Below are 70,222 nucleotides of genomic sequence, written 5' to 3' on the forward strand. Positions count from 1 at the left end.
GGCCGGGTGAAGAAAATGATTCCAGAAAAGGTTCTGGCCTTTAAAGGAGCTATGAATCCAAAAGTAGATGGAAAGGGAAGAAGACCCAGAAGCAGTGCCAGACCATAACCACCACCACCACCCCCCCACCCAGCGCCTGACAGGGACCACAGACATCCAGTGTGGATCCCTCAATCCTGCCTCCCCCTCAGCGGCAGGTGCCTCTGGGAAAAGTGGCAGGCTGGCTTCCTGCTCTCTACCCAGGGAAGATGCGAAACAAACACAAGCAAGTGACCAGCCAGGGGACGCAGAGTCCTTGAAGAAGGAAAGCCCTCCCATTGGCTTGCAGGGGTCTGGGATACTGGGAGGGAAGGGCTCTATCCTGGCCTGGCTTTGGAGGCTTCAAATGGACCCCGGTGAGCACCCCTGCCCCTACCCCTCTCAGGGGGCTCCCAAGATGAGGCCTGCTAGACCCAGGCAGGAACCAGAAAGCCCCAGGGAGGTGGCCACAAAGAGGGCAAGAATCAGAGTGCCCCGGGTGCCACCTGGCACCAACCCCATGCGGGCGGCAGGCAGGTGGCTCACCATGCCGTCTGGGTCCATTGGCGGCAAAGGATCCTTCGGAAGGCACGGCGAAAGTCCTGGTTAAAGATAGTGTAGATGACAGGGTTCAGCGAGCTGTTACAGTAGCCAATCCAGAAGAAGAACTGGAAGAGGCCATGGGGCACCTTGCAGCGCTGCGGGCAGATGGCACCCAGACTGTAGCTGAAGAAGAAGGGGAACCAGCAGAGCACAAAAACACCAATGACCACGGCCAACACAAAGGTGAACCGTTTCTCCCGAGTCAGCTGTGCCCGCCGCCGCCACCACTGCCCACTCGCGGTGCCCACACCTCTGCCCAGGAGCACCTGGCCACGTAGGGTTGCCAGCACCCGGGAACCCTGTGGCTGCTGCAGGGGTGGGTTACAAGACGATGCAGGAGAGGCTGGTAAGGCCTGAGGCTTGCCTTCCTCCTCCTCTTCCTCCTCCTCCTCTTCAGCTTCCTCCTCTGGAGATGCCCCGCACACACCTTCCTTCTGACTCTGGCCCGAGTTGGGACAGGCTGACCAGGTAGGTGGCAAGGCAGGGGTCCCGGGATCTTCAGGGGTATCCCCCTCTTCCTTCTCCCCAGTAGGTTTAGAGTGCCCATTGGCCTCCCCAGAAGCCACCAGCGAGGCCAGGGTAGGCAGTTTGGCCGAAGTCCCCGTAGGGACTGAGCGTGGCTGCTTGGACTCACCTGCCCCGGGGCCCCCCTTGGCCCTGGGACCTCTGCGGTGGCTGCGTTTGGCAATCAGGTAGATGCGCAGGTAGACGAGGATCATGATGAGGCAGGGTGCGAAGAAGGACCCGATGCTGGAGGCCAGGATGTACCAGGCCTCCTGGTTGAGTTTGCACTGGGGGCGCCCGCGGGGCTGGGGCCCTTGGTCGCCCTTGTAGATCAGCGGTGGCAGGGAGATGACGGCTGCGATGAGCCACACGGTGAGAATGATGCACTTGATGCGGCGCGGGGTACGCTTGGAGTTGTACTCCAGCGCCCGGCTCACCGCCCAGTAGCGGTCCAGGCTGATGGCGCACAGGTGCACGATGGACGAGGTACAGAAGAGCACATCGAGCGCCAAGTACACCTCGCACCACGTGCGCCGGAAGTACCAGTAGCCCAGCAGCTCGTTGGCCAGCGAGAAGGGGATGATGAGCGTGGCCACCAGGATGTCGGCAGCGGCCAGCGACACCAGGAACAGGTTCTGCGGGGCGCGCAGCGAGCGGCTCGTCAGCACAGCCAAGATGACCAGCGCGTTGCCGAAGATGGTGAAGAGTATGAGGAACGTGATGACCGCCGCGATGGCCGCGGTGGCCTGCACCGAGTAGGGCTCCTGGTGGTCCATAGCGGGGCGGGACGCGCGGCCAGAGGGGACGCCGCTCGCCCAGCGCGTCCTCAGCGGGCGACAGCACTGTCCTACCCAGCTAGGCTAGACGGGAGGATCAACTCCCTGGCGGCGCGGAAGGCGCTGGAGCCCCATGGCCAGACCGAACGGGGGCCTAGAAGATCGAGGGATGCCTGGGGCCAGCCACCGCCCTCCTACATCCTCTTCCACCAGCACCCGGCGTCCCTGCCGTCACCCCCGGAGAAGTTTTCCAAGTTGTCCCGTTGCCGTCCCCGCCCCGCCCCGGGACCGGGGGAAAGTTGCGCCCTCCCGCTCTGAGGCTGCTGGACCTACGCTGGGACGCGGGGCCCGACGGGTTGGCCGGGGGGTCGCGCCACCGATGGTGGGAGGCGGCGCAGAGGCCGAGGCGCCGGTTCCGCTCGCTGGCTCTAGCCGGGAGCCGCGCCTGCAGGCAGCCGGCCGCGGCAGGGGAATGGGAGGAGAGCGAGCGCGCTGGAGGAGGGAGGAGACTGGAGGCGGGAGCAGGAGGAGGGGAGGGAGGCGGGGCGGGCGGGCGGACCCAGGATGGGTGGAAGGTGCGCCTGGAGGGAGGACTCTCCGGCCGCAGCCTCCCCGCGCCACGGGCCTCCGCCCTGGCTCTCCCACCCGTTTCTTCCCGGCCTCCGAGCCACCGGAGGTCCGAGAGACCGTCATCTGGGGTCTTCGGGACTCCGGGAAGGATCCTTGCAGAAATGGAAGGGCTGGTTCTCACGGCGGGGAGCTGGGACCGAGGCGGGACTTCTCGCCTGCAGACCGGGTCGGAGCATCGGGATCGAGGACCGTGGGCTCCGGCTGATCGCTCCTCCCGCTGCGCAGGAGACCCAAGGAGAGGCTAGGTGGGTGTGTTGGGGCACTGCAGCGCACTGAACCACACCACCTACCCGGCGCTCGAGAAGGAAGCCGAGTGGAAGGAGTAGGAGGGAACGGGGAGACTGTCCGAGCCCCTTCCCCAAGCGCTTTCTTGCCCCGAACGGACTCCGTCGGGTCTGCAGAGCCCCGGGGAGGCGCGCGTGGCCGGGTTGCGAGCGCCCCCTGCTGCCGCCCGCGTGTCGGTAGCCCTCGCCGCGCTCTGCGGGCACCGAGGTTCCCAAGGCTGGTGGGGCGGGGGAGTGCTCAAAGATTAAGGACTTCAGGTGTACGCCCCCACCCCAACCCTACCGCTGCCTCGGTTTCCTCCACTAAGGGCAAAGAGGTAAGACCAAAACTGGCTTGGATTCCAATCTCAGCTTTTTTTTTTTTCTTTTTAATTTATTTATTTAACAGACAAAGATCACAAGTAGGCAGAGAGGCAGGCGGAGAGAGAAACGGAGGAAGCAGGAAGCAGGTTCCCCACTGAGCAGAGAGCCCGATGCGGGACTCGATCCTAGCACTCTGGGATCATGCAATCTCAAGCTTTTTAACACAACTCAGAGAAAAAGTAGGTCTCAGGGGCAGCTAGGCAGGGAGGAGCATCGCTTTGACTATGTTGTCACTCTCTCACTCACACTCACACACACACACACACCGCATTCCTGTGGACTCTCCCCCCATAGTCACACCCCTCTTGGAGTGGCTGTAGAAGGAGCAGGGTAAGAAATTTCAGATGAGGGGCGCCTGGGTGGCTCAGTGGGTTAAGCCACTGCCTTCAGCTCGGGTCATGATCTCAGGGTCCTGGGATCGAGTCCCGCGTCCGGCTCTCTGCTCAGCGGGGAGCCTGCTTCCTCCTCTCTCTCTGCCTGCCTCTCTGCCTACTTGTGATCTCTCTCTGTCAAATAAATAAATAAAATCTTTAAAAAAAAAAAAAGAAAGAAATTTCAGATGAATCACCCCACCCCATCGCGTCCCCATGCTAGACTCCAAGAACCTAGGCTCCCCCTCTGGCACCCTTGGCCCTACTCTCCCTGTGGCCACTGCCACCAGCACCAGCCTGGGCAGCCTCAAGAGCACATTTTTTTCACCACTCCTAGAGCCCCTGATGTCATGCCCCAGGCCTTGTATTTATAGCCCCTGTCTCTGCAGGACATCCTCTGTATAAATAAGCATCAAGCCACCCCGAAAAGTAGGGCTCCTCGGACCAGGACTTGAGATAGTGTGCGTGCTGGACCTTCCTGCCTCCCTGCTCCGTCTTCATGAGACCAGAGAATGACCTCACAGTGCCCACAATGTCTCACCCTTCCCCAGCCTCACACAGCAGGGGTGGAAGGGTTCCTTGAGCGAGGGCTGTCCCCACCTCCCGCCACCTTACTCAGCACCTTTGTGAAGTCTGAGCACCCACAGCCTGATGGTGGGAGAGGTCAGCCCCTCCAGAGACAGGTTTTACAGCTCACCCCCACCTGCTGGCTGGGCTGACCAGAGATGGAGGGGCCTCAGCAGCCCCCTCCCCGAGGCTGGCCTGAGGGACCACTTTCTCACCATCTCCAACCACACTCACACTGGGGGGCCAAAGGGTATCTCCCCAGACACTGCAGTCAGCATCAGCCCTTTGTTTCCTGGCCCAAGTTTTCCTCGAAAGGCACCAGGATCCCGAAGGAGCTGTGGTCAGAGCTGCTCAGACTCTGTCCCCTGCCCCTTCCCTCCACTTGGGCCTTCCCCAAACAGGCAGCCAGCTCTGGATCCACCAAGTGTCAAGCCCTACCGGGCCCAAGCCCCAGTGGGGACAGCCAGGGACAGTCTACAGGCATCTGTGAGGCTTAGCCACAGCCCCAGGGTCTGTGTCACCTGCTGCCGCCTCCCAGCCCCACCTCCCAGATGTGCAGTGGGCTCTTGGGGGCAGTGGAAGCCATTACATAAGTTGATTCCCACCTTCTCTGCAGCTCTCTCCCCCATACACACCTTCTGGGGCTGCCTGCTGGCTCCAGCCCTGCATGAAACTGAGCCTCAGGCCATAGCTTCAGCTATTCCCAAACTAGAGCTGAACTTCCATTGTCATTCCATTCCACCAGTGGTAGGAGCTGCCCCAGAGCAGCCCCAGCAGGGCACTGGCCTGCCATCCTGGCTGCACCAGCTTACCTAGTGGTCCCTGGACGTGCCCTGAGCTCCCACATCTCCGGTCCTTCCCAGGAGCTGGTTGCTACTTCTGTGCTTGGTGGCCCTCCCACTCTCCAAGGTCCACTCACCTCTCACCCACCGCCCTTCCAGGGAGAAAGAGGTACCCTGCTTTCCAAGTTCTTTGACACCGTGTACACAGTACCACGGTCACACCCAGAGAAGTACTGAGAGGCTGGTGGACGGCAGCACACATCCCTTCTCTGTCCCCAGTACTGGCCAAGGTCCCTGAATGAGGAGGGGGAGTGACAGCCTGGCCCCAGTGGGGGACATACATGAGCCTCTCTCCAGTACTGCCCAAATGAAGGTATCCCCAGAGGATGCCCTTGGAAAGGGATGGGGGGAGGTTACCTAGTACCATCTTTTCCAAAGACATGGGAACATTTAGGGACATGGGGATACCTTAGCTGAAAGCCCTGGAGCTTCATATCCAGGCCTGAGTGCCAAGACTGGCCCCAGATTCTCCCGTGCCAGGGCTCCATGGGACTGGGGCCCAACTGGGCTTCACACCCTGGCTCTCCCCAGAAGCCCCCACTTTTCAAATCCCTAGGGCCCTCTCCTCACACCACCCCTTAGCCCCAATCTCCCCACTTTCCCAGTCCCTTGATTCATGCCCTCCATGATGCAAGTCCGGAACCCTCTCCTCCAGTGCACCTCACCTGACAAAACCCCAACCCTGGGCAGACCTCAATCAGCCACCTGGCTTTGCCGGAGCAGCTGCTCCTTCTGGAGCGAAACACTCCCAGAATCGACTGGCCTCCTTTAAGGGCATGACCACACATCTCATACTTCCCTAGGGTACTCACCTTCCACGCCCCCTCCCAGTATCAGTAGCCCGCTCATCCTTCTCGCCCGCACACCCTCCCCTACTCCAGGACGTGACTTGGCCTCCAACCTAGAAGATGAAGGCCCATAGGCAGGAAGTTCCCCAGACTCACCCAAGCTCCAGCTCTGCTGGGAAGGCAAGACCTCTGTAAGGATCTCAAACCCTCTCCTGTCCTCCAGGACTCTGCTCCTGCAGTCACCCCCTCCAGCGTTATGCCCCCTCCCCTGAGAAGCCCTCTATGCCACCTGCCACTGCCACCATCTTAAACCATTCTCTGTACAATCTCTACCCCCCTCACACCCTGCCCTCCACTGAATCTATTCCTGATGGGTCATTCGTGACTCCTGACTCCACGTCAAGTGTATCCTCCTAATTTCTCAGCAAGATTTTAGACCACAGAATGCTCCCTTCCCTGAGAACACGGCAGGCTCGAGACCACCCCTTCTTTCTTGGCCTCCTTTTCTCCCCCAAACTCCCAATCACGGATTCTCACTGAGCGGGATATTTCCCCACCTTCTCCTCCAGGAACATTGGGCAATGTGGCACCTGGAGACATTTTTGATGGTCACAACAGGAGGAAAGGGGTTGCTGCTAGAGTCTAGTGGGTAGAGGCCAAAGATGCTGCTGAACATCTTACAAAGTAAAGGACAGCCCCTGCAACAAACTATTATGAGGTACAAAACACTAATAGTGCTGCCCTCAGGTCACAGCACCCCTGTTAGTCCTGGGGTCCCTTGTCTTCTGGACCCAAACTTAGTAATTTCATCCAGCCCCATAACTCCCATCTAGATGCTGAGGATGCCCTGAAGTCCATTTCCTGCCCTGAACTCCAGGCTCGTTCAGCCCACACCCTCCCTCACCTCCCAAGGTCTCTACACCGTGCTGTATGTGGTCCCCTCACCCCCTGCATCCTGTAAGCAATGTGATTGCCTTAACTGTCAAAGCATGTTCCAGAATCCCCCACTCCGCCCCCTCCCACAGCCCCATTGCTCTGGCTTGCACAGCTATAATGCTTCCCTGCTGTTCTCCCTGCTTCTAATCTACTCTCCACGGAGCATCCAGGAAGGCTTTTAAAAGCTTCTATCTTATCACTCCCCTCCTTAGAATCCTCCAGCAGCCGCTCCCTGTTGCTCTTGGAATAAAATCATCCCTCTCTATCCCTGCCCTGCCAGCCTCCCCTGCCCTACCATACATCATCCCTCCACTCCAACCTTAACTCCCTCCTGCCTCAGGGCCTTTGCACTGGCTATTTCCTTGGATTGTTCACAGAGTAGTCTCTATCATTCAGATTCCAGTTGCAGTGCCAACATCCTAAAGGAACACCCTCCTCCAGCACTTATAAATCCCTGATGACTTTTTATTTACTGTCCATCCTTTGTCCACCCCCAAATAAACTCCACAAGAATGGAAACCCTGCCTTGCTCACCATGTTACTTCCAGTGCCCATAGCTGAGCCAGCCTGGCACCTAATTCAACAGAGTCTGTCGAGTAAATGAATAAATTGATGAGTGAGGCCACGTAATTATGTGGCTGGGAATTGGGGAATAGGGAATAGGCCACGGACCCCGGGATGGGTGGCTAGCCACCGGGTTCTGGTTAACAGCCAGCATCCCATCCATGGCATAATCCCCACACTAGGGCTTCAGGGGCTGAACCAAGGCTGGACCACGGGGGCAGGGTGGGGCTTGTGGAACAGGCCTGGGGAATAGGGTCTGTAGTGACAGCTGGCTTCAGGGCGGAAGGGTAAGAATAGCCCTGGTGATGACCCTGCTCACCCCCAAAAAGGAGGTGGGGAAGCACTCTTCCCCTTGAGCCACCAGGCTCGGCCAACCCTATGGTCTAGAGAACCCAAATTCTGGAGAATCCAAAAGCCACGTCTAAATGGAGGCTAATGGCAGGCAGCGTCTGAGAACTGGGAGGGCCTCCAGGGCACAAAGCTCCTCACGGCCTCTGACGTAGCATGGCCACCAAGAAAGCCCAGCCCAGAGCCGGAGGCCTGGCTCTAACACCAAAAGAAACCCACAGATGGATCTTTCTCTGATAAAGGGAGGCACTGTGTAGGCTCCCGATATTCCGCTTGGGAATCTCCCAGGGGAATGGTCACCCTGGTGGGAACAGGGCCAGAGCCACTCCTCGCTCCCTTTAGGCTCACTCAGCCCCTCTCCTCTCCTGCCTGGGGTCAAGCAGAGGGATTAAGTGTTCCCCAACCCATGATCTTTCCCTGAGGCTAATACCTGAGACCAGGCCCCTGCTCAGTCTGAGGAAATCCCAGACTCAAGACAGAAACCCAAGATGAACTGAGGGCAGAGGCTCCAGCCACCCGGGAGCATAGCCTCTCGTCCCCAGACTGGGCCCAGGAGGCGGGCAAAGGCCAAGATCTTCCCCAGCACTGAAACACTACAAGCCTCAGCCCTGCTCCCTCTGCTGCCCTGAATCCCTCTTCCCACCCCAATCCGGGAAGTGGATATAAGGCCCTGAAGTACCCCCCCAGGTCAGTCAGCAGGGTTACATGGACTCATGCACAGCTCAGCACCCGGTTCCTGGAGCAAATACCCAATTTTTATTTCTGCCTTCCCACAGAATATCTGAGGCACTTGGCACCACAGGGCCAGGATACGGGCTCCTACTTCCCCCCCTACTCCAAGCAAGGCTTCCACAGGCTTCCGACAGGGAACCAGAATAGTGCCTCTCCAGGATTAAGGGGCTCCTGGCCTGTAAGCACGCCGCCCCCCCCACCCCAACTTTCTTCACTCCTGGAATAGCCTTCACCCAGCAACAGGAGGGAAGGACAGGGCTTTGCTGAAGGAAGGAAAACAGGTTGACCACACACACCCCCCCTTCCCAGCCGCCAGGGACTCCCAACTTAACTCTGTGACCAAGCCCCTGGCTGGTGGAGGGAGTGGGGGAGGGCTCCTGGGAACAGAAAGCAGGGTGGAGAGGAGGTTTGAGTCCTAGGTCCAGGGCCTCCCATTCTTGCTGAGCTCCCCCACTGTGCAGTGCTGGAGGCCTCCTCCCCTGCCTCCTCACTGCCTGGGATAACATTCCTGTCACTGGAGCCTCCCTGCACTGCAGGGGAACAAGCTGAAATCCCCTGGGGGGCAGAGCTGGAGGCTACAGATTCCAAGCACTCAAACACCAGGGATGTGAGGCCACTCCCAGGGTTCCAGCTACAGGCTCCCCAAGTCCTGGCCTGAAAGAGGGGCAGAACCTGAGCATGCTGGGGGAGCTGAAACTCACCTACAGGACTCCCAGAGTTCTGGAGCCCTGGAGAATATCCTCTCCCCTTCCCAGCAGCCTCCAGGGCTAGGGCAGAAGCTGAGAGCAGGCAGAGCCAGGCATCTCTTGACAGGCCTGTCTTCCCCTGATAGACCTAGAAGTTCCCTTTGTCCCCAGGAGCCCTCAGGAGAACACATGGGGAAGGAAGGGGCAGAGGGAGAGTCCTAGGCCTCAGACAGGGTAGCTAAATTAGGGCTGGAAGACCAGACACTGCCCAGAAAGGCCAGGGGTTATACAACCCTGCTCTTCTAGGCAGAAGTTGCCCTTCCCCCTTGGGGACAGAAGCCACAGGTTTGACTTCTGGGTGTCCCCCTGAAAGGACTTTCAGGTATACCTGCTCCTGGCAGATCTGGGTTCCCCAAAGCATCCTGGATAGGCACTAGCTGGCCTTCTGCCTCTGGAGATGTGGTTGGGGGTACAGAGGGTGCTTGGGCCAGTCGGGACATCTCTAGAACACCAGGAACACCTGCTCCAGGCCTGGAGTTCAGGGAAGAAGCTGGGGTCTGAGGCAGCCTTGCAGAGGCCCCCACAGTGACCTTCCTCTGCGCAGGGAGCTCCCAGCTATGTGAGCTCTCTCGGGGCCCTGCAGCAACATGTCGGCCTCCTGCCTTGGGGCCACTGGCGTCGGGGTTCCCAGATTCTGCCAACAATGCCTTCAGAAGCCGTTGCAGGGATGGTCTAGGGGCAGGAGTAGGGCTCCTACCATCGCTGTGGGGCTGGAACCCTGCAGCAGGAAAGACAGGAGGTTATGTCCCAGAATCGCAGAAGGAAAAGGCACCACCCCACTGTAGAGCCCCGGAGCCATCAGCCAGCCTCCTTGTTCACAGCTTACTGGAGACAGCCTACCACACCCCGCTCAACACCTTCAAGACCCATATTCTCAACTCCCACTGAAAGACAAGGACCACAGAACCATCCTGATCCCTCCCCTCTTGGTCTCATTAGTCCCCACCAGCAAGTCAGGCCATGGGCGTCCTCCATGATCTCCCACCCATTACCTAGGCTGCTGACGGTCAATGCGCTGGAGAGCCAAGGGCTGACAGCACTGAGAGCACTGTCCCCCCACCTCCTGGGCCCTCTGTACTGAGTGACCCCCTGCTTTTGAGGTCTTCTGCAAAATTCCTCTCGCACTTATAACTACCTCCATCACGGTCGGGCACATGCACTCGGCAAGACAGAGCTGCCTTGCTCTTCACGGCCACTCCTGGACCATGGTCCCAGAGTTTTAGACAACTTTTCATCTTAAGCCCAAGTTCTAGCTGGCCAGACCCCTCTACCACACCTTGGTGCTGCCTCTCGCCCCTGTCGCACCCACCCATGCATAGAAGGCTTCACAAGGAGCCCAACCTTTCATTGACAGACACTGACCGTATCAGGGCTGATCTGCTTCAAACAGCAGTCTTCCCCCTCCTGGTCCCAGCTCGCTCCCCTACACCGGGCAGTGCCAGAGACCACCACAGCAGCCATCTCCATTCCTGGCCACCCCCTCCTGTTCTTCTCAGCTCTCTTGTTTAAGTATCACATCTCCAGCTCCACTCCAGCTCTGCCACCTCCTCACTTCCAGACCATTCTACACAACCACCTTGGGCTCCACAGCCCTCACTGCAAGGACTCCTCAAGCACCTTGCCCACAAAATCCCAGTCCTGGAGAACCAAGTTGCCGACCGACGCTGTGCCTCCCCCTGGCCGCCAGCTGCCCCGGCACCACCGACCGCACTATGGGGTAGTTCTAGCTGGGTTCTTCTCCTGCCAACTAGACCGCAGCATCACGCCTTTCCCTTCACATCCATCACCTTCTCCCCAACCTCTAGGCCAGTGACCTCATGTCATGCTTTGTGACTAAAACCCTCAGAAGCCCATACATCAGCATATTAAGATCTACATGAAAGTTTAGCTCTGCTCCAATCTCCCTTCTCATTAGGTCCAAGGAATCCCGGACATGTTCTCGGAGACCCAACCACCAAGGGCAGCTCCTACCCAAATGTTCTAGATATTATTCCCTCTGAGCTGTGCATTTTTTTCCCTTCTCCATTGGGTCATCATTTCAGCATCCAAACAGGCTTGAATATCTACCATCATGATAAACCTGCTGTCCTCATAGTAGTCCAAACTCTAGAATACCCACCAAGCTCTTGACACATCATCTATTTTTTAACAAAACAAAACCAAAAAGTATATAGTATGTGATGTGATATATGGGAAAGAATAGCATAAGAAATGGTGCTAGGGGGCGCCTGAGTGGCTCAGTGGATTAAGCCACTGCCTTCGGCTCAGGTCATGATCTCCGTGTCCTGGGATTGAGCCCCACATCGGGCCCTCTGCTCAGCAGGGAGCCTGCTTCCCCCTCTGTCTCTGCCTGCCTCTCTGCCTACTTGCGATCTCTCTCTCTGTCAAATAAAATGAATAAAATTTCTTTAAAAAAAAAAGAAATGGTGCTAGAACTGGATACTCACATGCAAAAGACTTAGGATTAAATCTTCAGGAACTTGGGTTAGGCAAAGCCTACTTAGATAGGACACCAAAAGCACAGTTAAAGGATAGAGATGTTAGACCCCCATCAAGATTAAAAATTTTTGTATTCAAAGGACACCATCAACCTACAGAATGCACGAAAATATTTCCAAATGACAAGTCTGATAAGGGACATGTATCAAGAATACACAAATTGCTGCCTACAACTCAGCAATAGAAAGACAACCCCAATGAAAAGGTGGTAAAAGGATTTAAACACATATGCTCTCGAAGAGCATATATAGATGACCAAGACGCATATGAAGAGATCATTAGGGAAATGCAAATCAAAACAAGGAGAGATGCCACTTCATACCCACTTAGGATGGATGTAGTCTGAAGAATAGAAAATAGCACGTGTTGGCAAGGACATGGGAAAATTCGAACTGTCATACACTGCCCATGGGGGTGAAAAATGGTGCAGCCAACTTGGAGAAACATAGCCCTTAAATCTGGAGTTACCAAGGACCCAGTAATCTATCCTTAAGTGTATATCCAAAGGAAGACACCTGTTCACATAAAATCTGATATACAAACATCCGTAGTAGCATTAATCATAATAGCTCAAGAGTAGAAATAACCCAAATATCTTTCTCAACTGATGAACAAAATGTCCTATGTCCATACAATATGTCCATACAATTGTCAAATACAATTTGACAATAAAAGAATGAAGGACTCCTACATGATACCATATGGATGAGCCCTGAGAACATTATGGTAAGTAAAAGAAGCCACTCAAAAAAGATCCTATACTGCAGGATTCCATTTACATGAAGTTTCCAGAAGAGGCAAACCTAGAGAGACAGACCGTAGATGGGCAGTTTCCTGGAGCTGGGATTAGGGACGCTCACACACACACACACGAGGGAAGCTGAAGGGCTTGTGTTTACTTCTCATTTGGTTTCCTTTGTGAGGTGCTTGTTCGGTCTCTTCCTGTTTTTCTACTTTGTACTTCCAGCTTTTTCTTATGTATATTATATTAACTATATAACATATATTATGTATTTGGGATACAATTAATTATGTGTTACAAAAGTCTCTTCTGACTTGTAACATTGTCTTTTGATTAGCAGTTTTACTAGAATAACTACATAGGAGATCTTAGTGTAGTTGGATTCCTGAATCTTTCCAGTTTTATGGGTTCCTTTGTGTCTTAAAGAAATCCTTACCTATTCCAAGGTCATGAAGGTTTTTACTTTTTTTTCCCCCTAAAGTTTATTCTATTTATATGTAAGTCTTGTATATATCTGAGAGGAATTTGTGCATGAGTTGGGAATTTTTTTAATATATAACTAGTCATCTGAGAGCCACTCAGTGTCTAGTCTATTCTTTCCCTAATGATCGGCAGCACCCCTTCATTAAGGTTCCACTTCTGAGTAGAAGTCACTTATGGACTCCCCGTTCTGTTTCAATGGGCAATGGTCTATCCTAGACACATTTTATGTACATACATTTCCTGTATGTATTTTATATGGATACATTTGTACAAATTTTTTAAACTATATATCTTGATATCTGGTAGGGCAAGTCCCTCCACTTTATTTTTCTTCAAGAGTATCTTTGCTATTTGCCTTTTGTATTCTAATTTTTTAAAGATTTTATTTACTAGTCAGAGAGATAGCCCAAGCAGGAGGAGTGGCAGTCAGAGGAAGAAGCAGGCTCCCTGTGGAACAAGGAGCCCAACATGGGACTCAGTCCCAAGACTCTGGCATGATCTGAACCAAAGGCAGATGCTTAACCGAGTGAGCCACCCAGGCGTCCCGCCTCTTGTGTTTTCATATAAGTTTTAGAATCACCTGGTCAAGATTGCCAAAAAGCTTCTTGGGATTTTCAGTAGGAACTGACAGACTCTATAGATCAGAATTGACACTTTTACATTGTCTTCTTATTAATGAACAGGATACGTATCTCTTATGTATTTAAGAATCTTTCATGATTTTAATGAAGGTTAATTTTCCATAGAACTTTTTACAGAATTTCTGTCAGATTGATCCTTGGGACCTTATTGCTATTATAATGGTTTTTTTCTTATTATGTTTTCCAACTATTGATGTAATCATAAAGAAGTTTCTATACAACTGTCTTTTAAAATTCTTATGGCTGGGACACCTAGGTGGCTCAATTAAGCATCTCATTCTTGGTTTCGGCTCAGGTCATGATCTCAGGGTCATGGTGTCAAACCACACACCAGACTTAGGGGAAGCCTGCCTGAGATTCTCTCTCTCTCTCTCCTCTTCTCCCTCTGACCCTCCTCTCCAAAATGAATCTTTACAGAATAAGAAAATTCCTTTTGTTTCCAAAAGTTTGTTAATAGGTGTTGTTGCTTTCAATATAGATAATTGTCATCTATGAGCAGTGACAGTTTTTGCCTCCTTCCCAGTCTTCAGACTTTTCATTATTTCTCTTGCTGTACTGCAACGGCTAAGAACTTCACTACAGCATCAAACAGACAGGACAATAGTGAAAAAACTTGTTTTGGTCCTGATTTTAGCACTTCTACATTAAACATGATTTTTGCTCTGGATTTTTGGTAGATACCCATGTTAAGGTTGAGAAAGTGACCTCTATGGACATCTGGGGTGGCTCAATTGTTAAGCCTCTGCCTTTGTTTGGCTCAGGTCGTGATCCCAGGGTCCTGGGATCAAGCCCCGCATCTGGAAAGCCTGCTTCTCCCTCTCACACTCCCCCTACTTATGTTCCCTCTTTTGCTGTCTTTCTCTGTCAAGTAAATGAAAAAGTCTTTAAAAAAAAAAAAAAGTGACTTCTATTTCTATTCACTAAGAGTTTTTAATCATAAGTAAGAATTTTCAAATACTTTCTCTACATCCCTTGTAGGGAACCCCTGACAATTTTGCCCTGCTCACCTCTGCAACCTCAGTCCTACCACTTCACCCTCATGAACGCCACCCTCCACAGAGGAACTGCTCGAGATTCCTCAGATCACCCTGCCCCTTGTCACTCACCTCCACCACGGGGGCCTTGGCCACTCGGGTTGCAGTCGTAAAGCCTGAGGACCCGTGTGATGTCCGAGGTGCTCAGATTCCATCGCTGGCCAATTTGGACACTGGGAGCCCAGAGGGGTGTGATGGTGGGCAGCCCCCGCCGGCTGAAGGCAAACCTGAAACCCAGCAGGTAGGGAACGGAGTCCAGAGCACAGTGGGGGCTGGTAGGGCAGTGAAGGGAAGAAGGAAAGGGGGTCCTCACCTCCCATAGTGCAGCACTGATGAGTAGTCATAGGGCACCAACATGTTGCTGCTCTGAGACTTGATGAAGTTGATTTCAAAGCCTGGGGGGCAGGGGTGGAGAACAACCACAAAACTTGGTGATGCGGGGGTGGGGAAGAGGGTGGGGGAGGGAGGGGTTAGGTGTTAGGGACCTTCCAGGAACTTGTAACCTATGCGAGCTGAGGGATCCGAAACCATACCCAGACATGCCCCCCACACAGTACCAGTCCCTGGTCCCCACTTCCTTGGTGCCTTCACTGCCTACTCCTCCCCTCCCCAGGAGGGGTCCAGACCAGCACTAGCTGATGTGGAAGCACAGGGGCCTCATGATTTCCTAAAGAGTGTTCTCCACTTCCTGCCCCATTCAAGCTCACCCAGATGCAACAGTCTTTGTAGAACCTACACTTTCCACAGAGTCTCACACTACTGTGTGTCTTCAACACACACACACACACACACACACACACACACACACACACACACGAGAGAAAGAGTACCACCTACCCTTCAACCAGCTCTCAAGACCCACCAGCCCATCACCTGCACTTGAACTCCCACTCCCCAGCAGTAAGCCACCTGTTCTTTCTGCCCTGGGCCAGCACACCCACCCCCTAGGTTGGAGTCCAGCACTTCCCCACTGCCGGAGCACTCACTTTTCCCCTGTCACTGCCATACTTGCCTCTAGAGAGTTCTTCACCCTTCCCTTTAAAAATCCTTAAGATATTAAACAGTTTTGAATAGGCAATATATTTATCTGGTTCAAAAGTCAGAAGATGTGGAAATCTATAATAAGCCTCCAACTCCTACCCTTTCTGAGCTCCGGTCTCCTCACCCCAGTTCATTACTGCCTTTAGTTTGTATATCTTAGAAGTTTGTTCTGTACAGAATATAAATGTATTCTCATTTTTCTTCATTCTTAATAAGTGGGGAAAATTGCTTAAGAAAACCACTTGAGGGGTGCCTGGGTGGCTCAGTGGGTTAAGCCTCTGCCTTCAGCTCAGGTCATGATCTCAGGGTCCTGGGATTGAGCCCCACATTGGGCTTTCTGCTCAGCAGGGAACCTGCTTCCCACTCTCTCTGCCTGCCTCTCTGCCTACTTGTGATATCTCTCTCTCTCTCTCTCTCTCTCTCTCTCTCTGTAAAATAAAAAGTCTTTAAAAAAAAAAAAAGAAAAAAAGGAAACCACTCAAGTTTGAGTGCTCTTGGTTTTCTAATTCATTAGTTTCGGTCTTTAACTTAATTCTTTCTTGCTTTACTTTTTCTTAACTTGGATTGAAATGCTTAATTTTTTTCTATTTTTACTGATAGAAGTATTTAAGTCTACATATTTTCCCTGAGAATTGATTTAGCTGAGAACCATCAGCTCTACTGTGCTAGGGTTTGTTTTTGTTTTTGTTTTTTTAAGAATTCCTGCAATTCTTTAACCCTGGAGCTAAAAGAAAGGGTTATTGTTGTTTTTTAATTTGTAAGTAGAAGAAATTTTTAGTTTTATTATTTTATATCATAATGAAAACATTTGAATTAACTCTTTCAAATTTGAAGTTTTTCTGTCATAGGGTAAGTTTTCCCAAGTATCCCATGAGCACTTAGGAAGGATTCAAGTCTCTATTTGCAGGGTATAATCACCGTTATCATCCCCTTCCTTAGGCTAATCTCAGATCTCAAACTCCATCCCTTGTCTCATTGTAAGGTGCTACCTAAGTCCCTCCCACATGGTACCCTTTCTTCAGGGCTCCATGCATGTTGGTCTCTTGAGTACCCTCCCCCGCCCATTTCACCTGGTTCTCCTCACAACAGCAGAGGAGGCACTCCCACCAGAAGTTCTCTGCCTACAGGAAGCCTTCCAACCCTTCCCCTTACCCTACATTCCCCCAGACCAAATTCCTGATCATGTAGTTCCTCTACTTTCCTCCGTCACAAAGCAATGGCCTCTACTCTTCTTACCTCCTGACTCAGCCTGCTCCCCCCAACCCTGTCCTCCAAGCAAGCAACACCACCATTCCTGAGATCAGAAGCACCATAGCACCTGCTCACTGGTGCGCAACACAGTGGCCCACTCCCCAGACCAGCCCTGGCTCTGCCGCTGCCACCTTTTGGGACGTGGTCTCCCTGGGCTTCCTCTGTACCCCAAGCCCATTGGTGCCCAGCTCACAAGGACTGAGCCCCTGCAGGGCTGTCCTCAGCCTCCTGCATCAGACACTTGGCACACACAGCCCACTACTTCCAGGGAACACAGCCCCTGCCCCAAGCCCACCCAGCAGTGTCTGGTGCAGGAAGGACTGAACAAGGGTCAGAGGATACCACCAACTCCATTCTCAGGTGCCTGGCTATGACCATGAGGTTTAAAAAGAGAGAGAGACAGACAGACAGACAAAGCAAATAGTGATGCTCTAGCTCAGGCAGGACTGTGGGTGGGCAGATGGAAGGCTTATAGCCCAGGGCAGTGGTATCTGGACCACCTCCAGGTTTCAAAGCCAAGTAGGAACCCCTCCTTCCCCATGGCAGACAGGCAGATGGTGGGGAAGATGGATAACCTCTTCTTTTTCTTTTTCTTTTTTTAAGATTTTATTTATTTGAGAGAGAGACAGTGAGAGAGAACATGAAAGGAGAGAAGGTCAGAGGGAGCAGACTCCCCATGGAGCAGGGAACCTGAAGCAGGACCCGATCCCAGGACCCTGGGATCATGACCTGAGCTGAAGGCAGTCGCCTAATCATCTGAGCCACCCAGGTGCCCTGGATAACCTCTTCTAAAGTGACAGGCAGCTCAGGCCCTGGCCCATGCCCTCTCACCCCAGGATCCCCGGTCCAGCCTGTGCTGTGCACAACTTGGCTTACCTGGGAGGATCTCGTTCCAATTGATACGAATATAGCGGTCCCGATCAGCCCGTGAGTGCTCATGCCAGAAGCCCAGCACATGCATGAGCTCATGCAGGACGATGCCCGGGCCTTTCTGGAGACAGGTGGGTGCTAGGGACACCACCTGCATCCCTCCACTGCGTCCCACGCTGGAGAAACACCTGCAGGGCCAGAAGAGCGCACGGGGTAGACACCAGCCCAGAGATCCAGAGCAGACCCAGACCTCCTTCCCCTCCCCCACAACATCCTGAGATGAATGAACACCAACAGGTAGCCCCCATCCTAGATTCTAGTCCCAGGCCTGAAGTTCCCAAGTCCCTTCACTGGCTGGCCATCTGTGAAATGGGTACACTGAATTCCCATTCCCAGCCTGGGGTACAAGGAGGATGGAGGGATGGAAAGGAGCATCGATAACGAAGCAGCACTGAGCAAACATCCCCATGCAGAGGCCCCTAAGTCAATGCTTTCACGTATGATCTTTGGTCCCTAACAAGCTAGAAGTGGGTACTGCCATCATCCCCCTTTCAGAGAAGGCAGGAGAGCCTCAGGAGTTGAGACGGCTGGCTCCTCCTACACGGTAGAACCCGGATCGGAGGCCAGGTGGGTCCCACAGAAGCCGAAGCCCCTCCCCAGACCATGAAGCCTCCTCACAGGAAGGTTTTGTGGGGAGGGTCAAGTATCCCCTTCTCCTTCTCCTTCTCCACCTTCTGCCCTAAGTATCTGTAGGTCCAGCTCCCACCCGGCAGACCACTCAGTGGGCAGGATCGCTCTGGACCTGGGAAGACTGGCCCAGAGACAGGCTTTAGACAATGGCTTGGGTGAATCCCGGCTGAATCCCAAAGAACACAGAGGAAACCCACACTCACAGTGCACACACACGCATGCGCGTGCACACACACACACACGCACGCTTGTGCACGAGTGCACACACATGCCCCTGAGCACGTACCCAGACATGGGGATGATGGAAATGAAGTCTCTCTGGCCCCGGTAGGCAACAAACCGGATGCATGTGAACCGCTCAAACTCAGCAAATGCCCTCAGGAGGACCTCACGGCTGGCTTTATCTGGGGGAGGCGACACCGCGGCTGAGCCTCCAGCGGAGACCCTCCGGAGCCCTTGTGACCCCAGGCAGGCCCGCACGCAGGGTGGGAACGGAGCCTCCAAGCATATTTCCAAAATGGAAATGTCAGGAAAGGGCAGCCTGAGTGTCGAGGGAGGAGGGGGAGGGGGAAGCTGGGTCCCAGACAGGCCCTGGCTATGCAGCCTTGGGTAGGTCCCTGTCCCCTGGGCCGTGTGGCCTTGTGATGGGGGTACAGAGGACTGTCTGTTCCATCAGCTCTTCTGGGCTCTCAGCCCTCCCAGCTCCGGAGGTGCTCAGGAATAAAAGCTTCTTGGGGAAGGGCTCTTTGGTAGTGGCAGCAAGTAGGGGCAGAGGGAAGAACCCCAGAGGAGCCCAGGCTACACGGGGGAGTAAGAGTCTAGAACAGGGAGGCCCACAGCTCCCGGGATGGAGCGCACACGCTCACTCACCGTACTTCCTGGAGAGCAGGAAGGGGACCTCCACAAACCCCCCATTCTTAGGCCACTTGTTGCTGCTCACTGAGAACACCTGGAAGGGACTCTGAAGAGAGAGGGCAGTTCGGGGACGCTGGGGACACGGGCCAGCCAAGCTTCTTGCCCCCAGAGGTGCTGCGTCTCAGGCCCCAAAGGACCCAAAAGACCCGAGAAGCAGAACGCAGGTATAGGAGGGTGGGGACAGAGGGGTGGGACATCTGGAGGCCTGCTAGATGAACTACAATACACAACGCGAGCCTTTTTCTACAGAAGGGATCTGTATCTTATTCCGTCAAGCATAAGGACAAAACCCGATACTTGTTCCTAAAGAGGCTGACTGGGAGTGCCAGCTCCCCAGGGTGCCCATGTTCAGAAAGGCTCAGAGCTCCAGCAGCAGCCCTGTCCTTCCTGAAACCCCGCCGTCAGCCAAGCATCCCTGAACCCCCAGGGAAAGATGAGGCAGGGTCCTTCTCAGGCTGATGGCCTTAGCAACTCCTTTTCCACCCTTCTGCCACCCAGAACCCTGTGAGGCGTGGGCTTCATGGCATCCTGGCCGGTCCTGCCCCATGGTCTACCAGATTTTTACTGGATTCTGCTCCTCCTCCCTGTCTTCACTGGGTGACCGGGGACAGGAACCTCACCCCACCTACCAGCTCTAGGCTTTGGCTCTGCAGCCCAGCCTCACGTTGGGCTAACAATGGGCAGCCTCCAGCCCACAAAATGAACTTGTTCTCACCAGGTCACTGTCCTGTTCAGGAGGATACCTCTCCCCCTCCAGTCACTTAGAAGATGGCCCTGTTCTCCTAGACACCATGCATTCTCATCTCCCCTCCCCCCAAGTCACCCCAATTCCTTCCCAGCCTTCTCCCTTTCTGACTCCACCCCTCCCGAGAGGGGGATCCCAGACCATGGCTACCACCTCTGGGGTTCCCCACCACCACCTCCTACAGCCCCACCAGCCCCTCTGCCAGTCTGTGCTCATCCCTTCCTTCATTCCATTACTTCCTGAGCACCTGCCCTGGATAGAATACCAAGCTGGATCCTGAGGGCTCAAACCACCTCCTTCAGGAAGCCCTCCCAGGCTGACTGCTGTTAGCACTGTAGATGTTACCCTCCCTCCCATTCAGTCTGGCTGACTCCTACTAGAACATTCCCTGTGACTTTAGCAAGAAGGGATATCTATCACACTATGAGCAACAGAGATGACTCCCTCACGTATCACGCCCGCATGACATCAGAGGCTGGGCTCAAAGGCTTCTAACGCTCTCTGGGAAGTAATTCACACCCGTGTGTGTACATGCTCATACTCACTGGTCGAAGGATATCCCCCTCCAGGAGGAAGCTGCTCTCAGGGGATTCCTCTGGGATGAGCCCTGGGAAGAAGGGAGAGATGTGGGTGAGTTCATGCCCCCCCAGAAACCAGACTCTAGGGACAGGCTCAGCAGCAACCCCAGAGTCTGGCTTTTCTGACTGGAGAAAGAGTCTTCAATCTACAAACATGCATGAAGCTTCTTTGCCGGATCTCATCTCTCCCTTGTTAAAACACAGTCCAGAGCTCCCCCAACCCATGCAAATCCAGTTCCAACCCCTCCCTCTATGTTTGAGTCTCTGCTAATCAGGAGCAGTCTTTTCTTCAGCTGTCCCCTACGTCCTCCCCCTCTCCAGCTCAGGCCACCCGCTGGGAGCACGCCCTGGGTCTCCTGTCCTTCCTCATCCACCATCTAACTCCTACCCATCTGTGGGACATCCAGGGCCCTCGCAGTGACGTGACCAATTCCAGCTCGCACCAACACAGAAGGAAGGCGTCCGGCACCCACTCAGTCTGTCTCTCTGGCTCACTCCCTCCCCACATCAGCCTGTCTCTGCTTCTCTCTCCAGTCACAGCTGGCAGCCCTTCTCCCCAGCCTCCTTACTAAAAGGTCAGTCCTGGAAGAGACTCTGGCCCTGGAGGTGCGTTAGGTTGGGTTCCCTAGACACAGAGCCTAAGCTGACGAGGTACCTGCAAATAATTTATTGCGGGGGCGGGGGGGGGTTACCAAGGAAGACCCAGGCTCTGCTGGAGTGCAGGCTCAGCCTCATCCCACAGGAGCTAGGGATCACGAAAGGCACCACACGCTTGTCCCCATGGCCCCTGTGAGCCACTGTGGGCAGGAGAGGGAGTAGCTTCCCAGGCATCCCTGGCCAAGGGCCTTCAGCTGTGAGGCCTTAGCAGCCCACATTCCCAGCAGCTGGGGATGGCGCGTGCTTCCCAGTAAAGTGCATCTCAGGTAGCTGTTGGGCCTCCAGAGGCCCTGGCTGGTGAGAGTGTCCTCTGTGGTGGCTGAAAAAAGAAAATCAATGCCGGGGAAGCCCCAGATTGGTTCTAGCTACCTCCAGACCAGTCACAGTCACTAAAAGGTGGCACGATGCCCTGCTCCTACCCAGCCGTGCTGGGGCTCCAGGTCACCTCACAGAGAAAGAGGAGCCAGACCACAGGGTCATCGGAAGATATTCATCCCTCCAGATAAAGTCACCCCGTTCCCCCAAAGCTTCAGCTACAACCTCCGGACTCCAGTCTGTCTCCCCCCCCCCAAGCAGCTTCATCCCAGATTATCCATGTTCTCTTTCTTCAGCGGAGACCCCCAGACAGGGAGGCGGGAGGCCTCCTGCGGCTTTGGCTTTGTCCACCCCACCCCCAGCTCACACCTGCGGACCATCCTGCCCCAGATGGCAGACATCTCAGACACCCACAATGACTTCGCTCAACACCAGATGGAGTACACCAAAGACCCCTACTTTTCTCAGACCGTTTTTTTTTTTAAACCCAGGCTTTTCTCTCTTCTTAGAAAATAACAGTCCGGTAGAGAAGATACAGAAACAGACTTTTTTAAAAGCTGCCCACAGAACAAGGAGAGGTTCCTCCTCTAGAGCCCAGTGAACGGGCATCTTTCCAGCTTATTCTGCTTGGCTGCGTGTTCAGCACAGTCCTTGCCACACCACATGGACTCAGAGCCCCTCCACCCCCCAAGACGACACCGTGCCCTCACCTTGGTTAATCGCAGGGATGTCCTTATCCCAGGATGTCTGGGTCTCCTCGGGGTTGAGGCCCTCTGAGTAGCTGGTTCCACAGGCTTCTGGGGAAGTGCAGGCTGAGGGTGCTCCTAGGATCAAACCTGCGGACAGGTGGGGACCCATGATGCCCAAGATGCCCTCATTAGTGAGAGAGGACAATAGGACATGGGGGGAGGGGGGTATCAGACAGCCAGAGCCAGGCCCTTCCCAAAGGCAGGCCTCCAGAAAGTAGTCCTCAGTCCCAGCTGGTGACGAGACCTAGACAACTTTGAGGAAGGAGCTCCCTTAAGGGGACCAACACTGGGCTCTGAAAGGCAGCCCCTGGCTCGGAGTATCTGTGTGTAGGAGAAGAGAGACGGGGACAGACCTCAGATGCCCACAGTGACAGCAGTGTGGGCTAGCCTGGACCCTGCCCCTGCCTACCTTCTCAGCCCAGACCTCTGGAAAACGGACTCGGACTGGGCCAGCCTGGCACACCGGCAGAACAGAGACCTCTGGAGTGCCACACCTGCTGCCTCCTGCCAGGTAGGCCCTTCCCGCAGGATCTTCAGGAGGCCTCCCCTGGCGCCCTTGGAACTGACTTCTGGGAACGTCCCTGGAGAGCCCGTTTTCTGAGCTATTCAGACCCCTTTGGATCCTTCGGATCCCTGCGGGCTCCAGCCACACACTTCCCTCCTATACCCGAGCTTTGTAGCTGGAACCAAAACTCCAGAAGAGAAGGGTGAGGCAGCGCTCTTACCTGGCAAAGAGAGCAGACCCAGCACCCATGGCCAGAGGCTGCCCATGTTCACGCAGTCTGGGGTGGGCCCCACCGGTCCCGCAGCAAGCTGAAGCCCAAACACCCGGAAAGACAAGCCCGCCTTGCCGCCAGCCCCCGCCCCGCACCCACCCCCTTAAATAGCAGCTCCTCCAGCCCCCACCTGCAGCCACTCCTCAACCAACCCCACCTGCAGCCCAGCTCCATCAACGCCAACTGCAGCCCTTTACCGCTCCTACCTGCGTTCCCCACCCCCAGCCCACCCCCAGCCCAGGCCCGAGCTTCTGGACCCTGGTCAAATACCTCCCCACCTGGCTGAAGTCCGGGAGAAGGTGAGAAACCAGGCACAAAGCACCTTGCAGGGAGGGAGGGTACCACTCCGGAGGGCGCCTCTTCTGAGGTCCCCTCCCACCACCAGGGGGCAGGGAAACATCACAGAAGGGTGCTAAGTCACGCCAGGATGGCCCTCATCCTCCAACAGTGGGAGATCCCTTTCCTGCCCCCTACCTTGCCGCCCTGCGCTCACACCTGGGAAAAGCTGCCTGAGACTCTGAGGCACCCCCAGCCTCTCTGGAAGGAGGAAGGGGTCACTAATTTTTATAAGCTTTTACTTTAGTTTACATAGAGGGAAGTGCACAGTCCCAAATGTGGGAACCTGGGAAAGTTTACGCACTGAATGCCCAGCCTAACCAGCGCCTCAGAGAAGCCTGCCATGTGGAGACGGGGAGCTTCTGGATACCTGCCCCTTGTATGGACACTACCCCTGTCATCCCCACAACAGCCTTGCACAATTGGCATTTATCCCCATTACACAGATCAGAAGCTAAAGCTCCTTACCCACATTCCTCCCCCCTACGCTCCTTAGCCTCTTTCGCAGAGCTGGGTCACCAGGGGGCCCACCTGGATTTAAATCCTGGAGGTGAAGGATTTGAGGACTTCCCCCACCAATGCCCAGTGAAGAGAAGTGACAGAGCAGAGGCAAGGTCACCAGCCACGGTCCACACCGTGCTGGTGTGCTCAGTATCCTGCCATGCCTGGAATCCAGCATTTCTCCAAATATAATATAGGAGTCAGAGCCACGGGGAGAACAGACAGATGCCCCTGCCCCCCAGGCAGGGTGTTAGGGTGTGTAAACGTGCATGGACTGGCCACGGCTGATGAGAGCTTGCTAAAATCATCCTGATAGTCAGCCTGCTTGCGTAGAGAAACAGATTCTTGGTCAAGAAAGGCAGTTTGGCTTGAGGACATTCTGTGAAGTGAAATAAGCCCTTTACAACAGGGCCAACCTGATATGATTCCACTTAGAGGAGGCACACAGACAGATTCAGAGACAGGAAGTAGAAGGGTGGTTGCCAGGGCCTGAGGGAGGCGGGAAACGGGGAGCTGTTATTTGACGGGCATAGAGCTGCAGTTCTGCGAGAGGGAAACTTTTTGGAGATCTTGAATATGCTTAACGTTACTGTGTAATTAAAAATAGTAAAGGTGATGGGGTACCTGGTGGCTCAGTCAGTTCAGTGTCCGACTCGTGGTCTCAGCCCAGGTCCTGATCTCAGGGTCATGAGTTCAAACCCTGTGTTGGGCTGAATGCTGGGCGTGGAACCTTTTTTTTTTTTTTTTAAATAGTAAAGGTGGTAAATTTCATGTTATACAGTAGTCCCCCTCCCTCTGCGGGGGATACATTCCAGGATCCCCAGTGGATGCCTGAAACTGTGGTTGACACACAAGTCTGTTTTTCCCTATACATACAAACCTATGCGAACATGTAATTTATAAGTTAGGCACAGTAAGAGATGAATAACAATTAATAAATGCTGTAATTAACAACTAATAAATGTTGTAAAATTAAAATAAATGGTCTTTCTCTCAAAATATCTCATTGCACTGAACCCCACCCTTCTTGTGATGGTGTGAGATGATAAAATGCCTACGTGATGAGGGGAAAGGAGGTGGGTGATGTCGGCACTGTGACAGAGCGCTGGGTTACTGTTGACCTTCCAACGATATGTCAGAAGGAGGAGCACCTGCTTCCAGACATCAGCTGACCACAGGCAGCTAAAACCACAGAAAGCAAAACCTCGGATAAGGAGGGACTTATTGTATATTTTTAACCACGATTTACTTTTTTTTTAAGTTTTTATTCATTTATTTGATAGACAGAGATCACAAGTAGGTAGAGAGGCAGACAAAGAGAGAGGAAGGGAAGCAGGCTCCCCGCCGAGCAGAGAGCCCGACACAGGGCTCCTTCTCAGGTCCCCGGGATCATGACCTGAGCCAAAGGCAGAGGCTTTAACCCACTGAGCCTCCCAGGCACCCCACAATTAAAATTTTTTGTTTAATATTTACTTATTCATTTTAAAGAGAACGTTAACAGGGGTGGAGAGGTGGGGAGGGGCAGAGAGAGAGAGAAGCCTCAAGCAGATCCCCTGCTGAGTACACATTTCCACCCCCACCCCCACCCCCCCCCCCCGCCTGCCCCAGCCCAGGGCTCATCCTAGGACCCTGAGATCATGACTTGAGCCAAAATCCAGAGCGGGCTCCTTGACTGACTGAGCCACCCAGGAGGCCCACAATTCAAAAATCTTAAAGAAATAAATAAGAAAGAAGGAGAGAGAGGCAGAAACAACAAACTTGGGGCACCTGGGTGGCTCAGTTGGTTAAGCAGCAGACTCTTAATTTGGGCTCAGGTCATGATCTCAAGGTGGTGAGAGCAAACCTGGCATGGGGGCTGCTTGTGGAATCTGCTTGAGTCTCTCTCTCTCTTCTTCTGCCCCTCCCCCCCACCCCCACTTACTTGGGCTTGATCTCTCTCTCTTTCTCTCTCTCACAAAAAAAAAAAAAGAAAGAAAAGAAAAGAAATTTAAAAAAAAAAGAAAGACTTAGGAACACAGGTAGAGTAGGCTGGAGGGGGAGAGTGAGTAGAAGGGGTGGGGAAAGCCAATGGGCAGGGGCCTCAGCCCCCAGCCCTGCTGTCTGTGAGACAGGACTGGGTGGTGGGAAGGCCCCGATGACTCAGCGCCTCAGCTGCCCTCCACTCCCAACCCAAGTTCAGTGTTGTTGGCAGGTCCAAACGGAAGTCTACTCAGAGCCTAAGAAAGCCTTGATCACAAGCTCAGCTCTGCTTGGTTCCCACCGGGAGCGCCTCACCCATCCTAGGGGTGAGGGAATAAGGCCTGGGAGGCAGGCTGCTCGTCCTTCACCAGGCCTGTTGCAATGAGTGCCGACCTGTGCCAGACTCAGGCACCGAGGGCAGAGCAGACCACGGGCCTGGCCCTCACGAGCCTCTGGCCTGTTTGAGACACACAGCTACACACCTGCGAACCTTCACCTCCTGGGCCAGCAGTAGCTAGCATTTCCTGAGCACCTACTATGTGTAGATGCCAGGCTAAGCCTCTTAAATGGACTGACGTGTGCCGTTCTCCACACCACACCAACCGGCAGAGGCTAATGATAAAACCCCATTTTACAGACAAGGGAGAGGAAATGCAGGAGCAAACCTGGCCTCCTAACCATCGAGCTCCACTCCTCAGGTGTACCCTGCCGGGTACCCAGAATGCCACGGGGAAGAGCCAGCATTCTGTGGGGGGCACCCTTGACCTGAGTTGCGAAGGACAAACAGCATCAGCTAGACGACACTCGGAGTGGCCAGGAGAGGAGGCTGGATGAAGCAGGGGGAGCTGTCCAAGAGTTGACCATGAGGACCTCCGCACCCCTGCTCCCAGGCAAATCATAGCCCCTGTTGCCAGCAGCCTCAGCACGCACCCCTCCACTTCTGGCTTCAGCTGGGCCCATGACTCCTCCCTCCCCGGACAGCGTAGTCCCGTACCAGGCAGGTAACCAACATTCAGTCAAAACATGCTGCTTGCGGGGAGCCTGGGTGGTTCTTTGGGTTAAAACTTCTGCCTTCAGCTCAGGTCATAATCCCAGGGTCCTGGGATCAAACTCAGCAGGGAGCCTGCTTCCCTTCCTCTCTCTACCTGCCTCTCAGCCCACTTGTGACCTCTGTCAAATAAAAACTTAAAAAAAAAAAAAAAAACCCATGCTGGTTGGGTGGGTGTAAAGAACAACTAAGCCCATCCCCAGTGACGTGTTCTCACGCCAGACATGAGGCCACGTGGCTTCTGGGGACAAGAAGGAACTTGGGAACCGGCTGCCATGAGCCCCAGGGCAGACAGGCATTCAGAGGCCTGGGGCTGTGCCTGTGCATGCAAGAGGAGAGGGGGGCGGCTATGTTGCCCTACTGTGGGGAAGAGGAGGCCCGGCCTAGCTCATGCACGCACGGCTGCCGCAAGGGGCGCACACACACAGGCACATGCATGGATTTTCTTCAGACGCACGTGACATGCAGGTGTGCGCAATCTGAGAATGCCAGACACACACCCGTGCAAACAGCCACCACACACACAGGCGCACACACGTACGTATCCACACGTTCCCAAAAAGAAGTGGGTCTGAGCCATGGACACAGGCCTCTCCCCCCAAGGTCCAAAGCCAGTGATAAGAATAAGGCTGGAGACAGCCTCCCAGAAACCACCTCCTGCAGCTCTGGAGCCAGAACACTGCCTGCACTAGGACACCAGCATAGGGTGCCCGGGGCCCAGAGGGCCCTTCTGCTCCACCAGCACCTTCCTCCTTCCATGCCCCAGGCACTGGCCATACAGGGAAAGGGGAGGTCTGATGAAGACACGGCGTTGGAGCATTTTCCCGGGGCATTGACTTGAGACCAGATGCTTGAGACGTTGTTTTTTAAACAAAACAATATTTTATTGACACGTCCTCCATGTTCCGTATAAATATAAAGTGCTAAGTTTCCAACCCCCGCCCGCAGGGCTAGGAGGAAGTGGGGGAGGGAGTGTTAAATGTCACCTGAACACAAAAAAACTTTCCAGCACCGATACAGGCGTGAAATGCTCAAACACACACACACATGTGCGCAAGAGGCCCACACGCAGCAGAGGCAGCCCTTCCCTGACGCACAGCTCCCCAGGAGCACAAGGCGCAGGCCCCAGGCCTGTAGTGGACCACCCCCTAGATGGGGCTCCTGGTTGTCACAGCTTGTTCCTTGGAGCCCTCAGGCTGCCGAGGGCTTCAACATCGTGGTGGGACCCGTGGGAATCCGCGGGTATAGAGTCCAGTCAGTTTCTGCCAGAAGATAGAGGGCAGAGGGGAAGCAGACATGCCCTCCATTCTGGTCCCCAGAATGAGGGCCAGCCCTCAAACCCAGCAGACAAGCACCAAGTGAGAAAGTCCAGAATTCCTACGTTCGCAGCACCACCACCTGGGGGCTTTTCAAATTTCGGGGAAAGGGCAGCTTTCCCTGAACTGGAGAGAATCGGTGCCCCTCTCCCCGGGGCGGTGGGGGGGTGGGGGGAGCATGGTGGGGCCTTGCATCAGTGACATAGCACCTGAGTCTCGAACTGTAGCAGCTGCCCCATGAAACTGAAGTTGGGGGAGATGACTCCCCGGCGTTGCTTGACAAAGTCAAAGGCCTCGTCAAGCCTCACACGGCGGCTCTGTATCAGGTAAGCCAGGCAGATGGTGGCAGAGCGGGAGATGCCCGCCTGGCAGTGTACCAGTACCCGGCCTCCGCTGTTCTTCACCCAGTCTGCACGGGAGATAAAGAAAGAAGGGTCACACACGAAGGGAGGCAGGGGAGGTGACAGGTTCCCCAGGCCCCTCACCTGGGTGCCCCTTTGGGTCCCTCTGCTAAGGACCACCCCCCTTACCAATGAAGCTTATGGCCTCCTGGAACCAGGCACTGATCTCCACCATTTGGTTGTCCTCCACCGGGATGCTCTTGTAGTGGAAAAGGCCCTCAAAGTGGTTGGGGCAGCTGGCGGACACGTTGAGGACCGCAGTGATGCCACAAGCCTGCAGCCCCTGCAGGTCGGAGGAGTGGCTGCAGCTGCCCAGGAACAGGTAGGGTAGGATCTCCACCGGGCCTCCCTGCATGGGGACAAGAAAGGGATCAGGAGGAGGCCCTCTTCTCAGCCCCGACCTGGAGGGCTTCAGCACCAGCAGGGGCCAACATGTCCGGCCCCAGCAAGAGGAGCCCTCCACCTATCCACCTATCCGGACCAGGATCACACTCTGGAAACGGAGCACCCAGGAGGACACGCAGATGTAAACACTCACAAATACACACCTCCCCGTCAAAGCCCCAAATATGCTGCAGACACAATTCACAGAGCCACACAAGAGCCACCCACACCAGAGATGTGCTCCCCATCTGCTGCGGACACGGACACACACACACACACACACACGTGAGTGTGGACACGGAGAGACTCATGGAATCCACAAATGGCAGCCCCCTTCCCCAGAGGTGCCCATCCCGCAAATGCGGGGACAGGGATTGGGGGCGAACAGCGAAATGAGCTCGGATCTCAGCTCACCTGATCGTAGAAGGGAGCCCTGGGGTCAGAGCGGCTCTTCTCTAACCCAGCAGACGACATGGTCGGGGCGGGGGACTCAGAGCACAGATCGGGACAGCACACCTGGAAGCCATCGAAGCCGCCTGCAGGGAGGGCAAGAGGCGGTTAGCGGGGAGGGTCCGGAGGGGACGGAGGGGGTGTTGGGAGGACTCCGGGAGGCGGTTGCCGGGGCGCGGACGGCGCTCACCTCGCAGGAAGCACACGGCCGTGGGTCCCGCACGGGTCTCGGGCAGCAGCGCGGCGAGCAGCGCGTGTGCCGGGCCGTCGGGCGGGAGCTCGGCCACCGAGGCGCTGCCCTCGTCCAGCACCACCGCCCGGGCCAGCTCCCCGCGGGCCAGGCGCGCCCGCAACGCGCGGTCGGGCAGCAGGCAGGCGAGGGCGGCGGCCGGCGGGCCGCGGGCGCGGCGCCGCAGCAGCGCGTTCCAGGGCACGGGCCGCGCGTGGCGCACGTGGCGCCGGCAGAAGGCCAGGAAGGGGCGGCAGTCCAGCAGCAGCGTGCGCTCGGCCTCCCGAGGCTCCCGCAGCAGCGCGCCCAGCGCCGCGCAGTCCAGCTCGTGCGCCGCCTCCAGCCCCATAGCGACGGCCAGGCTCCTCCGGCCCCTCTCACTGCGCTGCTTCTGCCACGCCGCGCGCTCGGGCTCTCGCGGCGGCCGAGCTGACCGAAATGAGTGTTCTGGGCGCCCTGGGCGGCGCCGCGGCTTAAGTACCCGGGGGCCCGCCTCCCGGGTCACCATACAAGGGCAGCGCAGGAAGGCGCCGGCCCCCGCCCCCGCGGCCTTCAGCTCGCGCTAGTGGGGCGGGCCCGGGGACTGGGCGGGCGGAAGGGGGAGGAAGCGGAGACTAGCTGTTGAGGGAAGGGTTTTGCCGGAGTCGGTGGGGCCCAGGTGCTTGCTACCCCCTACCTTTGCGCCCGGGCCTGGAAGAGCGCCCCCACCCTATGAACTGCTCCACAGCGTTCAGTCTTTGGGAACTGGTGTCTCAGATGCACAGCCCCATTGCCCAGAGACTTTGGGGCCAGGGGTGCCCCTTGGCATGCTTCCTGTCCCTTCTCCCTTTGTCTTCCAAGATTTTCCCTCTGGGGATTTGTTACAACAAAAATTGAGATGGCTGTGATTTCTACAATGGGGAGTGGGGAGCCATGCTGAGATGTCCTTTTTCTACTTAGAAACCTTGGGAAGGAGGAACTTTCCTTCTTCTCCCTCTCCTCTGGCGTTGCGTGGCTGAGACCAGCACTCTGGGTCTGGCAGCAGGTTTAGTGGCCAACCTGGTCCAGACCATTGTCCCCTGGGCCCAAGACCCTGGACATTGGCATGAGACGGTCCCCTGGGCCTTCCAGGGAAAAGGCAGGGGGCCTAGGATAAGTTTCCAGTTAAGAGTCGGGCAAGGCTTCCCCTGGGGCCCAGGGAAACCCCAGAGGCCCAGGGTGAAGCACTTCCCCAAGTCACAGGCCAGCTCGGAGGGGGAACTCTGCTGACGTTGATGGGCTCTCCCTGGGGCCTTGTGGGAATTTCAAGCAGCCTCACGGAGGGGAAGAAGGAGAAGAACTACCAGAATCTGCCTCCTCCACCCCTTTACCACGCCCCTTCTCAGCCCTCCCTGGACTATGGCAGCCCCCACCCCCCCCAACTGCCAGCAGGGACCTTGGACTGGCACCTGAGCGAGGTAATGAGCAGTGAGAATGGGGAGCTCCGTAATCTACACCCCTTCTGTCCGCCCAGGGACTGGATATGGTAAGGCCCAGCAGTGTGTGGGGAGAGGAGCTGGGCCTCTGGGTTGGGGGCAAGAGATATTGACAGCTAAACTCCAAAGCAGAAACCTTCAGGTGGAGGGAAGAGCATCCTGGAGCAGGAGCTGCCCTCATTCCCACCCCTAGCTGTGTGGGATTTCAGAACCCAATTCCCTAGGCTCCCATTCCCCCACGCCACTACTCAGTGTCCTCTGTGAGATCCTTCCAGCTCCCTTGCAGTCCCCTATATCCAGGCTGCCTTGGAGGGCTGCAGCTAGGACCCACGTTGGCCTCCAAGCCCTCTGCTTGTTTTATAAACTCTTAACTCCTCAAAATGGTGTGTCGATACATCTGTCACTCTCTCATGCCTCAGTGTCCCCATCTGTAAGATAGGAGCTCCTAATAGACTGTGCATTCACCCACACTGATTCCAAGGCTACAAGGCCACACCACTGTCTGGGCTCCTCTAGTGTCCTATCCCTCCCTACAGGCCAATGTGGAGGCTGATGTGGCAAAGCCCACAACAGAGCCGGGGAGTCTGGGCCACAGATCCCAGAGGCTGATATGGGGCCCTTATCCTTGGCATCAACCCGGCAAATGACTTAATGGCTGATTCCAGGGGCAAATTACAGAGCACGCAAAAGAACAGTCAGGTCCAGTCTTGCTAACCCGTAGGGCTGGCGTCACCTGTCCCACTGGGAGCCACAGCCTCCCAGCTCCTTGGGGAGGAGGAGAGAAAACTGACCAGTTGAGATCCTGGCTCAGGAGTGAAAACCAGCTCAGTGGTGGGGCTGCAGACCCTGGACTCCCACGCTGGGCTGAGCCTCTACCCCTCCTTGGGGAAAACAGCCTGCACCTTGCTGGGAAGTTCCACTCAGGAGTGGGAGTGCAGTGTGAAAGCTTCACTCTCGCAGCACAGTCTGAGGGGCCCTGCCCAGCGCTCTGCCTGAGGTGGTGGCATGGATGTCACCCCCTCAATGCCACCTGCTTCGGGGCTGTCCGTTCTGCGGTTCTGGAACACAGAATCAAGGAGGCCTGATTTAGCCATGAAGCAGGGCTTCTCTTTGCCTCTTTCCCCTCTTCCCAAACGTGGGTAACCCCCACCCCCAATAACGGTGTAAAAGCCCAAGGCCAGACTAACAAGAGAGGGAGGACCAAGCCCACATGCCACCCCCACTTCTGCTCTGACTAAAGATCCCCAGACCTCTGGTGAGTCATAGCACAGGACGTCTCCCCTCCTTGGCCACCTCCTGAGGGAACACCATTCTCACTGCAGAGATGAGGCAGGGCTCTGGACACATGGGTGGAGACTGTGAGGAAGGGTCTTGTTCAGCCGGATGCCCCACAGGCTGAATTTCTGGAGGGAGGACTCCCTGCTCCTCATCCCTAGACCATAAGGGATGACAGCAGGGGGGTTCTGGACGCAGGGGCTTCAGGTTCTTTGGTGTTCCTGGCCTGCAGAGCAAACACGATCAAGTCGGTTTGGGGCCCAGCTTCAGTTTTTAACTAAAATACATAATTGGGGGGCGCCTGGGTGGCTCAGTGGATTAAGCCGCTGCCTTCGGCTCAGGTCATGATCTCAGTGTCCTGGGATCGAGCCCCGCATCGGGCTCTTTGCTCAGCGGGAGCCTGCTTCTCTCTCTCTCTCTGCCTGACTCTCCGCCTACTTGTGATTTCTCTCTCTGTCAAATAAATAAATAAAATCTTTAAAAAAAAAAAATAATAAAATAAAATAAAATAAAATACATAATTGGAACAAATGATGCTGTGCGGTCCTTTGCAACCACCTGTTTAGACAGTGAAGTGTCATTCACCTCCTCCTGCCTTTGGGACTGCTGGCTTCCCCTGCCCCAACCGGCACAGCCTGACCCAGCCCCCACACAAAGTGGTTTCCCTTCCACAATCACGGAGCTCCAAGCTCTGTCCTTCTGTGGGCTTGAGTCTGGTGTTCCTTCCTCCTCCTTCCAAACCTACGCCCCAAGCTCATGCCCCAGGGGGGAAGGAAGAAATGAATGGTGTGGCTACCATCCTCATGCCAGGTGGGGAAGAAGGTGAGAGTGACGACTTGTGGCCTCCCCCAGCCTCATCTGAGCAGTGAGTCAGGATGACGTCAGGTTTCCTGTGCCCGGCCTCTGCCTGGCAGGCGCGGCGGCCACCCCCACAGGCTCCTGCCAGGCGGGGACAGAGGTTCCATGTTTTTCAAAGATGGTCCTTTCCAGCACAGTGGGGAGGACAGGACAGAGCGGACCTTCAGCTTGGGCGTCCAGCCCTTGGAAAGGCCAACTCTGAAGATGGTCCTTCAGTGACCGAAAGAGAGACATACGTGAGTCCCACGGTCACATGTATCTGTGGGCAGGAGCACCGGCAGGCAAGCTCCTCCACACAGTGAGTGTGTCAAGAAGAAAGTCTTCACTTGGAGCTGGTGTGGCTTTTTTTTTTTTTTTTTTTTTTTTTGGATTTTTGAGAGAGAGAGAAAGCAGGGGGAGAAAAACACAGGGACGGGGCAAGCAGACTCTGCAATGAGCAAGGAGCCCAATGCAGGGCTCGAGCTCATGCCCCTGAGATCCTGACCTGAGCAGAAACCAAGAACTCCTAACCAACTATGCCACCCAGGCGCCCCGGTATGGCTTTTTTATCAGTGCCTTCCCCAAGCATCCATCTCCAGATCACTCTTTCTTTTCTGCATTTGTTCATTCACCGGCCCCGCACTCAGAGAAATGTATTTTGATTACCTGTGATGTGGCAGGTACTTTTCTGGGTGCTGGGAACACAGCAGTAAATAGCAAACCACTGCCCTCAGGGTGCTGACCTCATCATTTCAGGAATATTTGTTTTCGTGATGATGTTGTCTTCATGGCAAGTGAGACTAGTTATCCACCTAGGGTAATGATATAGTTGAATGGTACAGATGGGACCCAAAGATGTTAAAGAGTGTGACACAGGTAGGTGATGTGACACAGGTAGAAGAGGCGGGACTCGTTGCCCAGGAGAGGACCCAACAGCCCCTTCCAGCTTCTGTGCCATTCTATAGGGTCTGGTTGTCCCTCCCGCCGTGGTCTCCCATTGAGAGAGGAGCATAAGGCACAGGGGAGAGGAGGCCACCGCCCTGAGGACGAGCAACCCGGAGAGCAGTCCCATTGCCACGGCCAGAGCCAGCTCCTCTGCTGGAGAGCCAGGCTCCACTGCATGTCCATCAGAGCACCCTGGGTTTGCCTGCACCCCTGGATGTGCCTGGGCTTGGGGCCAGGCGACACCTTCTCCCTGCACTCTTCCCGGGACAGGCACTCCCCCCAGAAGCCCTGGGCCCCCAGCCCTGGGCTGGCACCACAGTGAAAGTGCTCCATTCCCACCCTGTCGGCTGGATGTGCCCTGGCTCAGGGTGCAGTCGCTGAGAAGAGAAGAGGTTGCTAAGGAAGAGCTCTGTCCCCAGTGGGAACGGTTAGGTGAGAAGCGAGGGATTCCCAGAAAAGTGACCATGCTGCGGCCCCAGGGTGCGTGGCTCTGTGACAAGAGGACTCCCGGGGCTGCCTGCAGCCAGAGCGGGGTGCAGTGGAAGCCGTGGCCAGGGGCCTGGGAGGCCCAGAGGAGCCAGCGACTGCTCCTTCCCACCTGTCACCCCCGCTTCTCTACCACAACCGGAGACCAGGCCGGTCCCCTCCCCTGAAGACCAGTAGAACCAGCAGGAGCATGGAATGGCAGCCACGTGATCGGGGAGCCCTGGGGGCTCAGGAGCCACGTTGCCTTGGCTCAAACAGCAGGGCTATGTCCTTGCTGTGAGGCCTTTTTCTTTTTCTTTTTAAAGATTCCATTTATTTATCAGAGAGAGAGAGGGGGAGAGAGTGAGCACAGGCAGACAGAGGCAGAGGGAGAAGCAGGCTCCCTGCCAAGCAAGGAGCCCGATGTGGAACTTGATCCCAGGACGCTGGGATCATGACCTGAGCCGAAGACAGCTGCTTAACCAACTGAGCCACCCAGGCGTCCCGCTGTGAGGCCTTGGACAAGCAACTTCACCTCTCTGTGCCCTCATTAGTGTCACGAACCCTGGGCTGGGTGCCTTCTAAGCACCGCCTCATCTAGGCTGCCGGGCTGAGGGGGACGGCAGACAGGGGAGCCCAGGCCCAGAGAAGGTGAGGTGGTGGACCAAAGCCACACAACCTGTGAATAGTGGGATTGGCACCCAGGTTTTCACCATGAGGTTACCCCGTCTCGGGCATGTGTCCTATGGCCTCCCTTCCACCAGCAAACACCTGTCTCATCTTTCTTCACAAAGACAACCATAAGCGCTAACACTGACTGAGTGTTTGCCACGTGCCTGGCTCTGTCCTGAAACCTTTATAGGAATTATCACATTTAAACCTCTGACAGCCCTAAGAGGCGGGAATGACCAGTACCCCAAATACAAATAGGGGGCCCGAGGCACCAAGACTCTAATTTACCCAAACTGTCCCAGTTGGTAGATGGTAGAACCAGAGTTCAAACTCACAATCTCATGTCTCTCCATCCTGCCCTCAGAATCCAGATCAGCACCCACCCATGCTCTTCTGACCCACCTTCCACCCTTGCCCAAAGCCCTTCTCCCGGCTGGGCTCTAGCCGCACAGGCCACCGTCAAGAGGTCCTGGCTCTTTGGGGGGCCTTGGTGCTCTCTCCTGGTCAGCTACAAACCCCCTGAGGAAGCGGGGCCCACAGGACGCAGGCAAGCACAGTGCCCAGCCCACAGCGGGCCCCTGGCGCGTCTCTGTAGACGTGTCACCTTGCCTCTGTGCCCCCAGCTAGCCCTCAGATAGGGAGCTGATTACACAGGAAGTTGAAAATCCACAGTGATGAACAAAGGTCAGTGTCAGGATGCGCTACCTGCTGAGCCCTTCAACCTGACCTTCTCCGGGCTCCAGAGCAGAAGAGGTCCCTAAAGCAGAGACTGGTTCTGGGGAGCAAACACACCAGCACAGGAGCAGAAGAGTCCATGTGACCTACGTGGGGAGCTGTCGGGGGCTCAGGGACCTGGTTGGACCTGCAGTGGTAGCGAAGATGGAGAAGGGGTCCGGATCAGGTGTGGGGAGAAGTAGCAGGGACTGAGAGAGCAGAGACTTGGAGGAGTCCGGGTGGGTGGCTGGCTAAGGGAGAGAAGGGGCCAAGCCTGCCTCTCCTCCTTCCTGACACTGAGCCCCACCTGGGTGCCTGCTCCCCCAGCCAGGGGACCCAGAAGCCAGCCAAGGGACACCAGCTGTTTTGTGTGCTCACTACCTCCTAGGACTCATTTCACAGTCGGGAAGAAGGCTGCTTACTCGGCACATGTGAGGAAAAAGGGCAGAGACAGGAGGCTCCCTATGCCACAGCCAGAGAAGAGCTGGGGATCTGGGGGAGACAGGACGCCCAGAAGAGTCCTGGGCCCAGGGCTGGCTATAGCAGCGCAGATGGCTGGGGAGGGGGGCAGCCGGAGAGGAAGTGCCTGGAGAGGATTAGGAGGATCAGGGCCACAGATCCGATTGTGCTGCCCTTGAAGAAAAGCTGAAGCCATCACTGTTCATGGAGTCGCTCCTGGATACCCAGAGAGGGATGTGCACGTGTGCACAGGCATACATATGTGTACACACACACACACACACACACACACACACACACATGCATATGGAGTTATACACTCACAACCTGTGTACACACGGTGTCACAGACCATCACACACAATTAAACCCAACCACCTTCCCATTGTGCACAGACATGAGCATACCCCCAGGGTGTGGCCTCCTTAGCCCCATGACAGCCCAGAGACCCCTGCGTGATCAGTCCTGGCCCCAGGACCCAGCCCTGCCTCACACATGCCCCAGCCCACACACCTTCACCCCTTACCACCGGCCCCGAGACGCCTCCGACCGCCAGCACCGCACCTGTTTAACTTGGCACGCTGTGCAGCCTAGATACAAGTGCCCTCCACACCCCAGTCCACTTCTCACTCAGACAGCTTGGAGGGCGTGGGAGGCAGTCTCCCCCTGCACAGCCACCCCACTCTGTCTGTGCTGCCCAGAAAGAAGCCGGGGGTTCCACACAGGGACATTTCTTGGGGCCTGGCCTCAGACCTGTGGAGCCACACACACACACACACACACACACACACACACACTCCTTGTAAGGTCTGAGCTCCCCATCATCAGTGCTGTTCTGTGGAAGGAAGAGATCTCAAGGCTAAAGAAGATGACCTGTATTAGTCTTCAACTTTGAGAATACAGTGGCATAGGCTCCCCTGGGTATCAGGCACTGTGCTGGGTGCCCCAAAGACACTTCACTATGAGCTGGGCCTTGCTGGCGTCTCCATTGACGCAAGTCCTTAGAGCCCACCTGCTACCCCAAGTCAGGAACCCCTGCTTCAGAGAGGGGGCCATACAGAACGAACTTTCCAAGGGGCCAGGCCTGGCCATATTCTTGGCTAGTTATTTTAGAACATCCCAACCAAGAAAGGCTAACCTAGCTGTCCCTGTCCCCAGCCTGACTCATGCAGAGCAGGCACTGGGCAAGGAGTGCCTGCCTGTGTTTCCCCAGGGGCAGGGGGAGGCCTCAGATTTTGTCTGACACAGGAAAGGCCCCTGGAGGCTAGGCCAGGCAGCTCACCGGTACTTACTTAGGCCCAGCTACCTGCAGGCGCCAGGTAAGCCCAGTTGCCTGATGTTCCTGTCACCATGGGGCTGACTGAGACTGCAAGACCACCCAGCAGTGGGCCTGAGTGAGAAAGAGCAGGAGGCTGGACCCAGGCCTTGGGCCCCAGGATATGACCCCCATGACAGTAGTCATTGGGCTAGAAATCCGGGCGGCTAGAGCCTCCCCACTTCGGGTCCAGTGCTGAGGGTGAGGAAGGGCCACCAAGGACACAGGAGAGCCAGAGGGCATGCTGCCTCGCCCAGACCCCAGAGGATCCACAGAAGGGCAGCAGAACGGTTCCCAGGAAGGCAGTTCATGCTGCAGCTGGAAAGGCCCACCTTTGGGAGGCCACTGACCCCTCTGCCTTCTCCCTCCCCTGCCCTCCCCTGGTCTCACTTTCTTCTCCTCCTCTCTCCTTCTGCCCAGCAACTCCCACCTCTCAGCTATGTCCTACCCTCAGCCCTGTTTATTAAATATCCCCCCCAGAGACCCTGTGTGGCCAAGGGCAGGCCCTCCCCCCAGAACGGCAGCCTCCTCTCTCTGACAGGAAGTGTGGGGGCCCCTCATAACCTCACAGGGCTGAGTGTGGCGCCCACCTCTCAAAGCTCAGAGACCACATATGGTCACACCCCTGTCCCACTCCTGGGCCAAGACCCCCACCCAACCTCAACCCCCCCTTCTAAACTCTGCCCTTGCTCTGCCCTGCCCCTGGATGGCCGGAGCCACCTTCTCCAGGTCCTAGCATAGCCCTCCTGGATTTCCCATTGGGCCCAGTGTCTCTGGGAGCCTGCCCTTCCCTATGGCCCCACACCAACCCAGCACAGCTGCCACTATAGGGACACTCCCCGTGGCAGAGGGGTGGACTGCCCTCCCCCTTTACTCCCCAGAGGAGGAGCACAGCTGCTTCTCCCAGTGTCAGGGTCAGGTCCATCCCCAACGTGAAGCATTTGTCCTTGAAGGAGTGAGAGGAAGCAGCACTCTGAGGTCAGCCAAGGTCAGAATGCAGAACTTCCCCTGCCCTCCATAGGGAAGCTGCCCCAGTGCCCGGGGACATCTTTCTTTCTGAGGCTGAAGACCCTGCTGAGGCAGGGGGATGGCAAACATGACCTAGACAGCTCCTTTCAGCACAGGATGCTCTCACCAGGTAGAACAAGATTTTTGGTGGCTTCCTCACACACCAGAATATCACTTCCCTGCACCCTTCACCCACTGGGCCCAGGGCTCAGACCCTAGCCCACAATGTCTATGGCTCATGGGCTCAGCCATGGGGCTACCCAGACGCTGTCAACCTTCCCTAGGTCCTATAGGCCAAACCAGTCTGAAAGAAGCCTCCTGCCAGAGCCAAGCTGAGCAGTGAGACCCTGGACAGTTGGCAGCCCAGGTTGCTATGGGGAAAGGTCAGCGGCAGGTTACAGAGGAGCTGCTGGGCTTGGCCTCAGTGCTCTCCCACTTCCCCATCCAGAGCCTCGGGGCTGGAGGAGAGGTTTACTGCATCCTGGCAGCAGACGGAATGGGTGCTGGAGCATCTGGAACAGTGGGCTGCCCACATGGGACTGGGTCAGGCAGCCTGGAAGCTTTGAGGTAAAGCCAGGCCAGGCTCCTCGACACCCCCACCCTGCAGGTCCCCCAGACTGGTTGTATGCGGGTGACAGGTCTCAGTGGGGAGGAGACTCCACAGCCCCAGTCAAATAAGGGAAACAGGAACTACTTGCATACCAACAATGAGGCGCCTTCCCCTTCCCAGTGAGCCCTACCGGGAAGCCCCCTTGGGGTACCTTGGCTGCTGAGTCAGCCTTACCCGCCTCCTGGGAAAGGGGCCACAGTAGCGCCCCCTCGCCTGCCTGCCTGGCTGTTGTGGGAAATGAATGAGCCACCTTCGGGGAAGGCATTTTGGAAACTATGAAGGGCTGTGTGTGTGTGTGTGTGTGTGTGTGTGTGTGTGTGTGTAAATAATGTGAAGAATTATGGAACAACGGGCTCGTGACCCAGCAGTCAGACCTGAGCCACCCCTAACCGTAAGGAAGGCTTTGGGTTCCTAGCAGCCATGCTCCCAGCTAAAATCCCAGGCTCTACCACCCCAAGCAAGCTTGTCAAATAACTGATACTGTTTTGATTAATTTACTTATTTGAGAGAGGGAGGGAGAGTGGGGGCAGGGAGAGGGCAAAGGAGAGAGAGACTCTCAAGCTGACTCCTCACTGTGTGCAGAGCCCGACCCAATACCGGGGCTCAATCTCACAACCCTGAGATCATGACCTGAGCCGAAACCAAGAGTCAGACACTTAACTGACTACACCACCCAGACGCATAGTATCAAATGGTATCATAAAACTGATACCATTTAACACTCAATCAAGATAATAGAAAAGCAGAATTCTTAGGATACTAGAAATAGAAAAATAGAAGCCTTCTTAAGTCCAGCAAACATCACACTTAACAGCGAAGCTACAGGATCACTTTCCCAGAGGGAAAAACAAGCCAAGCTAGGCCACTAGCACAGCCACTGGGCCGAGTTTGGGAGTCCTGGCCTTTCAATGGGAAAAGAAAGAGATGCAGGAGAAGAACATAAACCATTGTTATTTATAGAAAATATAACTACCTGTCGGAAGAATCTAAAAGAATCATCTGACAAAGCACACACTATAAGGGGAAACCAGCAAGGTAACCAGAGACAAGATCATCATACAACAATCGTTGCTTCCCAGTATACCAAAAACAAAACAAAACAAAAAACCAATGGAAAACTGTAATAGAACTTTGCCATTCAAAACATTAACAAAAGCTGTAAGAGACCAAGAAACAAGCCCAAGGGGCGCCTGGGTGGCTCAGTGGATTAAGCCGCTGCCTTCGGCTCAGGTCATGATCTCAGTGTCCTGGGATCGAGCCCCACATCGGGCTCTTTGCTCAGCAGGGAGCCTGCTTCTCTCTCTCTCTCTCTCTGTCTGACTCTCTGCCTACTTGTGATCTCTCTCTCTCTGTCAAATAAATAAATAAAATCTTTAAAAAAAAAAAATAAAAAATAAATTAAAAATAAATTAAAAAAAAAAGAAACAAGCCCAAGAGGAATGTTTAAGACCTATAGGAAGACAACTGTGAAGGGACACTTTACAGTCTGCCTTTGGCTCGGGTCATGATCCCGGGGCTCTGGGATCGAGCCCCACGTTAGGGTCTCTGCTCAGTGGGAGCCCGCTTCACCCTCTCCCTGCCACTCCCCCTGGTTGTACTCCCTCTCTGTCAAATAAATAAATGAAATCTTTAAAAAAAAATAAAATAAAAGACAGCTGTACAATTTGGTTGAAGGACATGATAAAGCTAAGTATACAGAGAATTATATCATGCCCCATAACAAGAATATTCCAGATCAAGGTGTGGGGTCCATCCTGACTTGATCTATAAATGCATTTATGACCCAACCAGAATCATGAGATGCTTTAATGAGATCTGACAAGCTGGTTTTCATATTCATGTCAGAGAGAAAATGTACAAAAATAGCCAAGAAATTTTTGAAAATTAAGAACAAAGAGGGAGGACTTGTCCCAATTTTATAGTTGATATAAAAATAAACTATAAAAGTCTAGTGATTTTTAAAGTGTGGTTCCATCACAGAAATAGGCAGATGGAGCAATGGAACTGACTGGAAGTTCCAAAAGCCCACCAGTGATGATGGCACCTCCAACCAACAGAGCAAAGACTGGACTTTTCCACGTACCACAATAGTGCAGCTGGCTGTCCACTCTTTCAGACTTTTTGATCTACATCTCATATGTACAAAAATACATACCATGTGGAATACATCACTTAAAAGAACACCAAATATGCAAATATTAGGGAAAATACATACCAGAATAAGTTTATAACTTTGGGGTTAAAAAGCCTTAAGCAAAATGCAGAACACAAAAGCCCCATGTGAAAGAACTGATAGATTTGAACTCATGTAAATTAACTTTTCCTATCCGATCAGACTCACCATAAGCAAAGGTAAAAGACAAATGACAGACATGGAGAAAACATTTGAAAAACAAGCAACAGATAAAAGATTATTATTCACTCAATCATTCACAGGACAATTCATTTGGCAGTGCCTACTCTGTGCCAAGCGACTGTCCTGGGCACAAGACACATTAAGTGACAAAATCCCTGCCCTCTGGGTTCTTGCATTCTCATGGGGCGGGGAGGGAGAGGCAAGAAAGGAAGAAACATGTCTTAAGTCAGATGACAGTCACAGAAAATAATAAACAGGGAGGAAAGGAGTACTGTGAAAGAAAGCAAAGACGTGAGGCCCTCCAACACTGAACAAGAAAAAGCCAAAGAACACAACAGAAAAAGGGACAAAGAAAAGCAGCACAGAATTTGCAGGTCAAGCGATGCAAGTGTCCAGTAAACACGCTGCCCTCAGGCTCTGCCCACGGGAACAATGGGGTGGTCTCACTGGCTCAGCGGGTTGGCAAACATTCAGTACTAGAAGCAGGTAACCTCATGCCCCTTTGGTGGGAGTGTATGTTGGTATCATTTGAGGGGGAGGGGTGCAATTTGGCAAGACCTATCCAGACGGTGAGAAAACATGCCCTTTGACCCCACACCCCCTCTTCGGGGTATCACTCTGGAAAGAGAATCATACAGAGATTTGCAATGCAGCATTGTTGGTATTGGGGGGAAATGGGATACACAATTTTTACAGTTCTACCAAGCATCTATAAAAGAATAGCGAGGTAAATCCACACACACTGCAGACCAAGCAGAAACAGAGGACTTACAAATAAGGGTATACGGTATGATACTATTTTTATAAAAAACAGAAGCCCTATATTCCATACAAACATAAATATAGATGAAAATGCTCTAGGAGAAAAGGTCTGATTACAAACCAAGGAAAAGCACTGAACCGCACAGAGGTGGCTGGCTGAGTGGCAAGAGGTGCTGGAGGCTGTCACAGTTGGGCCAGACCAGGAAGCGAGCGTCTGGAAGCCTTCCACAAGTGGACTGTGAGAGGAAGGGGCCCGAGGTCTGCTGCAGGGATGAGGGGTGGGGGTGCCCTGACACGGGAAGAGAATGCCAGTGTCGGTGCCCGTGAGGAGCCAGGCCAGAGGGGAAACTGCAGGTCTTGAGCAGGCCAAAGGGATGGGCTCTGGCCAGGTGGGCAAAAAGAGCCCCCTGGGGACACTGACGCACACACGCCAGGCCAGGTGTTCCCCAGCACCCTGTGCTGGCTGACCCTGCCTGGGATGCCTTTACCTACCCCTTACCAGCCTCTCCTTCAAGAGTTCCCTCAGGCCTCACTTCCTCCAGGAAGCCTTCCTAGATCCTCAGGCTGAAACCAAGGGCCTCTCCCAGGGCCTCCCAGAGCCCAGGCTCACCTCTGCCCTTTATGGGCCCCAATCAGGAGACCCTCCCAATACTTGGGCCTCCCTGAAGTCAGGAAACAGATCTTAGCAGCTTCACTTTGCCTACTCTTAGCTCAGGCCTGGGCTGAGCAGGTCCGTGTCAGTGTTCACTGGAGGGACAAGCGAGCTATTTGCCCTGTTCTTCCTTCATGTTTGGTTTCGCCTTTGGGTATGAGACCTCCCTGGGACGGCTGGGGAGATTGAATCCTTATCTCTCCAAAAGGCAACATTCCTGTCTTTCACCTGCCCTCTCACCCGGGGGTCGGATTCTGCCCTGGCTGGGAGCCAGGCAAGGGGCGGGGGAGGCCTATCAGGGACAGGATGTGACGACTCCTACGCAGCCCAGGGTCTTTTTCCGTGGCTCAGAACATGCAGTACCAGGTGGCTGCCTTTGCTGGGAGCCACCTTCCTTCTCACGGCCCCTCTCTGCTCACATCCTGTTTCCACCCCTCTGACACCCTAGGCCCCAAGCCTTGGGCCCCCACCCCCGCCTGCTGGGTTTTCACATGGTCTTTCCTGGGTGCTCTAGGAGCACAGGCCTCTTGTTTTCAGCTCCTGGGGGCCTGAAAGAATTTGCACTTGATTTTGCCTTCCTGAAGGAACATGTCAAATGGCGCATGTGGCAGCCTCAGCTTAGAACAGGACCAAGGTGAAGGGGGAAGGGACACAGGTCAGGGGCAGATCAGGGCCAGGAGGCTGGGCTCCAAGCCTGGTTCTCCCACCACCACACAATATGACTTTGGGCAAGACCTTGAAGTGACTTGAGTCTCATTTTCCTTCGTTATCAAAAGGAAATCCAAGGGGGTTGGCCTCACCAGTGAAAGCTAGCAACAAGGATACCCACTGTGTGCCCAAGTCCTATCTCCCCCAGGACAGAGCCTTATCCACCATACCCACCCTGCACTGACTTATTACACAACAGTTGCTACTTTCCAGAGTTGTCCCAGAAATCGATCCACACTACAGAAAACTGAGAATAAGCTGAAAGAAGGGAGAAGATAGCAAAGCATTGGCCATAACCCACCTTGGTTCATTTTTGGAGTCATTCCCTCACTAGTAGTGAGCCCTTTGCACTGAATACACTTAGTGAGAAAGGACAGGTAGGGAAATTCATTACTGAAAACAAGGCTGTTAGCCCTACAAGGCTTGGTAGGGGGTCCCAGGCAGGGTGCACGACCCCTCCTCAGGCAGCCCTGAGAGACCTTGCCCCAACCTTCCTCCCCAACCTCCTCACCAGCTGGTCCCCCTAGCCTGGCAGTGGAGGGCAGCCCTCCTAGGGTCCCTGTAGCCTTGCTTCTCAACAACATCTCCCCATTCAGGGCAAGTCCAGGAATGGGCCTAGAAGCCACGCAGGTCCGGGAGGAAGCCAGTGCTGACAGGAAACACATCCTCATACATCCTGTGGTAGATGTGACTGGTGGTGGCGGCAGGTCTCCAGACCTCCACCACCCAATGCACAGAGCGCTGTCCTCCTCAGTCCTCCCACAGTAGGGCCAAGCCATGCACCCCATTCCAGTCAATGAAATGCTCATTCTAGGCTGGGGCATTAAAAAGCCCATTGGGAATTTTCCAGTCTTGCTCTCCTCCTCTGCCTTTTTGAAGGGGAGGACATCTTGTTCTGCAGGCAGTGCAATGACATGAGGGAGGTCTGTGAGCAAGCCGTGAGTCTTCATTAACATGGCAAGTGGTAAGCATGGTGGGACGGTTGTGCCCCATAACCCCGCGATCCTGCCCAGCACGGCCAGTCTGCCTCAGTGGAAAGCCCCATATTTGTTTCACTGGGCAAACCCACTCCCTGTGGCCTGGCTCCTCTGTCCCCCAGCTTCCCCCTCACATCTAGGTCTACAAAATCTCTCTGCTTCCTGTCACCCATCACCATCCGGGGCCTGAGCTTCTCTTCAGCCTTCAGTTAGTCATGTGCAGGCTGTTCACCCCACTCCTGTGGATCTTGGACAGTGAGGGGTTCTTTCCTATCTGACCTGAGGCCCAGCACCTTCGGGACAGCCCAACGGTTCCCACACAAAAGGGTGGCTGCCACGGGCCTAACTCTGACGGCTGCCACCTGCCACACCCCCATCTGTGCTTACTCCAACACAGGTGCAGTGGGTTGAGGAAACCTGTGCTAGCACATCTGGGCACTGCTGCTGCCCACACACTTGGCTTTGTGGTCATTTTTTCATTTATTATAACCTAAGCATGTCCCCGAGTTTCAAGCTTCTACCCACAGGAAGACACTTGCTTCCGTCCACAGCACTTCCGGGCTTATTGTGTCTGCTCCTCCTGCCCCCTGCCAAGTCCTGAACTCCCTTCCGTCTTTGTCCTTCCAAACCTGACACCTGAAAAAAAAAAAAACCAAAACCCTAATGTTGTCTCAATCCAGCTCTCAGCCTTGTTAGCTAAATGCTGCTGGAGAAAACCACCGTAACGGGTCCTCCTCCACCCCTCACACTCAGGGGTCCCAATCCTCATGCCCCTCTCCAGCTCTTCGGTGGCCCAGCTTCTGTGCTAGCTATGCTTGGAACATGAAACTAAGGGGCGCCTGGGTGGCTCAGTCAGTTAAGCATCCGACTCCTGATTTCAGTTCAGGTCATGATCTCAGGGTCATGAGATCAAGCCCCACACCGGCTCCATGCTCAGTGCAGAAGTCTGCTTGAGATTCTCTCTCCCTCTACCCGTCTCCCCCTTAAAATAAATAAATAAATGAGTCTTTTAAAATAAGAAAAGAGGGGAGCCTGGGTGGCTCAGTGGGTAGCCTCTGCCTTCAGCTCAGGTCATGAACTCAGGGTCCTAGGGTCAAGCCCTGCATAGGGCTCTCTGCTCAGCGGGGAGGCTGCTTCCCGCCCCCTCCCCCACCTGCTTCTCTGCCTAGTTGTGATCTCAGTCTGTCAAATAAATAAATAATAAAAAAATTAAAAATAAAATAAGAAAAGAAAAAAGAACATGAAACTAGTAAACCAGGATGGACAAAGCAAGGTTGGATCCCTTCTCACACTCCTACCTAATGGAGTACATATCTAAATACAAAAGGTTAAACTATAAAGCTAAAACATAAGCATGTAGGAGGACATCTTTTTTACCTTGAGGGAATAAAGATTTTAAAAGCACAGATCATAGTTGAAAAAATGATGGATTTGACCACATAAAAAGTAGAGATCTCGGCTCAATAAACATCATAGAGTTACTAGATGAGTGATAAATTGGAAGCAAATGTTTGCAATGTCTAAAATTGACAGCAGGGGCGCCTGGGTGGCTCAGTGGGTTAAGCCGCTGCCTTCGGCTCAGGTCATGATCTCAGGGTCCTGGGATCGAGTCCCGCATCGGGCTCTCTGCACAGCAGGGAGCCTGCTTCCTTCTCTCTCTCTCTCTGCCTGCCTCTCAGTATACTTGTAATTTCTCTCTGTCAAATAAATAAATAAAATCTTTAAAAATAAAATAAAATAAAATAAAATAAAATAAAATAAAATTGACAGCAGTTATTGCTTGTATATTATATTTTGTTTCAGAAATAAAATATTAAAAATCCTAATTTAGCACATACAATGAATTTTTTTTAATTGACAAGAAAAATTGGGGAATTATAGAAAACTATCAATAGAGAAATGGATACAGCCATAATAGGCAATTCATATAAGGGAAATCTGAAAGGTTAACAAGTATATAAAGAAATACTTAGGGGGTGCCTGGGTGGCTCAGTCAGTTAAGGGTCCAACTCTTGATTTCTGCTCAGATCATGATCTTAGGATTGTGAGATCAAGCCCCACATTGGGCTCCATGCTGGGTATGGAGCCTGCTTAAAATTCTCTCTCCCTCTGCCCCTCCCTATCACTTGTGTGCTCACTCGCTCTCTCTCAAAAAAAAGAAAAAAGAAAAGAGAAAAGGAGAAAGGAAGGAAGAAAGCAAGGAAGGAAGAAAAAAGGAAGGAAGGAAAATACTGAAACTCCCTAGCAGTTAGAGAACTGAAAAATAAAACTATGAGAGATCTCTTTACACCATTCAAATTAGCAAAATAAAAACAAAAAATAGAGCATACCAAGTGTTGGCAAGGACACAGGGAAAGAAATGTGGTGATATTTAGTCAAAAAATATATTCCACAGGCAAAATCTCTCTGTATCTTCACTCTTAAAGAAAGAAAAACACAAAACCCAGAAAAACCTTCCCCTAAGAGCTATAGGACAGGGTAAGATAGGGTGAGGAGGGGGAAAAAAAAGTAGGGAAGAAGGGGAATGACACTCACATTCTGCCTCATATGAAATACAAAATAATAATCTATCATGATGATATATATGTAATAATACAGATCAAGGAAAAATTGGAAATATCCTCAATATCAAAAGTGAATGTTACCTCACATCAGATGTAAAAAAAACTTCCATAGATCATGAACCTAAATGCTACCACCTAAAACTATAAAATATCTAGAAATATAGGAGAAAATCTTTTATCCTTGAATTAGGCAAAGGTCTCTTAGAAAATAGAAGCGTAAAACATAAAAGAGAAAAATTAGTTGGACTTCATCAAAATTATAAACTTGTGCTCTTTGAAAGTTACCATTAAAAAAAAGGCAAGCCACAGGGAGAAAATATTCCCAACACATGCATCAGATGAAGGACTTGGATCTAAAACATACAAATATTCAACTCAAGAATAAAATAATAATCCAATTTTTAAATGAACAAAACATTCCTCTGAAAAAGATCTACAAATGGTCAATAAGCCCATGAAAATATGCCCACCATTATTATTCATGGGATAAGTGCAAATCAAAACCATAGGGAGATATCACAGCACATCCACTGGGATGGCTAGAATGAAACAACAATAACAAGTGTGGAGAACGTGCATAAATTGGAACACTCATAAGTTGCTAGTGTGAATGTAAAATGGTGCAGCTGCCTTGGGAAACAGTTTGGCAGTAACTCAAAAAGCTAAGCACGGGGTGCCTGCGTGGCTCAGTGGGTTAAAGCCTCTGCCTTCGGCTCAGGTCATGATCTCAGGGTCCTGGGATCGAGGCCCACATCGGGCTCTCTGCTCAGCAGGGAACCTGCTTCCTCCTCTCTCTGCCTGCCTCTCTGCCTACTTGTGATCTCTCTTTCTCTCTCTCTCTGTCAAATAAATAAATAAATAAAATTAAAAAAAAAAAAAAGCTAAGCACAGAGTTACCATATTGACCCATCAATTCCAGTCCCAGGTATATAATCAAGAGAATTGTTTGAACATATGTTCGTACAAAAACTTAAACATGAATGTTCATAATGGAATTATTCATAATGGCCAAAAAGTGGGAAGAACTCAAATGTTCAGCAAATGATAACTGGATAAACAAAATGCAGTCTATCCCTACAGTAGAATACTATACAATCCTGAAAAGGAATGAGGCGTTGATACATGCAACGGCATGGATGAACCTTGAAAGCATTCTGCTAAGTGAAAGAAGCCAGTTACAAAGACCGCATGTTGTATGAGTCCGTTTACATCAAATGTTCCATAGAGACAGAAAGTAGACTAGCAGCAGCCAGGGACTAGGTGGAGGGACGGGGCAGTGACTGCTAATGGGTCTGTTGATTTGTGGAGGGGGTGGGCAAAGAAGCAATGAAGATGCTTGGAATTAGATAGTGATGATGGCTGCACGACTTTGTGAATATGCTTAAAACCACTGAATTATACTCTTTGATAGGGTGAATTTTATGGTATGTGAATTATAACTCAATATTTTATTTTTTTAAAGATTTTATGTATTTATTTGAGAGAGAGATAGCGAGAGAGAGCACCAGTGGGGAGGAGAGGGAGAAACAGGCTCTGTGTTGAGCAGGGAGCCCAACATGGGGCTCGAGCCCGAGACCCCAAGATCACAACTTGAGCCAAAGGAAGACGCTTAACTGACTGAGCCACCCAGGTGCACCATAACTCAATATTTTAAAGGAAAAGAAAAAAAACAAGATTCATATTCTATAAAAACTCTTATGATGTAATAAGAACACAAACAACCCAATAAAAATGAACAAAAGATTTCAAATGACACTTCATAGGAGATTTATGAATGCCAATAAGCACATAAAAATGCTAAACATCATTAGTCATTAGGGAAACGCAAATTAACATATAATAAGCGACAACATGGATGGACCTAGAGGGTGAATTAAGTCAGACAGAGAAAGACAAATCCGGAATGATTTCACTTATATGTAGAATCTAAAAAACAAAATAAGTGAATGAACAAAACAAAACAGGAGCAGACACATAGATACAGGAAACAAACTGTTGGTTACCAGAGTTGGGGAGGTACTGGGAGGGGGGCAGGTCCTGGGGGGGGAGCAGGAAAAATAGGTGAAGGGGATTAAGAGTTACAAACTTTCAGTTGTAAAATAAGTAAGTCATGGGGATATAATGTAGAGCATAGGTAATATAGTCAATAATGTTGCAGTAACTTTATACGGTCACTAGACTTCTTGTGGGGATCATTCTGTAACAGTATAAAAATAATCAAATCACCCTGAAGCATACCCAAAATGAATAAGATATTGTATATCTATTGTATCTCCATTTTTAAAAAGTATAACGAGAAGTCTGGCCATTACAAGTTTTGGCAATTAAGAGGGAGCAACTGAAACTCTCATACACTGCTGGTGGGAATGTAAAATGTCATAACCGCTTTGGAAAACAGTTTGGCGGTTACTTACAAATATTTAAGCCTACACCTACCATACGCATATGACTCAGCCATTCCACTCCAAGGTATTTACTTAAAAAAACAAAACAAAACCTCGAAAATCCAGTCACACAAAGACTTGGACATAAATGTTTATGGCAGCTCTATTTGTAATAGCCAAATCCTGGAAACAATTCAAATGTCTCTCAACAGGTGAATGAATTAACAGACTGTGGAATAATTCTGTGGAATAATACTTAGCAATATAAAAGAACAAACTATTGATAAATGCAACACGGGCAAATCAAGGATCATTACACTGAAAGAAGCCATAGGAAAAAATAGTACATACCAGACGATTCCATTCATATAAAATCCTTGAATATGTTTGCTATTCGATGGAGACAAAAAGCAGTTTAGTGTTGCCTGGGGACAGGACTAAGGGAGAATTACAAAAGGGCACAAAGAAATTTTGTAGATGATGAAATGATGACAAAATATTCACGATCTTAATTGTGATGATGATGTCACAGGTGTATAGACATGTCAAAATTGATTAGATTGTGCATTTTAAATATAGGGAGTTAATTGTACTTTGATTACACTTCAGTAAAGTTGGGGGACTAAACTACATGAAGAAATAAGCAAAAAAAGACCAAGGAAGATGTCAGATTGAAAACACACATTAACTTTCACTCCCTCTTTTTTTTTTTAAATTTTATTTATTTATTTGACAGACAGAGATCACAAGTAGGCAGAGAGGCAGGTGTCGGGGGGAGCAGGCTCACCGCTGAGCAGAGAACCCGATGTGGGGCTCGATCCCAGGACTCTGGGAACATGACCTGAGCTGAAGGCAGAGGCTTTAACCCACTGAGCCCCCCAGGCGCCCCTTTCGCTCCCTCTTGAAACCCCACTTCAACAACAATTAAAGGAAGCAAAATTTAAGGCAAATCCCACACAGTCAAGGAGAAAGAGGAACACAAGGAAAAATGTTTTGGGAACTGGAAAGCAGATGCACAAAACGGTTAATGGCTTAGGGGAAACAAACAAACAAAAAAAATGGATTCCTAGTCAGTAATAGGGACAAGAGCCAACCCATTTACACAGCAGAATCGCCAAAGGCTCAGAATAAGGGGAACATTGAGTGGGGCAAAGAAAAGGGCTGAAATAAAAACCAGCTGAAGGTCTGTATGAAACCCAGCCAACCCACCCAACAAAGAAGTTCAAAGTCAGCTACCAACACTCACATGCTCCCAGCCCCCAAGGTAAGTTTCTTTTATTTATTTCATTTATTTATTTATTTGACGTAGCCCAGCATGGATCCCAATGTGGGGCTTGAATTCACTACTCTGAGATCAAGACCTGAGCTGAGATCCACAGTTGGACCCTTAACCAACTGAGCACCCAAGTACCCCAGTCTGAGTTTCTTTTTTTTTTTTTTTTTTTAGATTTTATTTATTTATTTGACAGAAAGAGATCACACGTAGGCAGAGAGGCAGGCAGAGAGAGAGGGGAAAGCAGGCTCCCCGCTGAGCAGAGAGCCCGATGTGGGGCTCCATCCCAGGAGCCTGGGATCATGACCTGGGCCGAAGGCAGAGGCTTTAACCCACTGAGCCACCCAGGCGCCCCAGTCTGTTTCTTAATACAAACCAACACCAGTGGCTTTTAGCCATTCAAGAAATGCCTCTATTCTGCAGGAGAGGGATCTAAACAGGAAAATCAACTTAGACAAAACAAAGTATGTAGGAAGAAGAAAATATTAATAAAAATCACTAACATCCTTAGAGGGGAAGGATACCACACCCATAAAAGGACAGTAACTACAAAATGTAAACATTCCAAAAACAGATCTCTTGGGTAGTAAAAGGAAGCAGAAATTAAAAACTCAGTATCAGGGTTGGAAGCTAAAAATGTGGGAAACTTTCAGAAATAGAGCAAGAAGACAAGTGTCTGAAAAACAGGAGAGAAAAGGGGTGCCTTGGTAGTTCAGTCAGATAAATGTCTGCCTTCAGCTCAGGTCACGATCCCAGGGTTCTAGAATCAAGTCCCACATCAGGTTCCTTGCTCAGCGGGGAGCCTGCTTTTCCCTCTCCCTTTGCCTGCTGCTCCCCCTCCTTATGCCCTTTCTGTCAAATAAATAAATAAAATCTTTTTTTTTTAAAGGGAGAAAAAATATAAGAAAATGAGAGGATAGTTAGGCAATGGGCCATTTGAATAGCAGAAGGACAAAGAGATAGGGGAAAATGAAAGAACTCAAGAAAATTCTCAAGAATTGAAAGAATTTGAATTTACAAATGAGGGCCCATTGATAGCACACTAGATAAAAATAAGTCAGACAGAATGCCAGGAATAGAGATCTCACAGGCTTGGGGGCTGGAGGCGCAGGGAGGTTACACAAGACAAAAGATCAGGAATCAAAACACTCTGAAGGAAAACTACCGCCAAATGGTCTTACTGTACTCAGCTGGTTTATCCAGTATGTGAGGATCTGAAAAATTTTCCCTCTTGTGTACCCATTCTCCTTTGACAAAGAGGAATGGGATGCCGAGAACAGGGGATGGACACGGAAGGATCCTAGGCGGGAGGGGAAGAGAGATCCTCCGGGCTCCAGGCAGGCACCAAGGGCTGCACCTCTTGCTAGCCCCCCGCCGGGAGGAGAGTATTGAGAGCTGATAGTTGGCACAGAGGGTGGGGCTGAATTAGTGATAAGAGCACAACAAACCAGGGACGCCTGGGTGGCTCAGTCAGTTAAGCCACTGCCTTCGGCTCACGTCATGATCTCAGGGTGCTGGAATGGAGCCCCACATTGGGCTCCCTGCTCTGCTTCTCCCTTTCCCTCTGCCCCTGGCCCCCGCCTCCTTTCATGCTCTCTCTCTCTCTCGCTCGCTCTCTCAAATAAATAAAATCTTAAGAAAAAAAGAACACAACAAAGGAAGCAGACGAGAAACCAAGCTCCCTCTAGGCAAAAATAAGGAGGTGAGCAAGAGAGAAGTGGTGGTTGTGCCTTGTCGCCTGTGAATACCATTTTCATGCTCAGAACAACATAAATGCTAAGTAATCCTGTAAAATTTGATATAACTTCTTTGGGAGATGAGGGAATGGGAAGGGTGGAAGAGGGAGGAGGAAGAGAGGAATGTTCATATAATGCCAAAGAGAAAAATCTATATATGGTGATGATAATATATTATCTAGAGACCTGGAGGAAAAGGGCAATATAATCCCCATGAGAGATGATACTGGCTGTCCTGCGAGCAGAAATGGTAGGGTAGAGCGTTTCACAACAAGCTTAAAAAGAACTACGTGACTTTTCAAACCATGTACACAAATGCCTAGATAAAACTTCAAAAAAATGTTACATACAGATGTAAGAATAGAAAAAATACACTGATTCTCTGGTATGTAAGGATTACAAATAATTTTTCTTTATAGTTTTATGAATAAAATAAATGCTTTACCTTTTTATCACGTAATTATTACTTTGGGAAACAAAAGAAGATGAAGGCAAAAATCTGAAAGAGTGTCAAGAATGTTCTCAGTGATGACTCAGCAGGACACATAGGTTCCAGACTATTCGCAGGGCTCGTGAAGGGAGTCCCGTGCCCCCCGCTTCCCCTCTCCCCAGTCTGACCTGTTCTCCCCCCACCGAACTGACACTGCTTTGGCCCTCCATGCTGGACTGTTTAATTCTGTCTACTTCAGTGTCGACTCCCCAGCTGCTTCATAAACCTTTTGAAAGTCATCAGGCACATAGTGGGTCTTCAGTAATTCCTTGCTGAATATCATGCCTTCTTCCCCAGGCACAGAAAGAACTATAACAGGACGCTGTGTGTTAGCTAACTAAAATTAAAATAAAAACTTTAAACAAAATAAAATAGTTCTAACAGGAAATGCAGGAATTATACCAAAAGGGTTGGGTCCTCGCCTTAGCCCACCAGCCCTGGCTGGCCCTGGAGGTGCTGACCTACCTCCTTAGACTGGGAGCTGGACTGGCCACCAGGTGCAGAAAGGCTGTCAGGCAGGAGGCAGCAACTCCCACCTCCCTCTCTCTCCCATGCACAAAGTCCTGGGCACCAGGCAGGGAGCCTGTGACTCTCCCGCCTCTTTTTTTTTTTTTTTTTTTTAATTTAATTATTTGACAAAGATAGAGAGAGATCACAAGTAGGCAGAGAGGCAGGCAGAGGGAGGGGGGAAGCACACTTGATTCCAGGACCCTGAGATCATGACCTGAGCCGAAGGCAGAGGCTTTAAACCACTGAAGCACCCAGGCGCCCCTCTCCCGCCTCCTCTTCCCACCAACTTACTATATACACCCACATGGGTTGTGGTCATCTGACCCACTTCCTCTCTCGTTTATTCATAGGTCTTGATGCCTATCAAAGCTTTGAGGGAGGGGCAGTGGTGCCCAAATAGACCCACACTGAACTGTCGGTTTCTATGAGGTGTAAAATCCTTCCAGCAGCCAAGGGCAAACTGAGAAGAGGCTCCTAGAAGGCGGTGCAGTCCTGCCCCCTGCTGCTGCCACAAGGGAGCTACAGGACAGATGACCATGGCCAGGCGGGAAGCCTTTCTGGACTCCTTTTTTTTTTTCCCTTGAAAAGTTATTCTTAAATTGAGTTCTCTATGATTTATACCTTGTCATCGATTAAATTGTAACCCTTCAAAATTAGTATGTTGAAGTCCTAGCCTCTAGACCACAGAACGTGACCTTATATTTCAAAACAGTGTCACTGTAGATGTGATTAATTAGGTTAAGATCAGGTTAATACTAGGGGCAACAGGATGGCTCAGTCGGTAGAGCATTCTACTCTCGATCTCATGGTTGTGGGTTCAAGCCCCACGTTGGGGACAGAATTTACTTTATAAAAGGTCAAAAAGGGGCACCTGGCTGGCTCAGAGTTGAGTTTGGGTCCCACGTTGGGTATAGAGATTACTTAAAAATAAAATAAAATAAAAAACACAGATGAGGTTATACTTGAACTGAGTGGGCCTCTAATCCAATATGACTGGTATCCTTACAAAAAGGGGAAATTTGGACGTAGACACATGTACACAGGGAGAACACAATGGGGACAGGGAGGCAGAGACTGGGGTGTATCTACAAGCCACAGAATGCCACAGTTTGCCACCAAGCAACAGAAGCTGGGAGAGAGGCCTGGAAAGGATTTTTCTTTGAACCCCTCAGAAGGGACCACCCCTGTTAACACCTTGATCCCAAACTTCCAGCCTTCAAAACTGAGACAGTACATCTCCCTGTTCAAGCCATTCAGTTTGCAGTTATGAGAGCCCTAACAAACCAGAATATCTATGGCCATTTTTGGCTTAACTGAATCCAGAGTCTTTGAAGACTGATTATTTATTTATTTTGGCAAAAGAGAGAGCAGGGGAGTGGCAGGCGGAGAGAAAGGCAGGGCAGAGAACCCACTGCAGGAAACACTGAGCAAGGAGCCAGACTTGAGACTCCATTCCTGGACCCTGGGATCATGACCTGAGCTGAAGGGAGATGCTTAACAGACCGAGCCACCCAGGTGTCCCATGAATCCAGTCTTTGAAGTATGTTTTAGCTATAATTTGGCAAAGCCTACCAGTCACCCCCACCCCATTTCCATTCTCTCCTTCTTCCTCAGCAAAATTACCTCTGAATTTTAACTGAGCACATGGCCTGCTCCAAGTGTAGACTATTTCTCAATAGTTTGGTATGGTCTTTTGATGAAATTTCTGGCCACTGGTCTATATGCAGAAACAGTGTGGCATTTTGGCAAGTGTCCTCAAGGGAAGGGACATTCTCCTCTCCCTTCCCCTCCTTCCCACAAAACATAGAGTTGATGGCTGGATGTGGAGCAGGCCCCACCGACGCTGGGGACTCAGCAGGCAATGAGCAGATGGGCTCTGTCTTCGCATTACTCATCTGCCAGGGAACGGAATCAGGTCCAGTCCTGGGCACCACATTTTAGGAAAAACATGGACAGAAATAGAGCACAACGCTTGGATCTCACCGTCAGAAATTCAGACCCAACAATGGTATCGTAGTATGTTGAAGGTGGGAGAAGAGAGCAGGAGCTGGGTCTGGAAACACTACAAAGCTATACCAGCCCTGGACTGGCTATATTCGCAAAAGAACATTAGTTTTGTTTCAGTCTTATTGTGGGTTTCTGTTCCTCGAGGCTGAACATAATCCTAACTCACACACAGCAGAGTCTTAAGATAGGCTAAAACGCATAAACCACAAAAACATAAATACTACTACTTCCAAGGAGCCACTTACCTTTTTAGGTATGGTTAGGCCCTTTAAAAGTAGATGCTAAAGTTAGGTCATTTCTAAGTCATCTGAAAAAAATTTTAAGTGCATTTGTGGGTCAGAATCAACCATGAGGTTATTAAAAGCAGCTATGACAATGTGTGGCCTGGGGGTTTTTTTGGAATTATGCTCTGTCAAGTACCCACTAAGGTTTGTAGGAACAAATACATTTTACATTAAGGTCACTTCCAGGGACACCTGGGTCACTCAGCCGGTTTAGGTCACAATCTCAGGGTCCTGGGATCAAGTCCCCCATGGAGATTACTTAAAATTCTAAGGAAAAAAAAAAGATCACTTCCATCCACATGCTGTAATTTTTTACTCTTTCAAGTTTATTAGAAATCCAAGTTCTCAGATTTTATGCAGGGTATTTTCATTCTGAAAGGAATTTCAACTCCTGTTCTACCACGTGGAGTGTAGAGACTGGTTACTTTTTAACTAAACATTTTTAGAAAATGCCACCTTAAAATGTCCAGAATACCCTTTGTATTAACCCATATGTCATGACAGTGGTATATATCCTGAAGTTTGCAGGAAAGATTGTTTATGCTTTTGATACTCTAAGAAACAGCACCACCAATTAGCAACTGGATGGTTGAACTAGCGGGTAAGGAGGTGGCTTCAACCATGTAAAATTTAACAAGAATGAGTAAGAAGGAAGTCCATGATCCAGGTTCCCAAGTAAGTCAGCCACCCTGGGAAAGAATCTAGCATGACAGTATTTACGAGAAACTAACCTTAAGTATGAAGACATGCTGCTTAGAGGGTTCTTTAGGAGAGCTCAAAGCTAGGTCTTGCTTCTTGGCTCTGTCACCTCGTGTGTGTCCTTGAGCAAGAGAATTCCTTAACCTCTAGCGGCATTTCCTTGCTTCTAAAACAAGGAAAGCTACTAACTCAAAGGGCTGTGGTAGGATTAGATGAGATCCTGCACAAAATCATGAGGGGGGGGGGTGTCCAGCCCCGCCAAGTGCTCAGTAAGGGTGGTTGTTTTTAGTTGATCCCAAGCCCAACATAAGCCACAGTGTGACAAGACTGGGGACAAGCTAATGACACCTTAGCACATATCCAAATGTGCAGATCGAGAGATTGTAGCTTTTTTTTCTTTTGATTGCATTAACATACAGCAATACTGATGTAATTGGTCGGGGGTGAGACCGTGGCATGGGAATTTTCAAAGCTCCCAGGTATAGTCAAGTTTGAGAATCACTGTACTACACCATACTGTCTGAAGCATCCAGGAAGCTGTATTACAAATGAAGGGCAGGCTTTTGACTTAGCTGCTTAGCTACTAACACATCATACTTAATTGGATCCTGGATTTGGTGGGGGAAGGGTGCTGTAAGTCATTTGGGGGCAACAGAGTAAATTTTAATATGAACTAAAATTAGATATTAAGGAACACCTGGGTGACACAGTCCATTAGGCATCTGACTCTTGGTTTCAGCTCAGGTCATGAGCTCAGGAATGTGAGATCAAGCCCCAAATCTCACTCCACACTCAGTGTGGAGTCTGCTTAAAACTCCCTCTGTCCCTCCCACTCATACTCTCTCTCTAAAAAATAATTTGTTAAAAACAAAGAATACGGGTGGCTCAGTTAAGCGCCTGCCTTTGGCTCAGGTTATGATCCTGGGGTCCTGGGATTGAGCCCCACATCAGGGTCCCTGCTCGGCAGGAAGCCTGCTTCTCCCTCTCCCGCTGCTTGTGTTCCCTCTCTCACTGTGGCTCTGTCAAATAAAATCTTAAAAAAAAGAATATTAGATAGTATGTTATTTATGTGCTACTAGTTAGTATGTTTACAAAGAACATCTTATTGTAAAAAAGCATGCTTGTGTTTAGGGTGAAATACTATGATGTTTCCAACTTATTTTCCAAAGGCCATGGAAACTACTCAGGCTACCATAACAGAATACCGTAGACTGGGTAGCTGAAACAACACAACTTTATTTCTTACAGTTTGGGATGCTTAAAGGCCAAGATCAAGATGCTACCTTATTCTGTTCCTGGTGAGAACACTCTCCCTGGCTTGCTAACCTTGTGTCCTCACAATGGTGGAGAGGGAGGAACAAGCAAACCTCTGGTATTTCTTATATAAGGAGATTAATCCCATCATGGAGGGTTCCACCCTCACCACCTCACCTAAATCTAATCATCTCCCAAAGGCCCCATCTCCAACACTATTACATTGGACTTAGGATATGAATTAGGACTTCAGCATATGAATTTTAGGGAGACACAGTTCAATCCACAGCAAAGTGTATATATAAAGACAAAGCACACACCATAGCAAGTTAACAACCAGCAGTGGCAGGGAAACAGTATATAAGGTTTTATTACTTTCAATTTTTCAAAATAGAGTTGGGTGGGCTTTTGAAGCTGCTGGTGACATAAAGCCGGGGAAAAGGTTAGGGTCAGATGAACACTGCCTTCAAGAATGTGAAGTACTATCCCATGGAAACGTTTTCCTTGTGTCGCTCCAAAGACAGGGCTTGACCCACTGGTAGACGTTGTGGTGGCGTACTTAGTCTCCACGTAAAGAACTTCTTAAAAAGAGCTGTCCAACAACAGAAATGTTGCTCTCAGAACTCAGGTACTTCTCAGTAGAAGTGTTGATACAGAGCCTAGAGAACCACGTCAGGGATGCCACATGCACGGACAGGCCTCTACTGCAGGACAGAGGCCAGAAGCACCAACTTTCCAAATTTAAGATTATACAGACACATGTACACCCATAAGCATTACAATGTCTAAGAAGTAATCGACAAGTACAGATGCCTTTCCAATGACTATCTTAGAATAATTTGAAGAGTTTTAATAGTTCAGGTGTATATTTTGTTCACCTATTGTTTCCCACAGGCAGAATAAACTCAAAATTCAGGTTATGCTCTTAAGTGTCTCTAATGTATCAACTGCCTTGCAACAAACTGACACTCCAGTTTGTCCCTGTGTCAGTTTGTCCCTACTTCCCACCAAATCAAGTCCAGTTTGAGCTCACCACCTTCCCTCTCAGCCAGAGCTCTGGTCTGCCTCCTACACTAGACCTGGCTTGCTCAAATCCTCTCCTTTCCTTGCTTCCTCCCAAGTTTCCCCATCAGCAAAGCTCAAACACTATTTCCTCAAGTTGATCCTTCTTTAAAAGCAAAGGATATGGGTTAGTAGATCAGATCAAGACAAGGAAGTGGAAATAGATAGTTTTCAGTTGCCAAACTGGTCACCTGGGAAGTGCTGATGGTCAAGGTAAAGTGGTCAGTTGTGTGTCAGCCCCTACCCAAGGAAAACCACATCCTGGTACTTCCACCTGTCAACCCTAAGTAGAAACAGTCTTCAACTTTCCGATCAGGAAGAAACAATAAGCCCAATATACAGGATTTCCCACCACCATGTGTCCAAAGACAAACACTCTTTTGTACCAATCTTTATATATTTATTCACACATTTGATAAAAATGTCACAGTTAGAAGTGAAATCATTACAATGACATAAGTAACCGTACAGACCAACCCCAAGTACAGAATCGAGTTGCCAAAAATCAGAACATGAGCAACACAGCTCCTTAACACCTGTGCATTCACACATTCTTGCCCACACCCATCCATGCCCCAACAATCACAGATGCTAAGTTCAGACATAACCCAGGGAAACCTTCCCTGGCTTCTGTCAAGTCCTGGCGATGAGAAGAGAGAAATGATCAATGAAAAAGAAGCTGGAACTGCTCGATTTATCTCTCTGTTCTGCCCACCACTCAGAGAAGGCAAGACATGAAAGATGGGGAAAATCATTTCCTTGGCACAAAACTTATCAGGCAACAAAAAAGTCTAGGGGTTTAAGTCAGTCTGAGGTTTAGATCCCCTTTTCAACATCAAAGGATAGCAAGTGGGAAAAAAGGGAAAAATCCAGCCATTTAAATTGTAGGGGAAAAAGAGGAGGGAGTATTGAAAACTTGATCCCTATTCTCCTGTCAGACTGCAGCATGACCAAAGCAAAATCAACGAGGCCAAACAGCATCTAATTGTGACTTTACCCAAACAGCATAGTTTGCTTTCACTTTAACTCTGAAGAGAGAAAGAAAAATTTTTCAGAGGAACAAGAGGTTCATGTAAACCACATCCCCATTATATTAGTATTTGGGGAAAGATTACATCTATTTGTTCACATGGCTTGTCTACAGCTCTGAGAGCTATAAGGGAGTGGCCCAACCCCCATTCCTCTGCCTTTAGCCTTCCAAGATGGACAAGTCCTCAGCATCCAGTCAAACCTGAAGTCTAAAAATGCCTAAATCAAAATGGTGTTTTCTGTACAGTGGGATGATGGAGAAATCCTATTCCACTTCCCAATTCCTAATTGACACAAAGCTTTAAAAAAAACAACCACCCTAAAGTGTGATGTTTTTGAGCATCGCCGTTAACCATATCGAAACACTGATAACACAGAAAGCTACCATCTGAAAGGACTCATTTCCCAGTGTTCTTGGTGAATGAGCTAAGGAAGGAGGCGATGATCCAAATACATATAGTGCATGAATACAGAAGAACTGGCCAATGCAAAGGAAACTGCTTTGGGTAGGGCAAGTCAATGGGTGGTATTTGGGAGGCAGAGAGAAAATTTCTTGGTACAAACTTGATGTCCCTAAAGATATAAGCAGGGTGAGGACAAGGCACTTACACTGCCAAACAACAGTTCACATCCATTCAACACTTGTACTGTTACCAAGAACACTCCCAATGCCCCCTCACTGAAGACTCAACCAGCCAACTGCACTTTCCATTTGGACCTTCAGAACTGAAGGAAATCCCAAGTGCTGCAGAACCAATGGTGGGAACTGGAATGTTGGCAGAGGAAACTACTCAAAGGAAGCAAAAAGAAGTTGTCCCCTCTGGCCTGAGGTGAGAGGTTTGTTCCAGATTAGCTCAGTGAAATACTGAATTGCAAGATGCTTGGCCTGAGAATATGACAACGCCCACATGGATGCCTCCTCCTTCTGTTCTGATAAAGAGCAGTTAAGGGCTCTGAACACAATCCGACACCAGTTACTGAGTTATCTTGCACTGGCAGTTACAGCAGATGCCTTCTAATACATGTCCCCATTCTGTAGCAGATAAGGGACCGAGACAGGGCTAGAAGCAGCCTGTCCTTTCTTATCCCAAAACCTTTCAAGCATACTCGATCCGGGCAGGGCCACAACTACCCTCATTCTTCCGCTCGGAAGACGGAGTGGTAGCTTTGGCTTCACTACCGGTTTCCAGAGGCTTAGACGAGATATAGTCCTTTACTTTGATCTCCATGTTCTTCGCTTTAAGAGTGGCCATGTGCAGCTTCTCCAGGAAATCTGGCATGCCTGGTGGGAGAGAGAGAAATTTGGGTAGGCTGAAATACAAACCAACAATAGGGTCAAAATTAGATGGCCTATTTCTTTCATAGCAGGGAGCCAATTCCTTCTTATAGAGATCACAGCCTGATTAACAACCTGTGAGTCATAGTTGCCTCCCAAAATGTATCTAAATAGAAAAAATATTTAAATGCATTAATGTACACAGTCCATATTTAAGGAATTAAGCAAATGTTCTCAAAACTCCCTTCTGGGCACATGTTGCTTTCTGAAACTCCACAATATTCATCCTTCCAAAGCCTAGCAGGAGGCTTCAATATCTTTGCAATATTCAAGATCGGGCTTGGAAGGATGTTTAATTTCCCCAATACTGCTCCCATAAGACAAGCACTAATTCTCTTGCTTGCCACTTAGAGCTAGAGAAAAACAAAATGCTTAGCCCAGGTCCCAGGCCCTGTATAGAAGTACCCACTCACCACTGGAAACCATCCAACTAACACAGTAGCGAGGAAACACAGTCTGGGGATTGTCACTGTATGTCAACAAGTAGTCAAAGCCATTCTGGAAAAGAAAAACAGCAAAAAATTACCCACCATAATAGCTTCCATATCCAGTACCAAAGAATAATCACAATCTGATTCTGGAGCAGACCACGTCAGTTTTTTACCCTATGCAAAAAAGGAGTAATATTGAAGACTGCATAGGTTGCTATCCATAGAAAGGCCAGCCTACAAGACTGGTGCTCGGGTGGTGTCTGGGAACTTGGTTCCAAGTATTCCCAGTCAACAATTAAGTGTAAGAGTGACCCCTGTTTCTTGTCTGTTCATGCAAACACTACAGTTTATGCCAAATACCTGCTTTCTTTCTGGTGCATCTCAAATTTTGGTATGTGCTATGAAAAGTATCCCTATGTAACCAGCCCTCAGTAAAAATCTTGGGTGCGGACCCTCTCATGGGCTTCTCTGGGCAGAAACATCACAGACATGTTGCTCTATTTTTGTTGCTGGAAGGAAAATGTACTCTGTGTGACCTCTCCCAAGAGAGAGAGCAGGAGGAAGCCAACATGTGGATTCCTAGACTCTGCAGGTCTCTTCCCTATGATGCAGGTATGTATCCTTACTATATGACTATATACATCTGCGTCATGAGTACAAATATATGCTGAGTCCTATGAGTCCTTCTAGCTAATTTTCAAATGTGGGTTGGTCTTGAAAATTCCAACACATATCTTCAAAAAGTCAAAGGTCTTAATCTTTACCAAAATGGTATAAACTCTACTACTACTATGACTAATAACAGCAAACATTTATAGAGCACTTAATGGTGAAATGCTTCCAACTTGGAACAATCCTATAATGTTGGTACTGTTACCTCATTTAACAGAAGAAGAAACTGAGCACTAAGAAGTAACTTTGCCCAAGGTCACCTACATACTCAATGACAGCCAAGATAAACCCAAAATTCTGACTGCAGGGCCTATGTACCCATTCTTTTTGGCTCAGCCCTCTCATTGCCTATTACAGTGAAGGACAGGGAATTAAGATTTCCAGGGGTCTTGATCCTAGGAGAGATCTGTACCAATTATGCTCCACACAAAGGAGTTAAAGATAACCACTTTTATGTCTGCACTTTTTAAAGCAGACTGGCCACAACTCCAGGTGGTAGAACTACACTTTAAATTCCCATGCTATTTTACTCCAAAGTCCATCCTTTCCCCCCCACCTCAATGACCTGTGTAATCTTTTATTTATTTACTCAACATGTATTTAAATGTCTGCTTCAGGGGCACCTCGGTGGCTCAGTCACTTAAGAGCCTGCCTTTGGCTCAGGTCACGATCCCACAGTCCTGAGGTCTAGCCCTGCATCCGGCCCCATGCTCAGCAGAGAGCCCAGTTCTCCCTCTCCCTCTGCTGCTGCCCCTGCTTGCGCTTGCTCTCTCCGTCAAATATATACATTAAAAAATACATATTAAAAATAAATAAATATATGTATGTCTGCTTCATGTCTGGCACTGTGCTAGGTACTTAGAGCAAACAAAAATGTACTAGTCCTTGCCCTCAAGAGCTTTCAATTAATAAAAGAAATGCCATAACAAAGATACCGAATGAATACTATGGAAGTAAAGAGAAAGGAGAGGGATGTCTGGGTGGCTCAGTTGGTTAAGCATCTGCCTTTGGCTCAGGTCATGATCCCAGGGTCCTGGGTGCTATGAGAGAAGACTGCTTCTCCCTTTGCCTGCACTTCTTCTGCTTGTGCTCTGACAAATAAATAAATAAAATCTTACGAAAAAAGATAAAGGAGAGGTAAAACCTGTATAGTGGAAACAACAGTATCTACCACAAAGGCTGGCTCTAAGGCTAAATGAGTTAATACATATAAAAGACTTTATTCTTCCCATAAAACAGACTGGGAAGTCAAGAGACCTGGGTTCTCATCCACCACTGTTTTGTATTTTAAAAAAGGAAACCAAACAAAAACAATGATTACCCACTGGATGAAGGAAGGAACAGGGATATAAACAACATCACTCTGAACAGTTTTTATTTTATACATTTGACTTCAGGAGCATAAACTTTTTCATAATTTAATAAAACAAAATTAAATTTAAAAAGCAATTATCTAAAAACCAAAAGCAAAATAGAAAATAGGGAACCTAACTATGAACTGAGTCAGCAGGAAATAGCACAAGGAGAGCACCTATTTCAAGTAACTTTAAAACTAGTGTTTTGAAAAAAAAAAAAAAAAAAAAAAAAAAAAAATAGTTGTTTGTACACTGTGTACACATCCTAAGAATAAAAAAATACAAATTTTAAATCACCACATCACTAATGATCTTGGTGTATTATCCTGAGGCTGGTTCGTGTGTATTTCAGATTAAAGCAAATAAGTAGTTATGTTTTGGTGATGAGTTGAGTTGAATTTTCCAGCACAGGTAAAGATGATCGATGTAAGATATAAAATATAAATAAAAATTCTCCAGGGGCACTTGGGTGGCTCAGTCATTAAGAGTCTGCCTTCAGCTCAGGTCATGATCCCAAGGTCCTGGGTTTGAGCTGCGCATTGGGCTCCCTGCTCTGTGGGAGCCCTGCTTCTCCCTCTCCCACTCCCCCTGCCTGTGTTCCCTCTCTCACCTTCTCTGTCAAATGAATAAATAAAATCTTAATAAATAAATAAAACCTCTCCAGTCTGAAATATGAATTAAAAATATTAGCATGCACCTTAAAATTTATCTTTTAAACAAATAAGCAGCAAATATGTATTACTTAGTTCTAGCCTCTGAAAAGGTCTTTAAAGACAATGAACAAGCCAATAGCTATAGGTATTCCTAGAAGCCACGTTCTGGTTTTTGTTTTTGTTTTTTTTTTTTATTTTAATTTTATTTTTTAAGATTTATTTGAGACAGAAAGAGAATCTCAAGTAGACAGACTTCCTGCTAAGCGGGGAGGCTGATACCAGGCCAAATCTCATGACCTGAGCCAAAATCAAGAGTCGGATGCTTAGGGTCGCCTGGATGGCTCAGTGGTTTAAAGCCTCTGCCTTTAGCTCAGGTCATGATCTCAGGGTCCTGGGATCCAGACCCACATCTCTCTGCTCGGCAGGGAGCCTGCTTCCTCCTCTCTCTGCCTACTTGTGATCTCTCTCTGTCAAATAAATAAATAAAATCTTTAAAAAAAAAAAAAAAAAGAGTTGGATACTTAACTGACTGAGCCATCCAGGCACCCCTAAAGATTTTATTTTTAAGTAATCTCTACACCCAACAAGGCGCTTAAACTTACAATCTGAAGATCAGGAGTCACATGCTTCATCAAATGTGTTTAATTTAAATGACATCTTAAAAGGAACCAGGGCTCCCTAAAAGAAATGCTGATTTCCAGGTTTACAACTAAAACTTTACAAGATGAACCTGGGACATCTTATAACATCAGAAAATGAGAAAACCTGTGGTCAAGTCAAAAGAACTTAAGCCAGTTACTAGGAGGCTCCCAATGGCCCAAACTGGGACAATATGAGTCTTGGTAAGAATAACTGTAATGTGGGGCCCCTGGGTGGCTCAGTGGGTTAAAGCCTCTGCCTTCAGCTCAGATCATGATCCCAGGGTCCTGGGATGGCCCCGAGTTGGGCTCTGCTCAGCAGGAAGACTGCTTCCCTTCCTCTCTCTCTCTCTCGCTCTCTGTGTGCCTCGGAGGCCTACTTGTGATCTATCAAATAAATAAAATCTTTAAAAAAAAAAAAAAAAAAAAGGAGTAACTGCAATGGAGGGGTGCCTGGGTGGCTCAGTGGGTTAAAGCCTCTGCCTTTGGCTCAGGTCATAATTCCAGAGTCCTGGGATCGAACCTGCATCGGCTTCTCTGCTCAGCGGGTACCTGTTTCCCTTCTTCTCTCTCTCTGCCTGCCACTCTGCCTACTTGTGATCTCTGTCTGCCAAATAAATAAATAAAATCTTTAAAAAAAAAAAAAAAAAAAAAAAAAGAATAACTGTAATGGATTAAAACTAACCAAACATGTTAAAAAAAAAAACATAAAAACATGTTAAAAAAATATAAAAACATGTTAAAAAAAAAAAAAACATTAAAAATGGGGCGCCTGGGTGGCTCAGTGGGTTAAAGCCTCTGCCTTCAACTCAGGTCATGATCCCAGGATCGTGGGATTGAGCCCCGCATCAGGCTCTCTGCTCAGCAGGGAGCCTGCTTCCTCCTCTCTCTCTCTCTGCCTGCCTCTCTACCTACTTGTGATCTCTATCTGTCAAATAAATAAATAAAATTAAAAAATAAAAATAAAAATATCAAAAAAATTACAAATAAAATAAATAACTGAAATATCTATTTAAGTCTTCTATTGGTTCTTCTATAGCAAAGACTAATGGTATTTCTTTAAAACAAAACCAAAACTTAACCTTTGGAGGATCCTTGGTTGAAAGGACCAATTCATTATTTTGAAACTCATAAATAAAGGAAACAAATCAACCTTCTCTTACTTCCCTTTCCTATGTAAACTAAAGGAAAAGAAACAGTGAGAAATTTTTCCCTAATGTATTTCAACATATGGAAATAAAGGAATTACAGAATCAGCATTTTGTTATACCACTAATAAAATAATGGATCTCAGCAATAATCAATCATTTCTAAATTCACAAAGAAAGAGACAATCAAACGTCACTTGCCTTCTAATAAAATGGTCTTGCCCAAAACAACCCACACCAGAATTTATTTAAGCCTCAGGTTTGAACAGTAACTAACCAACACCCAGCAAAGACAGGCAGGAGACATAGGAATATGTTAGATGACACTATGGATATTACCGGTACACAATCATCAAGATCCAGGACAAAGAACCCTGCTTCTTAAACAAATACAACGGGGGGGGTGGGGGGTGGGGGGGGTGGGGGGGGGGGACACTGACTGACTTCAAAAGACTCAAGAGATATTATGAACAAATTTTCAGTGTCTCAATCATACTTGGGTCCTGATTCAAATAAATGAACTCCCAAAGAAATTCATGGCCAATCAGGAAAATTCAAATTTGATATTAGGGATTATTAGGACACTGAGGTTATGTTTTCAAAGATCACTTTTCTTTTCAAGATAAATACTGAAGTATCTATAGAAGAATTCTTCTATGGTTTCTTTTTTGGCAAAGCTAGAAACTGCTTCAAAATAATCAGGACAGCAGCAAAAAGAGATAAGAAAGGATACAGATAAAACAAGTATGGCCAGGAGTTGATCCCTGTTGGAGCTGGGGATGTATACAGAAGGTTCATTATACTATTCTACTTCTTTATCTTTCATATACATTTCAAATTTTCCCTAATAAAAAGTAAAACAGGGGCGCATAGGTGGCATAGCTGTTAAGCATCTGTCTCTGGCTCAGGTCATGACCTCAGGGTGCTGGGATCAAGCCTTAGGGAGCCTGCTTCTACCTTTCTCTGCCTGCAGCTCTGCCTACTTGTGCTGTCAAACAAATAAATAAAATCTTAAAAAAAAAAAAAGTAAAACAAATGAACACCATACCCTGGCTCAAGGATCTACTTTCCATCCGGCAGTCCAAATGCAGCTGCCTGATTTTCAAGTACTCTCTGTACATGGTCAATGTAATTTATCACTCCTCCCTAATCTCAACCTTCCTTTCTAAGTGGTGAGTCTCTGAACATATCCGTGGCTCATTCCTGTCTTCATCTTGCGTATATCGTGTCCTCTGCATTTCCTGTTTTCTCCAGTTTGCCTTTTCACAAGAACTAGCTCGAATCTTATCTTTTTCTTAAGAGCTTGTGACAAATACACTAAAAAAACTATATAGATAACTCTTATTGTTACCCCAAATCAGCTAAAAAAAATTATTTGGTCCCTACTTAGATGCAAGACACTCTGCTAGGTGCTAAATGATGCCTTAGCTGCTTCACGGCCACAGTTTCTAAAGGAAGCAATGCTGGAACTCAGTTCAGTTTTTCTCAAATAGGAAATAAATAGACAAGGTCCAAATTTCAAAAGCAACATAAAGGGAAAAGTGAGGCCTAACTCGGCCTCCCCTACTATCTTCAGCCTGACCCAGGATCCCCCTCCTAAAGAAGACAAGACATGGACAGTAGCCCTGCTTCTTGTTTTGTCTTCTAAAGCAAGGACTTTCAAACATTTTTAACTGTAACACACTGTAAATAATCCTTTATGCATTGAAACCAGTTCCCTCTCTCAGCCTCCTACACACACATTCACACATACTTATAAAACTGAAGTCTCATGAAATATGGTTACACTTGGATGATTTCTATTCTATGTTTTCTTTTTTTTTTAAAGTTGATCATAATGTACTAAATTAATTTTGTCTTCCACTAATGGGTAGCAATCCCAGGTTTGAAAAACACTGCTCTAAAAATAGCATGCAGGGGTGCCTGGGTGGCTCAGTGGGTTAAAGCCTCTGCCTTCAGCTCGGGTTGTGGTCTCGGGATCCTGGGCTCAAGCCCCGCGACAGGCTCTCTGCTCAGCAGGGAGCCTGCTTCCTCCTCTCTCTCTCTACCTTCCTCTCTGTCTACTTTGATCTCTGTCTATGAAATAAATAAATAAATAAATAAAAATCTTTAAAAGTAGCATGCAAGTAAACACACAGATCTCCCAGTTAAAAAACAGTCTAACACCACACTGACTGAAATGAACCACCATTTCTGTCATATTTGAAGTTCCACTCCAAGGAGTATAAATAGAACAACTTGTTGAAAACAAAACCACACTAAAGCATACAGTTCATATAGCTCAAAAATAAAAGTAATGGGGAGAAATAAAGCCTTTATAAAGTGAAATACAACTAAAACAGCAACCAGTGAAATCAATATGTAAACTCAACACAAATTTGGCTTTAAAAAAAACAACACTCCCTAAGCTAAGAAAAATATTCTTCTCAAAGAAAGGTCAACAGAATTTTAAAGAAGGCCGAGAAGATTACTCTAACGCTCTCATTTTACAGACAACGAAAGGAAAGTCCAGAAAGATTTTGGACTTTCTGTTCTGCCAATGTATTCTGCCAATGGTGGTGAAATTTTGATGGAAAAGGTGCTCCCTTCAGCTTCTGAAGAAGGCTAGTGACAGACCACTGTCTTCTCCTGTCTCTCACACAAACGGGGGTCAGTGGGTGATTAGTACTCTGACCTGGGGAATCTTCCAGCTATGCCACCCTATAGCAGTGGTTCCCAAACCAGGAGCATCAGCCTCACCTGGGAACTTCTTAAAAATGAGAATTCTTGGGCCATACCCAAGCACTGTATGTTAATAAGCTCCAGCAGACTCTGATGCATGCCAAGTTTGAGAACCACTGCCCTTCTCAGTTCAGACAAAGGGCATTCCTTGAGAAAAATCCAAAGCCACTACACATCATCTCTTGGATGATATAAAACTCACCTCATCAAATGACTTGTGGGGACGGATAACCATCTGGGATTCATACGATCTGACTCTTACAAATTCTGGAGACTCTGGAACACTAGGGTGCTCCACAGCTCTGGTAAGGAGAAAAGTTAAGGAAACTCTCAGTAATGTCTACATACAAGAAACAGCATGAGAGCTACAGTTAAGAGGAAAATCTAGAAAGCTGGCTCTAATTTTTAAAGTAAAACAGAAGAGTCACTAAAATGAATGAATACAAACTAAATTCTAAAAACAAGTGAGTTTCCTTGGTGATAACTGGCTCACAAGGCTTCGTGTTGAAGAGAACAGTTCCTTTTTAAATTATCAACACAAAGGAACTAAAGAAATGGTTTAATGAAAAGCTTACATAGATCCCTTCAATATTCCTAAACTGTGGTCACCAGTCACAGCCCACTAATGGTCTAGCTGGGATGGATGGGGTCCTAGCATCACTCATAACAGCACTGAGAACATGCAAACTCCCAGCAGACATATTTGAAGGACAGTTAAAGGAACTGAGCAGGAGCCACAGGAAACCACACATACCGTGACACCAACACCATCACATTGTTTTCCTGATCCACGCTATACCGTCGAACATAAACATAATCCCGCGAGTACATTGGATACTAAAGAAAAGGATAGGCAGAATTAGTGTTCTGCCCCAAATGGATGTGACAAAACTAAAAACAGTAGTAAAAATACTCACAGGAAAATGGGTTACCCAGTGAAGAACCTCAGAACCACTAACCACATCCCTCTCAATCACTTCCAGCTTGATTACCAGGGCATCCCACTTTTTTCTATACTCTGTATCCAGCTGCAGAAAGAGAAAAGATATGAAGACCCAGGAAATCCAAACCAAAGTTGCAGAAAGC

At 50.1% G+C, this 70,222-nt stretch overlaps 4 protein-coding genes across 4 annotated transcripts in view; all 4 read right to left on the reverse strand.

The window, feature by feature from the left end:
* ADRA2B (adrenoceptor alpha 2B) overlaps positions 1-2,365 on the reverse strand; it is a 3,679-nt gene extending 1,314 nt beyond the window's left edge. The window contains exon 1 of the mRNA XM_032352825.1: positions 1-2,365. This exon is cut by the window's left edge and continues 1,314 nt beyond it. Within this exon, the coding sequence (XP_032208716.1) occupies positions 561-1,901 (1,341 nt within the window). The 5' untranslated portion in view covers positions 1,902-2,365 and the 3' untranslated portion in view covers positions 1-560.
* Positions 2,366-8,619: 6,254 nt separating this feature from the next.
* ASTL (astacin like metalloendopeptidase) lies at positions 8,620-23,053 on the reverse strand. The gene is made up of 9 exons (XM_032352826.1): positions 23,008-23,053; positions 22,244-22,369; positions 20,529-20,590; positions 19,194-19,284; positions 18,610-18,727; positions 17,640-17,821; positions 14,785-14,866; positions 14,544-14,698; positions 8,620-9,790 (listed from the first exon to the last, which is right to left on the reverse strand). Exons 1-9 carry the CDS (start codon positions 23,051-23,053, stop codon positions 9,315-9,317), a joined length of 1,338 nt encoding a protein of 445 aa, XP_032208717.1. The 3' UTR covers positions 8,620-9,314.
* A 4,712-nt stretch (positions 23,054-27,765) lies between these two features.
* DUSP2 (dual specificity phosphatase 2) lies at positions 27,766-30,119 on the reverse strand. Its single transcript, XM_032352827.1, has 4 exons — positions 29,644-30,119; positions 29,418-29,539; positions 28,749-28,968; positions 27,766-28,627 (listed from the first exon to the last, which is right to left on the reverse strand). The coding sequence occupies exons 1-4, from the start codon at positions 30,029-30,031 to the stop codon at positions 28,413-28,415; spliced, it is 945 nt and encodes a 314-aa protein (XP_032208718.1). The 5' UTR covers positions 30,032-30,119; the 3' UTR covers positions 27,766-28,412.
* A 29,412-nt stretch (positions 30,120-59,531) lies between these two features.
* Positions 59,532-70,222, reverse strand: part of STARD7 (StAR related lipid transfer domain containing 7) — a 23,247-nt gene continuing 12,556 nt past the window's right edge. Inside the window, exons 4-8 of the mRNA XM_032352828.1 lie at positions 70,054-70,164; positions 69,891-69,973; positions 69,339-69,438; positions 61,932-62,016; positions 59,532-61,464 (exon numbers count right to left, since the gene is read on the reverse strand). Of these exons, the coding sequence (XP_032208719.1) occupies positions 61,280-61,464; positions 61,932-62,016; positions 69,339-69,438; positions 69,891-69,973; positions 70,054-70,164 (564 nt within the window). The 3' untranslated portion in view covers positions 59,532-61,279. The remainder of the gene's footprint in view (positions 61,465-61,931; positions 62,017-69,338; positions 69,439-69,890; positions 69,974-70,053; positions 70,165-70,222) is intronic.

Source organism: Mustela erminea, chromosome 7 (assembly GCF_009829155.1).
Source record: "Mustela erminea isolate mMusErm1 chromosome 7, mMusErm1.Pri, whole genome shotgun sequence".
Classification (NCBI taxonomy): Eukaryota; Metazoa; Chordata; class Mammalia; order Carnivora; family Mustelidae; genus Mustela; species Mustela erminea.

Coding starts and splice junctions, on each gene's coding strand:
- DUSP2 (XM_032352827.1), bottom strand. CDS start 30,031: ATGGGGCTGGAGGCGGCGCACGAGCTGGACTGCGCGGCGCTGGGCGCG. Junction 28,969..29,417: donor GGGCTCCCTTCTACGATCAG/GTGAGCTGAGAT, acceptor GTCCCCATGCAG/GGAGGCCCGGTGGAGATCCT. Junction 28,628..28,748: donor GGAGGCCATAAGCTTCATTG/GTAAGGGGGGTG, acceptor TCTCCCGTGCAG/ACTGGGTGAAGAACAGCGGA.
- ASTL (XM_032352826.1), bottom strand. CDS start 23,053: ATGGGCAGCCTCTGGCCATGGGTGCTGGGTCTGCTCTCTTTGCCAG. Junction 20,591..22,243: donor CATCCCTGCGATTAACCAAG/GTGAGGGCACGG, acceptor CCTTCTTCCCAG/GGCTCATCCCAGAGGAATCC. Junction 14,867..17,639: donor TTGGAACGAGATCCTCCCAG/GTAAGCCAAGTT, acceptor CCTGCCCCCCAG/GCTTTGAAATCAACTTCATC.